This window comes from Varanus komodoensis, unplaced genomic scaffold, assembly GCF_004798865.1.
Source record: "Varanus komodoensis strain SLA01 unplaced genomic scaffold, ASM479886v1 scaffold13_1, whole genome shotgun sequence".
Taxonomy (NCBI): Eukaryota; Metazoa; Chordata; class Lepidosauria; order Squamata; family Varanidae; genus Varanus; species Varanus komodoensis.
The window spans coordinates 12,452,999-12,513,946 of NW_025335408.1; the positions used below are offsets into that span (position 1 = coordinate 12,452,999).

General features: G+C 42.2%; 1 protein-coding gene across 1 annotated transcript; it reads right to left on the reverse strand.

Moving 5' to 3' along the window:
• Positions 1-2,318: 2,318 nt before the first annotated feature.
• Positions 2,319-59,714, reverse strand: LOC123019840 (V-type proton ATPase subunit S1-like). The gene is made up of 10 exons (XM_044422931.1): positions 59,632-59,714; positions 42,637-42,766; positions 42,474-42,542; positions 33,206-33,399; positions 29,724-29,764; positions 25,031-25,123; positions 14,952-15,195; positions 11,015-11,068; positions 7,138-7,375; positions 2,319-2,528 (listed from the first exon to the last, which is right to left on the reverse strand). Exons 1-10 carry the CDS (start codon positions 59,712-59,714, stop codon positions 2,319-2,321), a joined length of 1,356 nt encoding a protein of 451 aa, XP_044278866.1.
• Positions 59,715-60,948: the final 1,234 nt, after the last annotated feature.

Below are 60,948 nucleotides of genomic sequence, written 5' to 3' on the forward strand. Positions count from 1 at the left end.
ATTCGCACTGAGCCTCAACATGTCATAATTATTGAAGATGCACAATCCTGCTCTGAGAATGTTGCCTCCATCAGTTTCTTTTTTAAACCCTTTATGTACTTCTGCAAATGTCCATGTTTCCCCAGGCATGCCTGTACCCCACTCTTGTTGGATGGTGTACTTGCTTCGGTTAGAAAGAAGTCGGCTTTCTGGAACTCAGTTGAGCATTAGAAGGAACAGATATATATACACAGAGAGTAAAAGCAGGGCCACGATCACAGAGAGGCATGACTGAGTGCTTGCCAAGGACCCACAGCCCAGCAGGGTCCACAAATAGGAGCTTCTTGTAGTTGTTCCTCTTCATCACTGCAACTTCCTTGTTCACCTGTGCTTGCTCTGGACCAGGTGCTGGTGGTGCTGAGAGGGGGGAGCAGTAGATGCCATGGCCTTCTTGCTCACTGAATCAAATCCATTGAGCAAGCAAGAGGTTGCAATAATGAGAAAGTGGCTGAGGAGCAATAGCAGCTGGTGACCATGATGGTGAGAAGTAGTCCCACTGAAGGCGGAGAGATTGTTGAAGGTGTCTTGGCCCAGGGCCCTCAAAGACTTGGAGCCAGCACTGAGTAGAAGGAACACCTGAAAGTCTGAATAGGACATTTCTTCCAGACCTAGTTGCTATTCTTAGCTATCCCCAGAGATGGAAAGTACCTTGAGCACCATTTTGGGTGGAAAGCTGAGGAACAAATCAAACAAATAAATAAATGAAAGTGAGAGTGCCCATAGAAGTCAGTGGAGAAACCCGACATTTTAATGTAGCTGCAGCTGAGCTGGGGAAAGGCAAATGAGGCAAAGCACAAAAGGAGAAGGAACACAAAGATTTGAATTAAATGAGGAAAAATGGGAGCAGAGAACAGAGGCAGAGAGAAGGTAATGGGCTGGGAGAGAAAAAGAAGAAGAGATAGAGATAAGGAATGGGAAAGTCAGAAGCCTGCAGCTGTCCTGAAAAATCCTGAATAGTATGTAACCTCTTGCAAAGGCACACTTCGCTCTTCTTGATGCCCCATGGATGCTACTGAAGGAGAACTACTTGAGACTTGACTCAAAAGCTCCTCAGGCTCAATTAACACAACTACACCAGGGATACATTGCAACATTTCCTGCTATCACAATGTCAAGCTGAATTGCACAATAACAGACAGCTTTTTTCTGCCAAGGCTAATGAGACAGAAAACTAAATTGCTTTTGTGTTTTATTTCTTTTTTAAGTAGCCATCCTGTAGATACACTTCCTTAAGTATATTATGACAGCTGATTTGGAGGCAAAGGTCATGCTTTCAGTTTGTGATGACCACCTGAATGCTTCGTTTCACATCAAGGTGCCCAGTGAGCGCGTGATGGATTTTCTGAAAGTTTACAGAACTCAAACTGCTTCTGTCAGGGGTTTGTCCAGGTGATGGAAAGTAATTCAAGAGTTACTTTTCAAAAGCCAGTCAAGACAATCTTTATTCTGGTTGACATTAATTTTCAACAAAACTTGGAACACAGCACTGGACAAATCACCGAAGGACAGCAGGGATTGTGATTTGAGCTGTAGTTTTAAAACTTGGATGACCAGTAATAATGCAAGATGAGAAAGTTGTCTGTAACTCCATAGCCTGTTGCTGAGTCATCTGAAGGAACTGCAGGAGCACGCAGCTACTTCCACAGAAATAAATCCTGTTTAGCATTAGGGTGAAACTCACAGCCGGACACCCTTTGGAAATCAGGGATGATTAAGAAAAAATATGCTGTATAGCATACTGGAAGACATATTCAGAGTTTCACTGGCTGTTAGTAATCCTTCACTTCATTTCATGCATTGTTTTACAGGATCCAAGCAAAGTCAAATGCTTTTAAAAGCTACAATTACACTACGCTTACCTCAAAATAGGCTCCACTAAAACTAATGGGATGTAATTCTGAATAAAACATATATGGTAGACTGTCAGTCTCATTTATTTCAATGGGACCATCAACTATCCTCCATAGGTACACATAAAATGTGTACCTGCTTAACAATAATTGCATGCAAAAAGGTATATATTAACATACAAAAAAGCATCCATTAGGGAAAGCTGCTTGAATAAATGTGGAAATTTGAGAAGATACATCAAAATTTTCATGTATATGAAATGTGGACAAAAATGTTTAAGGAGTTATCGGCAGACATGTATTTTCTACCTGATGTGACAACATGGCAGATCAAACTTGTGGTTGAAAGAATATAGACATTATAGGAAACAAAATGGACAAATTCATCAATTCCTGCCATTTTCAGTTATCCTAACTACACATTTATTGTTACTCTGACTGAGGTACTGAAAGAGCTGGACCTTTGGGATCATCAAATCTACTGTTTGTTGTGAGATTCGTAATCATGTGAATTCCATAGGTAAGGATCAATAATAAAATTAATGAAGTCACCAAACCCATCCAAATTGCAGGGCTGAAGAATCCTGTACAGTCGTTTGCATAGGAAAACATGACGTTTTTAACATTGAAAGCTTGAATCTGCAAAAGAGGAGGAGAAAGAGGAGTGAGCCACCAAGAATCTGTACTTCATGTCCTTCTTTACCATGCTGTATATTCATTAACCACTTATCTGTGTTGACCATTTACCCACAGGAAGCATATAAGTCAAGCTTCAGAAAAAATAGGGTATATGGTAGGGATACAGGCCTGGGAAAACCATATGGCGTTGGGCATAAACTCTCTCACTTCAGCAGTGCTAGGCTACTTCTGTGCATCTAAGAAATTGCCTTATAAAAGAGCAGATCATTTGGTTCAGCATGTGTTTTAAATCAAACTCTGCAGATTTTCATTGCAGCATTTCCAATCCCTTTTCTCTGAGAGAGACTTTCTGGAAATGCCAAAGGCTGAACTTGGAATCTTGGCTATTTTTTGGGCAGGATATAAATTAATTAAAGACAGACAGACAGAAGTCAAAAATATGGAACCAATCTAATTAACAGTTCAGTCCTAACCATGGTTGTTCAGAGGTGTCTCCCATTGATTTTAATGGTGCTTTCTTAGTACCATGTAGGCATGATTAGGCTTGTGTATACTTCGAACAATAATAATTATTAAAAGATTACATACAAACTGATGACTCATTGACCGGTGCTCAATGGAACTGCTAAATCTTTTTTAATACATCAGGATGTATCCATCTGTGTTAGTTTTTCCTTTCTCAATTTACAAAGTACTATGTGAATTCTTCTGTGAAAAGATATAGTGACCGTTTGCCTAGGCTATAAAGAGATGGCTAGAATAACAAGATTACTTCCTCCTGCCACCATTGAACAGTGACAGGAGAATCACAATTACAGCAGCTCACTAATCCTTTTGCATAACTGGAAAACAGAATAAGCAGGAGTTGCTAAAAAGAGTATTTGTAAATAGGACAACAAGGAAGTTGTAGGTTAATACAGAAGCTAGTGCAGAAATAAATGTTAATATTGTGTAAGAAAATTAAATTATCCCACTGTATCCATTTATACTTTGGCTCATCCATCAATTCAAAGGGAGACTGTAGCCAAGAAATTCAAAGTAGGCTGAGACTTGGAAGGGCAGCAATGAAGGAACTAGAAAAGGCCAAGGCCAAGATCAGTCACACAACTGTATTCCTGATGACTGTGTAAGGATGTGAAAGCTGAACTGTGAAGAAAGCTGGCAGAAAGAAAATGGATGTGTTCAAAGATGGCACTGGAGGAGAGTTTTGTGAATACCCTGAACTGACAGAAAGATGAAAAAGTGAGTCCTAGATCAAATTAAGCAAGAGATTTCCCTAGAAACAAAAATGACAGAGCTGAGGTTGTCATACTTTGGACACATCATGAGAACGCAAGACTCACTGGAGAAGACCATGATGCTAGGCAAAGTGGAAGACAGAAGTAAAGGAAGACCAAACAAAAGATGGATTGACTCCCTAAAGGAAACCACAGCCTGAATTTAGAACAGCTGAGCAGAAATGTCATGGCTATGGCATTTTGGAGAGCTTTCATTCACAAGGTCACTGTAAGTCAGAGATGACTTGGTGGCACATAGTAACAACAACATCCAGATCAAGTTGCCAGTATCTGGTGGCTGGTAGGTGGTCTGGGTTAGAGTCAGTTGGGCTGGTGGGGAGTTTGAGAGGGTAAAGGGCAGAGACTGAGAAGCAGTGCCCATAAACTGCAGAAGAGCACAATGGAGGAGCAGTTCCCATAAGCAGCAAATAGAGGCAAGCAATAAAAGGGTAGAAAAGGACAGAACACGGCAGTGAACACGCAGAACCCAGGTGGTAAAACGGTAGAACACAGCAAAAACTATTTGTTGGGATGTACAGCAATTAGCTTACAGCACCCTTTCCCACCACCTAGCAAGATATCTATGCATGATGCCAATTAACAATTTACTCATTTTATAGATGGAAAACAGGTTATAAGTTTTTAGTCTTAATGACCATCAGTGAACTGGTTTGCATGATGATTGGAGTCAAGCATAAGTTATTTAAGCCTGATGAGCCATGGAGCCCATGGCACCAAAGTGCTTATTAAAGTCCTGGCCGTGGCTTGTCATGTCATCTGAACCCAGGTGGTATGGTTTGTTGGAGAGGAAAGCAGTTCTTCAATGACTCATGGCCTACTGTAGGGTCATCAGAGGGTTGATTCCCTCTCCCACAAGCCATACTACCTGGGTTCAGATGACATGGCAAATCATGGCAATCCCCTGCTGAGGGCTGAACATTCAAATTGGCCACTGGCACATATTACTGTTGTGGGTTCGATAGGCAGTATCTGTGCAGGCAGACCATTGATGCCATGGGAGGAGACCCAAAAGCCAGACAAACTAAATAACTCAAAGAGGTGAACCCTTCGCAAACTAAATCTGGCCCTTTTGGTCTTCCATAGCTGCTACAGAACAACAACATTTAGCTTGGAATTCCAGAAGCACACCAGTAATTTTCTGACTTCTTTTCTTCTGTGTAGTGTCCTGTGGAATGCAGCCCATAGACAGAAGGAGCATTGAAGGTCATGATGGCTCCCCTAACTCCCAAAATTGCTTCCTCCACCCACAGATTCCAGATTTTAATTACATTGGGGATTGGCAACATGTAACTTCTTCAGAATCAAAAGGGGAGATGAATAGATCCTCAAAAATAATTTTGCAAGCAAAATTGTTCCTATATTTGCTATGGAGCATTTCCAAGCTAATTTTCACGCTCTGGGCATTCTGTTGCAGCGTCAAGATCTCTTTTTGTGGGTTTAATCCCCCCTCTCCTGTTTGGCACTCATGTGGTACAGCCAGTGGGGAGGGAAATGCAGGGAGTAGGATGAAAATGGCCCTCAAACTTCTCAGAGCTGTTCACTCCTGTATTACTTATTCACAAATTAAGCAGCTGGAAATATTAAATCATTACACAGATGACACACTTACATGCTGCTGTTTTTATACACACAGAGAGGGTATCTCTAAAACTGGGTGGTCTGATATCTTCCTCGCAGCATGGCAACCAGTGTGTTTTTCGGAGTGATTTTTAAAAATGTAACAGGATTATAAACTTCTTGTTTGGGAGAATGAGTCTGTGTATTTAGGCTGTGGGCACCTTTGCCAGAGCTTATCATTACAGAGCTGGTCTTCAGGCATCAGGCAAAAGTTGCTAAGAGACTCACAGGCATGCAGAGGTCTGAATGGTTAGCCGAAGTGAGGAGATGACGCATAATGTCGTTTCAGTTCCCACAGAGCAGTGAGTGGCTATGAAATAAAACATACTGGTACCCTTCCTGAAGCCAAAGTGCCAGAAGCATGTAATGGGGCTTTGATGTTACTAAAGCGCTTTATCTGAAGAGGACTCTGAGGAGGCTGAGGGCAGGAAGCCTGAATATACAGGATACAGCAAGATTGATCTTTCCAGCCAAACAACCAGACAATGTTCTTTTTGGTATAGTTACTATACCAAAACTCCAGAACAGAGGCTCAATTGTCTTAATATGATTACCCAGTTTAAAAATACCTATTGAAATTGCTGCTTATGGCCACATTCTTCCTTACTTTTTGTCTTTGCTATGATAGGGGTACTTTTACTCTGGCAGCAACATAAAGACAGGAATTTCTGTACCCTGTTGTTAAGAAAGTTTGAGCAGTGAGGACATGTCAGCCAGTAATTCCTTTTTGTCTATTCCACACAGGATTTTCTAAAGTCTTTATACAAAAATTCTAGTTCTCTTATTATCTTATGTCTTGCATTAAATTATTTATTTTAAATGCATTGTTTTGCTAAGATTAATCGGGAACTGCTCTAACCCATGTGTATCCCAAGTAGAATCTCCTAATAGTTTATATAAAGAGAGATTCAAAAAGATAGTAGAATTGAACTCATGTGCTATATAGAACACTGTTAAATCTAGTAAGTTATCAAGCAGATATTTAACATCTCCTGCTTTTGATAAAACAATCAAGTATAACAAATGTGACTTTAACATACAGTTTTAAAACACACTTTTATTCCAACAAAGGCAAATCACAATGCATGTACTTTAATATCATTGAGTCATTATTATTTTAGGAAATGCAACCCTGTTCTAAAAAAAGTCCACAAAACTTCATCACAAAATCCCACTAGCATAAATCTGAACATGTCTCAGGCCAAACCCACCCAACACACTTAAATCCCATGTTTTAACAGTACCATGAGTTTTGACAGCCACCTGTCAAACTCAGGTGACTTTGGGGCACATTTATCCTTAGCCAATCCTGCAGAGGCTTGGGACATTCCAAACTTTGGGTGCTTTGGGAGCTGGGGATACTGGGCTCTAAAGTTTAGTGCAAAATGAAATTTCAAAAAATTGTGCCCACAGTTCTGTGGACCCATGGGATATCCACAGTAAGAAAAAGGAGAAAAGAGGTAGGGAAAGACTACCCATGATGTGTCTGTTTGTCTGTCAGGTACATTGGGTTAGGGTAGCTTATTCTGCCAAACGAACCTGGCATGTGTGTGTGTCTGCATGGAATAGCTTCCTTTTAACTTTTTCTTTGGTTTGAAGAATAGTAAAGGTGATATTCCATGCAACTCCATCAGAAGTTGCTACTGCAAGTAATAGTTCCCAGAATTGTCTCAGGAATAGTAATATGTACTCACTTGAAACTCAGAAATAACAACTTTCCAGTTGTATGCTTCTTTGCTGTCTGGAATCAGTGTTGCACCATACTGGTTGCTTGTTCCCACCAGCTGGCAATGAAATGAATACTCTGCAGGACCAGAAATGCTGAAGACGTTAAATTTAGCAGGAGCAGTTCCATTTTGTACAATATGAACAGAATCCAGAGTGAACCAATTTCGAGCAGAGCCTTTATAGAACTTGTTGGTCATCATAAAGCTAGAGGAAAGAGAAATGTAGAATATTTTGATTCAAATCCAGCGGAATTTGGGAGGTAAGAATTATCAGGTGGTAGCCAGAAAGGATTAGGCGTGTGTTTCTGGATTCAGTTTGGCATCTATTTGAAACTGCAAATCTGTCATTCTGTTTGACAGTGAGAAAGGGCCCACGAGGGTCTTCTTGCATACTGGACCACTGAACGATGGAAACACAAAATTAACTCCTCATTCTTTCCTGAAAAGACTGCATGAGAAGCTTTACAGCTATTGAAATCTAGGTCTGAGCCTCCTACAGACAGGTAAGAGGAGGCATGTCAATTTTCCTTAGAAAACGGTAAAATAAGCTTCTGTTGCTTGGGGAAAATGGATTTATGTGAATGAATACAGAACAATTAATTGAAAGATATGTGCATGTGTGCATGAGTGCGTGCTTTCAAAACTTGCAAGAATCACCCTAGCCATCACATTTTATTTCCAATTTCCTATACACAGTCTAGGGTCATCCCTACGCTTAAGGGAGCCTTCGTCAAAATGTCATCCCATGAGCCTCCTACCCTAATTGTGGGACCGGTAAGCTTGCCTGCCACCACTGTTGGAGACAACAAAACATCTGGCAGTACCACACAGTTAGAAGCTGCCATTAAAATTTCCCACAATGTTCCATAGGATGCTACCTTAAAATATTAGGGTAAATTAATCAGCTAGATCCAGCCACTCGAATCACTGTGCCAGAATGTTTTTAAAGGATGCAGCTCATCAGTAAGTTGACTTTGCTAGAACCTCTGGCAGTTGCTCAAAGAGGCCTGGTACTATCATTGCTTTTTCCCCATGTTGCTAGCTCATCCTTCACACACCATGGCCAGCTCCTTCTTCCCACTCCAAGGTCTCCCTTTCCTGCAATCTTCCATTGCTCATCTTCCAGTGGAACAATGGTCGATTCTTTTATCAACAAAAAGATCACAAAAATACATAAGATTTTAATACCTTTTAGATCTTTTCATCAGAAAGGATGCTACAAAAAGCAGGTTTTGGTAGGGGATGGGATAGAGTGGGGTAGAGGGGACAAAAACACTAACTTGATGGTGAAATTAAAGCATCTACATGTCCAGAGTTCTAAGATGAAGTGGGGAAGGATACATTCAGATGGGCTCTGCAGGTCATGGAATGGCCACAAGGGCAGAAATGGAATTGCTCTGAGAGAAGCTGAGGACCAGAAATGGAAAAACAGTGGCTCTCCCATTTTCAAAATACTACTTCCAGCTGTCACTCAACTTTCTCTCCATCCAGTTGTCACTCAACTTTCTTTCCCCCTTTCCCAGTGAGAAAACAAAAACTGGGTGGTCTTTATACAACTGGCACAGTCACCCCACCTTGTGGGGTAATACTGAGGTTAGACCTCATACTGGGAAACCTTGCATCTTGGCATTATAGCCATTGATTCAGAACCATTGAGGCTTTGCCACCAGTTAGATCTCTGGCATTCCCAGTTAGAAGAATCAGGAATGTGATGTGAAAGACCATCTGCTGTAGACACTGGAAAGCCATTGGCCCAGCAAGAGAAGACAATGCTGAGTTTCATGGGCTAATAGCCAGACCTGGGATAAGACAGCTTCCTAAGACATACAAACTGATTTATACAGCTTGGCTGGGTTTCCTTTCCCCCCTTCCCTGCTTTCAAAGCACTGACTCGTGAGGTTGCATCCCTATACACAATTAGTACAGGTCACTTTAAATAATAAAATGGGATGCTAAGGTGAGTTTAACAAATAAAGGGAGAAGATATTTTAAATCTAGAAGGCACTGAATCTATTCATTCTCTAGTGTATATACACTGATGCTCATCTCCTCAGCAGGGTGGAAGTCTAGTTAACAAGAGAGGATTTGAAATAATCACAGGATAATTTTGTTTCCTAGCAATCTTAAAATATGTGGATTAATGCCCCACTGGATGCTTTTGGACTGTGAAGCTTGCACCAAATGAGTTCTCTGGTTTCTTGGTAAAGGATTTTATCAAATTTCTTGAATTCTGTGTTGATTTCCGGTCTTGCGTTTGCTAGACTGCCCAAGGCTTATTCTCAAGGAAGACGGCACTGCGCTTTTGCAACATTGTTTAGTTTTGTGAGCTATTTGCTGTCCTGATAACGAAAGTACACTGAACTATGTTTTATTTCCAGGGTTATTGTATCTATTCATATCCTAGGTTGACTTCATTGCTTGCTATCAATTGCCTTTTAGCTATTCATTGTGCCAGTTGCTTCCACTGCCACAGCAACTGGCACAATGATAATTCAGCTAATAACCACACAAAATATAGTCAATGCCCCAGTGGCATATCACAATGCCCAATTTGAAAAAGGAAAGAAAATTCTGGATAATTATGATTGTAACAGCATGATTATTCCAACCTTGGGTTCTTTGGTCTGAAATGCAAACCAGGAATTCTGGTTTGCCTCTCCCCTCGAAAGCCACAGTTATTGTGATGTGATAACCAGGCTACTACAGACCATTTTCTGAAACAATGGAAACCCGTATATGATCGTTGGGGCTCTAAAGAGCCTGCACTAGAGTGCAAGACATTTACCTTAAATATTTGTTGTATGTACTCTGCTTCTAAGTGGAGCTCCAATTTCCCTTTTCCTAATGAACCCTAGCTAATTGTGAATTAGTTGCTTTTTTCATGGTGGTGATGGAGGAAGCCGAGGAACAGTATTTCATTTCACACCCTGTTCCACACTGTCTCCAAGAGGAAGCAGAGAAGGCAATAATAGATATTCCCCCAGGATTTGGTTGTTTGGCTGTTCCGATAATACATATCCATTCATAAATTATACATGTGAAATGAAATGCACTAGTCGTTCGTATATAATCTAAGCAGGGGCCTGAAGCAATGAAATAAATGTCAGTGGCTAGGATCCAAAGAAATGAAAGGGGTTTGTGCTAACCCAATACCACCATACAAACTCCTTGTGGAAACTCCACTCTGGTTGACATAGGAAAAACCAGTGTAAACTTGTTATGGTGTAATCTTATGGCTTCTGCCATTGATTAGGAGACAATAATTTTTTTGGAGTCTGAACTTGAACTCTAAAAGTTAAGTGCACCCTGCTCCTTGCAGCTAGCATGAGAAGAACCGTGGCAGCTCTCCCCACTAAGGTTTTGACGGGTCCTTGGAGGGACAAGAAGGGCAGGCTGGAGAAGAAGGGGGAGGCTACAACTGTGGGGTTAAACCAATCCCAGCATCACTCTCATTCCCTCCTTTCCCTGTTGCTCAGCCTAGACGGCTATTCGGATGAAATGCAGGTTGCAGTGGAGATGGCCGCCCTGTTGTCTTACACCTTGCATTGGGTACTCATAAGCTTCTGAATTTGGAGGCTTACAAGTATCTGCCAAGGGGCAACAGGATCGTGTCTCAGGGGCTCATGGAACAAGTTTGATAGTTTTTTGAATCCTATCTTCTACTACAGCTTTCCCCAGCCTTCCAGATGTTTTGGACTAAACTACCAGTTTTTCTGACCATTGACCACCCCGCCTAAGCTTCTTGTCCAAGACTTCAGGGTACCAGTTTGAAGAAAGCTTAACATTATACTCCTAATTAATTCTAGACAATGTAAATAAAAATAAAAATACTTCATATAAATACCTTATTTCCAAATCCTCGATGCCACGCATTGGCTTAGTGTATTTTAATGATAATCTAACAGAAAGAGGGAGAGATAAAGTTCTTACACTTTGTTATTTTCAAATGATGCCTTTTCTGGTCTGAAAAATAATCAATCTAAATTGATAGGCAAAGGCAGAGAGGGCACATGCAACTACAAAAAGCCACAAAGGGCAACCATTTCTCATCTCTCTGAAAAACAGAGGGAAGGGGGATTTTAGAGACCTTGATCTATAAACATACATTCAGTTCACTTAAATTGAGGCACTGGCAAGTGTTCTCCTTAAGGAGATCTTACAGTGAAATGATTGTATCATATAATGAAAATGGGGGAAAGGAAACAAGGCATGGCACTTAATAAAAACAAGGAGAAGAACATAGCAATAAGGTTCATATGAATAGACGTCATGCATAATTATTCTATTGAACAAGGAAAGAAAAAATGCAACCTTGATCTCTCCTTGCACCTCCTGTATACATTATTATTATGGAAAACATGAATCAGAATGCTGTTCTGATCTAACACTCTCAAAACTGATCACATAAGCTTCCTACAATGTTTTGCTCTAACAAGAACTCTTTCTGGAAACTGGTCTTCCGGATGTGCTGGGTTTTAAATCTACCATTCCCTAATATTAGCCTAAGATGGCTCGTTATGATTACTCAGTAGCAAGAGGAAAGTACTCTGCAGGACCTGATGTTCACATTTATATTTATTACATCACTTGTGAAACACTTATGTCACTGTTGCTGTTTATGTGCCGTCATGTAATCTCTGAGTTAAAACAACCCTATGTATGAAAGAACTCCAGAATGTCTTATCCATGCCAGTCCTGTTTAGCTCTTGTGTATTCAAGGCCATGGCTGCCTCCTCCTCCTCCTCCTCATCAACTTTCCCGAGCATGATTATCTTGTCCAGTGAGTCTTGGCTTTGCATGATGTACCTAAGAATTACAGCCTCAGTTTTGTCATTTTTGCTTCTAGGGAAATCTCTGGCTTGATTTGTTCTAGGACCCACATGTTCGTCTTTCTGTTCATCCAGGTTATTCACAAAGCTCTCCTCCAGCACCACGTTTTGAACACCTACATTTCTTCCTGTCACTTTCTTCACTCACCAGCTTTCACAGCCATACACAGTGATTTGGAATAAAATAGTATGGATGATTTTGGCCTTGGTCTCCAGTGAAACATCCTTACATTTTACTATCTTTTCTACTTCCTTCATTGTTGCCTCCCAGGCCTCAGTCTTCTGATTTCTTGCCTGCAGCCTCCACTTAAACTGCTGGTCGGGCCAAGGTGTGCAAAATCATTCGCAATTTCAATTTCTTCACTGTTGACATTAAAGTTGTGTAATTCTTCTATATTTATGATTTATGTTATACCTGCAGTCCTGCTTTGAACTTTCTTAATGTTCTTAAGAAAGTGTCCCTGCAGTTTTTCTTAATGTTCTTAATGTTCACCTGCAGTCCTGCTTTGCACTTTCTTCTTTCATTTCCAACAGAAGTCATTTCAATTGATTGCCGCTTTCTGCTAGTAATTGGGTATCATTGGTATATCTTATATTATTGAGGTATCATCCGCCAATTTTCTATCTCCTTCCTCTGATCCTAATCCATCTTTTCTTATCATTTGTTCAGTGTCCAGATTGAAGAGGTAGGGAGATAAAATACATCTTTGTCTGATGACTTTGACTGCAGGAAATCCTATTCTGTCCTAACAGAACAGAACCCTAACCCTAACCCTAACCCTTGTCCACAATACACCTTTTGCACCTGGGTGATCAAGTTCAGGGCACACCCATTTCTTTCAGAACCATCCTTAGCTTCTTGGGATCCAGACAAAGCATTTGCTGCAGTCTTTAAGGTATAGACTGATCTTCTGAAATTCTTTGTTGTGCTGCAGTAGCCAATGTACATTTATGATATGATATGAAGTACCTCTTCCTTTTCAAAATCCAGCTTGAAGGTCAGGCATTTCTTGCTCCATATATGGGGTAAAATTCTTTGTTGCAAAACCTTAAGTATCACTTTGCTTCATGGGAAATTAGTGCTACAGTCTTTTGCTTCTCTTTTCTCAGAGACTGGAAAGAATAGTAATAGAAAGAAATAGTAATGGAAAGAATAGTTTGTGTTTACTATACTTTGGACAAGATAGAAGTGGCTGTTTTGATGTTAAGATGCACTGAGTACACATGCACACACAGAGATACAATGGTTTAAAATAGAATAGGAAGCTTTTATTTGAAAAAAGTAATATGCAGGGACACCTTTCATGCTTAATACAGAAACAGAAAAAGAACAGAATGGGCTTACTATATTCAGTGGTGCAGAATTTGTCTTACTTTAAGGACTGTTTGCTTAGGATTGGAAAATGTCCAAGGACTTTTGAATGAAGGATGAAGCCAGAATCTGGGGTGTCTGTTTTATACCCTTGCACTATGTCAATATATATGCCCATTTCTATTCACAGTAATTATTGTGTTTATATTTGTTAATTGATTATCAAAAGGTGGTTCAGTTCCTTATAAACTTTAATCTACATGCCTTCCACCAACTATCCTCATCTTTGCTTATTCCAAAACAACCTGAAAAGTCCTCAGCTTACCCTCAAACATCCTTACTCTATACCTCCCCTTGTCTTTAAAAAAGATCTATTAACCATTTATTTCCCAAAAGTCATCCATCCAAATTTACTCTGGCTTCCAATAGATCCACAGAACCAATTTTTGGCTCTCTTCTTAGACTCATCAATGCTATCCTGTGTGAGCTATACTGCCCCTATATGTAAGTGAAACCTTGTGGCAGATTCATATGGTGTCTGCCTTAAAATGGTGAAGTTACAATGCCATTCAAGTGCCTTATGACACAACCAGGACAGGGAGCCAGATGCTGCCTCCCACCCAAATTTACAGACACAGCTGCCACCCATGCAGTTGGTGCCTGTGAGAATTATACCGATCTATGATAAGAAAGGGTATCCAGACATACAGAGGATAACCACTCTTATAAGTACTTCTGAAGCCAAATAATGGCTTTAATAAACAGCAGTGAAATTAGGTCTCCTGGCCAACTCCACACAAGCTTCTTCTTCAGTGGCTCAAGGGAAGCAATCTGACTTACGCTTCCATAGAGTCCCAGGAATACTGAGAGCAAAATTCTTTGGGGACAGGAAGACAAACATAGTATTCAGCTCTAATTCTTCTGTTCTTGGAAGATCAGAACTTGCAAATGTGGCTAGAGTAAGTCCCCCCTGCCCCCGCCACTGCCGCAAGCCATGACGGGCCATTGGCCCATGGGAATCCTCAGTGAGGAACTGCAGTCCACAGTGGGAACAGCCAGATCCAGAGTCACACACAGGCTGTGCCATGCATTCACCCTCTCATTTTCTCTCTGCCACTCTGTGTGAAATGAGGCCAACGGCCACAGGTTGCTCCTACCTTCCTCAGGTGTCAAAGCTTGCATTTAATTACATCAGCTCAGACCAAAAATATCCGAATCACAGTGAGTACCACTAGCTCTCTCAGCAAACAAGCAAAACTAGAGTTCATGCCACATACTCTCCAGTAACTGCTGGCTCCAATCTGAATCAAGCATGAAATAGCTTGCCCAACTCCACTGTTGAGCAGGTTTCAGTACAAAGTCATTTCTGAATGAAGAAAACCAGGATTGCAAAGTATTTTGCAAATGCAAAAAAAAAAAAAAAAAAAGCAAAGGCACAGAGATACGTGAAGTGAGCAATTTCACCATTGTATTGTAATAAAAATCCTTCTGAATCTGATCTTTTTTGAATCAGTAATTTACATGTTTTGACTAAGCTAAATTATAGTACTTTTTACAATAAAAAGCCAGCACACCAAGCTAATATTCTACCTAACTGCTGAAGACTATTACAAGGGAAAATGTGTCTTGATCATACTCACGTTGCATTGGTGTCTGAACAATAAGACGAAGTGGTACTGACATCACCTGACACAAATGTTCGGTATGCTAGATCCATGTGAGCATCTTTGGTTGTAATGTTGAAATTAGTGGCATAAAAGAGGATGCATATGACGTCTGTCCCATTGACCTCAGTGGTCACATTCAGTGGAGGATAAAGATCATTCTTTTCTTCTTTTACAGACATTAGTTGTCGTTTACTGTGCCAGGATACATCCAGTCTCACTGGTACCTAGAAGAACACCATAAAAGAACTCTGCAGATTATTTTGACATAAAATAAAACCTTGAGCACATATTGATTCAAAGGTGACAGCTAAAGTGCCATGTATTCCCATATCTTGATTTTAATAATTGACTGTTTCAGAAAAAAGAAAGAAAAGAAAAAGAGGGAACTTGCTGTCAGTCTTTTGGGGTTCAGAGGTGCAAATCTAGTTAGTGACGTTGACAAGCTTCATGACTTTCGGAGCATGCTCAGCACTGAGCACTTGTGTGGAAGGACAGGATACAAATGCTTGTAATAAAATAAATGAATAAATAATAAAATAATAAATTCCTGGAAGAAACAACCAGAGCTAATAAACCTCCCCTTCCCTCATTTGTCAGTTAGTTAATTTGCACTCTGCCTCCCTACCAAAAGTTGATTGAAACAATAAAACAGTATGTCAAAGTACAATAGAAATATAACAATTACAGGAAAATTACTATTAAAACCTGCACAAAACCCATCAGACTCATTTACAGGCTAAAATACCTTCTTAAATAAAACAGTCTTTACCTGCTGGTGGAAAGAAAGTAGAAAGAAAGCAAACCTAGACTGCCTTGCATGTCAGTTTCACAGGCTGCTATTTGCTGTAAAAGACTAACATGGCTGCCCATTAGGCAATGCATGATAGGAAGGAAAGAGCTCTGCTGGGTCAGACCACGAGCCTGTCTGGTCCACTGTCCCTTTTTGTCACAGTGACCAACCAGATGCCTATAGAAATCCCCAGGCAGGACATGTGTGTAATTTCATCTTCCTGCTCATGTTCTCTAGCAAGGCATGCTGGCTCTGATATTGATGGCTATACAGCACCGCCATGTCTAGTAAGCTGTTGATTTCCTTATCTTTCACTTATTTGTTTAATCCCTCTAGCTGTCCGTCTTGGTGGCCGTTACATTTCATGGTGGCAAATGGTCTGTGAAGAAGGACTTCCACCATTCTGCTTCATTGGATTACCAAAGGTTCTACTATCATGGGAGTGAGAGAGGGAAACTCACAACAATTTTACAAATGGATCATTGTTGAGTTAGAAAGAACCAGTGTGTTCCTATATACACTCAATGAGCACAGCATCCGAGATGATGATGGTGATGATGATGCTTATTATTATTAAAATCTTTTGTATGCCGTCCTTTATATAAATATCTCAGGACAGTTTACAACAATTTAGGGAAATAAATGCAGCCCTTGGAGGCATAAAGACAAACAGGCTTGGAGAGAAGTCTGTTCCCTTTCTGACAGCTCTTTTGCTGCTGGGGACAATGAAAGCCCCAGAGCAGGAAAGCGAGGGAAATAATTGTTGGAAGGGACTCATCGAGGGAAATAATTGTTGGAAGGGACTCATCTCTTGCAGAAACAGAAATAAAGAATACAGGAATGATAAACTTCAGTGGTCCCCAAAGTGAGAGGATGAATGAACGATCTTAAGAACCATCTTTTATTGTGATCCAACCCTCCACCTATTGGAGTAATAGTTTATGGAGAATTTTATCTCCCTGGAACTGCCACCACCTATGGGGAAACTTCCTTCCCTGGGTAATCTCACCTGTGGGTTTTCTTATTCAAGCATGTGTGTGTGTGTGTGTGTGTGTGTGTGTGTGCGCGCACGCGCGCGCGCGCATGAGCTGAACGAACACTCTGCCACTGTAACTCAGCATCCCACAAACCAACACTTTTCTAATGTCACTGACTGATTAGAATATTTGATAAACTCCCAGTAGGATAAAACGGGCACCAACCCTAGAGAGAAATTGAACAATTACTCAATTTATTAAAAGCATATTTTGTACAGAAGGAAGTGCTAGTATTTACTATGGAGATTTCAAAAAGCTTGTTCAATTCTTTAGGACTCAAAAGACACTGTTGCTATAAGAGGTTCCTAATGGCTTTTATATCAGGTTGAATTCCGAGAACTTCCACACCGGCTAAATATTCTTGCTGTGAAGCCCACCTGGGCAAAGAAGTGGCAGGTTCTATACCCATGAACAAGCAAACATGTCTTGGCTGGGCACGGAGCCCACTGCTACAAACTTTGTAGGTTTTTCACACCAGAGCACATCAAGAAGTCCCCCTCTCTCCCCCCATGTGCCAGTGTGGGAGCATCTGCCTGCAGCCCAAAGCAGTACACATGCATATAGGTTTAAACCTTGTAGCATTGCTTCCTGTGGGACATAAATGCAAATACTTTTCTTGGATTGTGGCCAGCTTTAAAGAAAGAAACCTTTTCCTTGAATGAAGGAATATATTAAAAAGAAGATAAGTATTCCGTTTTAATTAAAAAAAATAATCTCTCTTGTTGCTCTCAAACTGTAAGCATTTTACTTCACAGAGAGAAAAGGTTATAAAGACTAAATTATGGTGTGTTCAATCAATTGGCTACATGTGAGCGGATATTGCAGCAAGCACATTGTCTAATGAGATTCTTAGTACTAATAACGGAAAATAAGATTGTGTATGTATGACTGAGCAAGGGGGAATAGTTTGATTTCGGAAGGAAGGAATGAAGTCAAGAATACGTTCATTTTCAGGCAGTCAAAGCTTTTACATTCATAGTGGTGCCACAAATCCTTTCACTAAGTTTACCCACAGGTATATCCTACTCTTCAATAATGCAATGAAACATACAATAATTTAATTAAATGATTTCTTATTACAATATACTAAATGGAAGTGGAGTGAACTGCCCTCTTCCCAGAGTAAAAAAGATCATCATAATTCCCTGGCAGTTATGTGAATCAATATAATCATACCTATGTATGTTAATAATAAGTAACGTATATACTAATATATGCTGCAGCATAGTGTATACACACACACACACACACACACACACCTCTCTAATAGTTAAGGCTGTAAAAAAACAGGAAAGAAAAAGAAGAAAGACCAGAAGTAACAGGGATGGAGGAGAAAGAAAATAGTAGCAGAAGTGGCTCAGTAAAGTAAGCTGAATCCTTAAAATGAAGGGTTTGGCCAACTTTACCAAGTCATGAACGCAAAACAGAGCTGTTAATTAGCTCTGTATCCTGAGTGATCCCTGTTAATATGTCTACTAATTGTCTAAAACTCTAAGGACTATTTAGCAGTTCACACGCACACTTTTTGGTGTGATTCCTTGACATCACTATTGCAAGAAAAACAAAATGTGAGGGGAGAAGACGGTGTGGGGGAAGGAGAAATGAGGAAATGGAGGAGGGGTAAAATGAGTGACAACGGGAGGAAAAGAAAGAGGAGAGCTGGCAAGACAAAAAAGAAAAGGAAAGTCTCTGCCAACAAGATGCACAGAAAGCAGAGATTTCCTACTGCATCAAGTGCAGCAGCTGAAATCCCATTGGAACTGCCAGTGAGCGCTGCAGCCTCCTGGCAACCATCGCTTTTGTGCCGTGCACAGGAAGGGCCACCACAAGCCCGATCAGTGGCTTGAAAAGACTAGGAGGCCAGGGAGTTATAGCTATCTTCCCAGGGCGGGTGCTGCCTGAGCCAACTGGCTCACTTGGCCTAATAGTGGGACAGGCCCAGTTTTAAAAAAAGAAGTCCAGCATGCTGAACCTGGAAGCAGGTTGCATGGCAGACCAGATCTGAAGCAAAGGATCTTTGTTGCAGGGAAAGCCTTATTTAGCTGTCCTTGTTTTTACAGGACTGAAACTCCTTGGAGTGTGCTGAAGGATGCTGGCAAGCCCCAGTTTCCTCCTACACACCACCGTCCCTTCATTTGCAGTCTTCTGTGTGTTGAAGGGCAAACCTCCTGAAGTAGGGAGCATTATTTAAGCTTAGGGGTCCCCGTGCAACTTTGAAGCTTGCATCATCATGAGGAATTCATGAGACCCACCTCTTCCCAAGATGTGACCCAGTCAATGTAATTTTATATTCATTGCCCACCAGTGCTTATTATATTGCACTTTTTAGTTTTATTGTTATTGTGAAGCACTCGGTTAGTTCACCGGAAAGCTGTATCCGAGCATGAGTAGTAATCCTTACCACCATCACTGTCATCATCATCATCATCAAATATGAAGAAGTACATCACAAGTCAGGGAAGACTTCACATGAGGAGAAGGGAATATACAAGAGGGGCAGAGCTGACCTGCACATCCCACTCTCCTTCATCTGCTCTTAGGGCCATGAGGAAATACCCTCAAAGGATTTGAGATCATGGACAAGATCATTTAGAGGCAACTGGAAATAAAACTAATGCAACAGGGCAGTTACTTTTGGGCACTAAACAGCCGACCTCTGATTGCCCAGCTATGAATAAAGGTTAACATGGCTAGTTCGAGATGGTTATTTAGTTAAAGTTAGCATGCAGTGCTCACAATTACCACATTTGATGCTTCTTTCTTACAGAGGCCAATTCCAAACATACAGAAAGTTTGCCTTTCATGATGTCACAGTCCAAACCTCTTCCTTTCAAGACATGTGAGATTGGGTACCAAACAAGTGGTTTTGGCCAAAGTTCTGCATGTTCTTAAGGGCAAGGAAATTGTTATTTTGTGGGATACTAAGTCCCTCAACAAACTCATAAGTGACATTCTTTCTCATATTCTGCACAGTATTTATGAAAGGCATTTTTGATTTCACAAAAAAGCAGGAAACAATGTAAGGCAGACATTTATTTTCAAAGCATGATGTGAAAGTCATGAGGCCTTCATCTTTCTGATATGTACTGTCTGATTCCAAAAGGATGAATATGGTTTCTTAGTCAAACCACTAGAGATGTGGATTGAAATCCTATATACCAACTGCACAAACCCCACTGGAGTTAACAGAATTGAAGCAGCCTAACTGTGCCTGCACTGTAGCCCTTATGATTTTTCAGAGAGAAGGGGACACAAATGCACACAGAAGTAGTAATTTTTACGGTGCATCTTTCAAATGCAACAATGCCGGTTTTGGGAGCTTTCTTTATCTGTATGTCACGTGCTGCTGTAAACAACCCAGATAACTTCAGCTATCAACAACTAGAGAAAACAGTTACATACAATGTCATGAGCAAATTCAGGAACACATATTCTCGGGAAGGGATGTGCTATTTTAATCAGAACTATCATGTGAGGGAAAGTGTTACCCCCTGTGCTATGGTCCATGAACCTTACAACTCCAGCAGAAATCCTTTGCAAAATCCAGGATTTAGCTGCTGAGACAGTCTCCATCTCTGTGTGTGTGTGTACTTTCTCTGCCTGTAGAAATCCATTGCTTCTCTTTTTCATGGACCTTTTTTACCAGTGTACCTGAACAGACAAGCCCCACAGGGAGAATTAGTGACATTCTTTTTGAAGATTATGTGAGGGGAAGCATATTTCATTCACCCCTCTGGTAGGGCATGAACACTCTGTGAACATCTGATTTTTTCATTTTAAAAAAGATATCTGGCTATCCAAATATGAATCACCTTCTGAATCACCTTCCAAAAACATTGGTCTTGAAGATATATAAAATAAATTGTATTAATTCTTTATGTACACACACATTCATTACAGTACCATTTGAAGAATCATGGCACTCTTCTACATGAAGCCATTAATCCAATGTATCTATGTTCCACTTTGATACAGAATTGCAGCCCAAGCCTTTCCAGCAGGTCTGCCAGATAACCTCTAGGTGGCAATGTGCTATAGATGAATAATGAGACAAGTAATATATGTATGTATGTATGTATAATTTTGCTTTCTCAAATACTACTCATAATGTTTCCCACTCTAAAAAATTCCTGAAAATGTGTTCTTTAAAAAACTGAACTGAAATGAGATTGTCCCAACATCATATAAAGAACTCACATGCAACCATGAATAAGAAATAATGAGCAGACACTAACCTCTTGAGTAAGAAAGTGTCTAGGAATGTAAAGTTTAGGAAAGATCACAATGAATCAGGAATGGCTTTCTTAACATAACACTACTTTGTGGTCTAGTGCTTCAAGATTATGAAATAGTTATGAAATAAAAAATGAGCAACAGAAATTGCTACCCTCGCAGTACTGTTTTCAATTTTTAAACAGTAATCATTTCAATTTTTAATGGGGTTGGGAGAAGAGATGGTTTCCTGGATTCTGCTCAATGGGCAATGGTTTTCATGATGACGAGGAGAAATTAAAATCCAGAGATGGAAGGTTCGAGTTGCACCAAATATGGGTATCCTGTCTTCCAACATATCAGAGATCAGCAGAATCAAATGGAAAAGTGCCTAGAGATTAATACATTTTGAAACCTTTTAAATACAGTTAATCAAAGGACACTTCTTTTCAGGCCAAGAAGCAACTCAGGATAATATCACTAAATACATTTAGTAAAACCTTATGAGGAATAGTTTATCTAATAATGCTCCATAGAAACTAATGTTGGGAGCCAGTGTGTTGTCATGTTAGACTGGGACCCTGGAGATCTGGGTTTTAGTCCCCACTTAGCCGTGAATCACACTAGGTGACTTTGGACCAGTAACAGCTTCTCAGACTAATCTGAGGGGATCACAGAGTAGTAGATGGAATAAAATGGAGAAGAGGAGAACCTTACAAGTCACCTTGGTGGAAGAAGGATGGTGCATAATGTAGTAATAATAATAATAATAATAATAATAATAATAATACCCATCATCTCTGCATATAATTACTGGGTATTAGCTGGAACTCATGGGAAAGCACAAGTCCTAGCAAATATCTATGAAATATATGCAGAAGCTCTGGAACTATTTTGCAGTTCTTTACATAATATTAAAAGTTCAAGTGAATGAATAAATAATCAGATTATTCTTTCAAATATAACTATATATACATACATACATACATATATATATATATATAGTTATATGAATGAAAAATGCCTCTGTAAAACTTCATTAGAGAGGAATTAAAATGTAGCTACTTAAAAACATGTAAGCCTTTGAAAGGAATCTTTGGAAATTAGGAGAGTTCGGAGTGGAAATGGCAGCAGAAATTTTCTGTAAAGACAACTGTACTCTTGAACACATGGAATAACTGAGAAACAATGTATACTCATAAGGTAGATATCTCTGAATTCCTTTGCCATGACTTGGCCAAGGGACATAATGTAAAAGTGTGTGATGTATTCTACAAACTAGCCCTTTATGCCCTTAAAATCAACATACTAAATTGAAAAAATGTCAAAATATAAAAAATAATAATTAAAGATCAATATCTAACTTCAGAACTTATATATAGTTTAACAATGAACAATACAGCCTTTAAAACCTTTCTCTGTGACTAGATTCTGAGGAAGATACAGTTTTAAAAAATCTTCCTGCATGTAGAAATATGAATGACTTGGCAACATGTAGGAATCAGCATTTAGGTGAGAGCACACATCCACAAAGGAGAGAACTTTAGTCCCAGGTAAATGAAATCTCAGCAGTATGTATAGATCAGTGAACCGGGTGGATGCTTCAGAGCATTAGATTACAGACTATTCACAAGAAGAAAGGGGAGAAAATTGAGGCAGTGGTTGCATTTATGAGCTCACAGCAGGCACTGTATTTTCAAAACAGGATTTAGCTTAACTTGTTGAAACTGGAATGGGCCTTCTGGCTTTTCACAAAGATGAAATGAAACTTTTCGGAAATGCACTACTTCTGAAAATACACTCTCTCACATTCGTGGCTGACTTTGAGCACAGTAGGTAATAAATCATTAGAAGGCTTTTCTGGCTAGCATGATGGCTCATACATGCATTATTTGTCACTATGTAAAGCTGCAAAACTAGTGGCAATTGTGATAAATGAAGATGCCTTTCCCTGGTGGGCCACCTCAGAAGAATATTCTTTCTCCACAGCAACATGTGAGCCTCTTCCCTCACGCTTGAAAATAGGATTTTTTTGTAGTTGTTTTTTGTGTGGTCTTTGAAAGGCAGGTCATTGCTTTACTCCCTGCTTTTGAGGGTTTGGCAGGAATAAGGCAAGAGCGCTAACACTCCAGAAGTTACAGCAGAGTAATCCAACACGTGTGCAAAGTAATAGTGCTGTGCTATGCACAGAAATGTAATACATGAATGTAATTAGCGCCGTAGGAAAAATTTTGGTGGCAAATTCCCTTCAGATGTTTTGTACTTCAGCTCCTATTGACCCCAGCCAGCATGGCTAATGGTGGAGATTTCTGAGTGCTCTCAAATGTCTCCCTTGGAGGAATATGCAGCTTTCTTCAACCAGCTTGGAGAAGTGCTCCTGCAATTTAAACCCTTCTTTGAGATGCATGTGGAAATATGACTGATTTAGATGGAAATCATTCAGTATCTTGTCTATAACTGCAAGTCAAAATTTAGTTTTTGGATGTACAGTTAGGCTAAAAGAAGATGGAGAAAAAGGACCAGATGCTTTGTCCACTTTAAACTTCACTAAGCCACCTTGAACCTTCAAAACCCACTGCCCGCCACTCCTGCACCTCTTCAGAATCCGACAATGAAACTATCTCAACAGGGTGCAGTGAGTGAGAGCCATGCTGCATCTCCACAGCAAAGTGTGGCCACACAGGCAATGATGGTTAGCTCTGTAGCACTCTGTGATTGTGGCTCCTCCATCTTGGTGCTGACTAGTTCTGTTGCTATGGAATGAAACCTTCCCCTTCGTGCATCACTGCAGTTTTTGTTCTTAATTCTTAATTGTTTGTTTAGGGAAAAAGGTTGTGTAATATGCTCTCATACCAGACTTACAGTGCAGTCCTATTGATCACACCCTCAGTCATTGGAACCCCTGAATCTGGATGTTATCTGATCATCCAATGCAGGGCAGGAGAAGTAGTGGAGGAAAATCTCACTTCCCACCCTGCAGATTTTCATCCCATCTAGGGAAGGTCCTGTGGAGAGGATGGAAGGAGGCTGGAAGGGACTTGGAAGAACTTCTGCCCTGGCCTCCTGGGTTTCCTCCCCTCCCCATCCACTGGAAGGGCCTCTTTACTTCACCTCCAATGTTGCTTTTTTTTATCTCAGAGGGCAGCTGGTGCAGCTCTTTCTGTGCAGGCTGCAAGGTAGTGCAGGGGAGGCGAAAGTCTCCAAAACAAGTCAATGAAGAGTGAGGATGGCAGAGCACTGTTTGATGGTGAAGGCTGGAATGGAATGGAAAACCAGGGCAGGGGGGAAAGAATGGTATCTCCTAGATGACAGCATGGCTGGCTGGCTGGAATTCTTCACAGAAAGACTCTAAGGTACATCATGTGGTGTAGTGGTTAGAGCATGTGGATGGGAACTTGGGCGACCTGAGCTCACATCCCCAACCAACCAGGAAGTTCACTGGTTGACTTTGAGGCAGTCTCTGACTGGCAGCCTAAACTAACTTACAAGGATACTTTGAGGATAAAATGGAGAGAAGGTGGATCACATAATTTACCTTAAGTTTTTTGCAAGAGGGAGAAAAGGAAGAATATGAACATAACACTAAATCAAATATTTTGTAGTATCCCTCCCCTTTGCTGAATAATGAAGTTGTAATGAAATACAATACAGTAAGGTAATCTTATTAACGCCTTGTAATCAAGAATAATCGTATAAACACCCTTTCTACTCAGTCCCTCACTGTGCAGGAGAACTGTAACATGGAGGTCATGATTACAGGTTTTTGCAAACAAAACACATGAAAACTCATTGTTTTTCCTCTCACTTTTTGTAACTTTTTTAAAGCAACCATTTCATGGTAGCACCCACAACATCCTCTCAAAGTTTCAAATGTGCTGACCAACCCCAAAAGTTTGGGGACCCCTCCTAGACCCACATGCCTGTGTTCAACTTCACTTGTTTCTGACTAGAAATGTATAGGATGGCAGTATTTGCCATATGCCAAGCATGTGATGTTTCTAGTGTTAGGGAACTACTCACCGTTGAAGGTCTCCTGGCTGTATAAATGGCTAAATATTCCATTCCTTGTAGCTGCAAATGCTTAGTAAATTCTCCAATTATTTTGTCTGTAAAAAGAAATGTACTATAATAGCTTGCCAAGTCATTAATTTCACTTAAAAGAGCTAAGATATCTTAGAAGGCAATGCATACCAGGCCTGGAAGAAGTGTCTGGGCTTATTAATTTTTTAATAGTCATAATGTTACATAATGTGCATGACAATTTACAAAAACAGAGCAAGACAACTGCATTGCCCTGAAGAGTTTAGTGCCTACATTACATGAAGCAAAAAAGTTCAGAAAAAGTTCAAAGGTTTAGGAGCTGTTGAAGGTGATTCCGAAGTATATTAACAGAGCTACTGAATAGTTCAAGAGAAAAGACTGGAGGGGGCTTTTCCTTTGTGCTACTCTCACCACAGTCTTCCAAAACAGGGAGAATTCTTGCTAAAATATTAATTTAATTAGGTGTCATATCCTAGGTTAGGTCATACAATGATTAAATATTCCCTTTACACCACGGGATCCATGTTTAATCCAGGTGTGGTTATCGATGGTGCTTTTATCATGCAATTATTCTGTCTCATTCTCAGAACTGAGATGGGGGAGAAATGTTAGATGGTCCACATAACATCACAAGACATGGTGGTTTCTTGTGTGGGAATGTCCACCATACCATCTGAACCTGGCTGTGGTATTCGAGTATGGTACCTTTGGTTTTTAGAAAGCATGACAAGAAACAACAGTCTGTTCTAAGGTTTTCACCATGCTTCACCATGGTTTATCCAGTCATTTGAACCTGGCATTGTGTTTTTCACAGTCATGGTACGCAACTACCACAAAGTCACCTGGAAAGAATAGCATCTGCAAGAGCTGCTCCAGCCATTCAACGTGAGGTTGAATTTCAGGCATGGTGGCAGGTGGGATTCATGCCAACAGTAGGAGGACTGAATAAGGAGAGTGGAAACTGGGGTAGCATCAAAAACACTTGATCAACAGTCAGGCCCATCCAGGCAAAACAAGTCACATCATGGAAACCACACTGGGTTGCTGATCCCAGCCATGTTGAACCCAGCCCTGTGTTTCCCTCTTTGTTTCTTTCTGCAAAAATCCATTAAAGAGGGAAATACAGAATAACAGCACATTTCAATTTGTTTGGCAGTGCTAGGAGCCATCTGCCTAGAAGTACCACCAGGCAATTCTTTAAAAATATCACAGTTCTCCTTCCCCTTGTTCTTATGCATTGAAAAGCTTAGACGCTGGTGTGTGCTGAAGCAATCACATGACCACATTGCTATATACACAAACTCAACCCATTTCAACTCATATCACCAATTCAATTTACTGCAGGTATGCTGGCCTATGAATCGGTCAGATGGGTTGATGTGGGCTGAATTTGTGTGTACACAAATGTGGTCTTGTGATTGCTGATTGTTGGGTTCAGCTAATAACACGATACCAAAGAATCAAGTTTGATGTAGGTGTTTTCTTGCAACATAAGTAAACTGAAAGTGGGAAGGGAATGTGGGTGTGCATGTAAACCCTAATCCCGAATGTCAGTTAACATGAAGGACTGAAAGGGAGTCTGTAAGCATGAAAAGATCTAGAAAAGCTTATGTGAGCATCTCGGTCCCCCATCTAGTTCTGACCTGCTCATGTTGCAGTTGGCCTGAGAAACTGCACAGAACTCAGTGGGAAGTTTTCATAATAAACTTTATATCCAGGCAGGCATCATAGCCTACATTCTTGGCAAGTGAAACAAGGCAGGGAAAAAAGTCCAGAGATAGGCATACCAAAATTTCCATGTGATAACATAAGCAGCACTGTTGGGTACATCATTTGGGTAAACTGCCAAGACAGTTCTAAGAAACTATATCAAACATCATGTGTGAAAAAGTTGGAAATAATCTTGATGACAACAAAAGTAGAGATTTCTTGTTCTAAAATCTTCCATTGACCTATAGCTATCTATGGATTTCTTTTATCTGTGCTGAAACTGTGATATAAAGCCACTTAAAACCATGCTCTGTAGCCATTATAATCCATATAAATTTGGTCCTCTGTTTCAATGAAATTCCATTTGCATTGTGAAGCTGCAACTGTTGTAGAAGCAAATTCCATTGACTTCAGTGGGATATATTTCTACAAACATGAATAAGTTTGATCTATATTTGCAGAATTATTGCCACGTGCAGCATGGATCAGTGGGTGGAGAAGACAATTTGCAACTCTGTTGCAATAAATAGGAACAGCCATCCACAGCCTACAGTGCAGATACAGACCCACAATAGGCACTTGCTACCCAGATTTCCATTCACTGCCTTATCAAACAATTGAATTCCTGTGAAAGACTTTTTCCTTGTGGTGATCATCCCTGCAAAATCATCCCTGAGAGCCAGTGAGGTGTAGCGGTTAAGAGCATGGGACTGGGATTCAGAGGATCTGGGTTCTAGTCCCCGCTCGGCCATGGAGCCAACTGGGTGACTTTGGGCCAGTCACAGACTCTCAGCCCAACCTACCTCACAGGGTTGTTGTTGTGGGGATAAGATGGAGGAGGAGAATGATGTAAGCTGCCTTGAGCCCTTTGTAGGAAAAAGGCAGGATATAAATTGCAATATAAATTGCAATATAAAATGGAGATTGTTGCACTGATCAACAGTTTCAGGTTCCAGGTTTTTGCAGTCTTGGGGGTAAGACATCCACCATGTTCCCGCCCCCTCCTTGAATCTGACTTCTCTCCACTGTTGCCATCAGTTGCTGTTGCTTGTCATCCTCTTTCTCATCATTGCTATCTTCCGTTTGTCTAAGAGGCCGTCTAGTGTCCTAGCAAGCTGAATAGCCTCTGCTCAGGTAAAGGGTATGTGAGTGCTGAGCCCAAACTGAAAACTCTCCCCCAATCCTTCCTTTTCTTTCATGCTGCAGGATCTAAGAGCACTCCCATTATTTAAAGAGACAGTAACTGCAGCCTCTTCTCTGGATTTGGTCTGGCCAGCTGAATTCAGGGGGGATTTGTGATGGAAAATTTGGATTTCTTGACTCTGTGGGCTTGGCTATTCCACAGAGCCAAGAAAAGGGGGGATGCTCTGGCAGGAAGATACCACCACTTTGTGAGTACTGCAGAAGCAGCACACGCAAAGTCTCTGAGCATGTACAGAGTTCAAAGTACTTTGGGAAATTTGAGCGGCTCTGCTTCCAGCCACAGATTGGAGGCGGGCTTGCACTAGTTCTCAAAAGAAAGTCTTGAGTCTCTAGAAAACTCTCAAAAGAAATCTTGGTGTCTTACAATTAAATAAATAAATAAATAAATAAATAAATAAAGTTGTGTAACTGAGGCAAGGTTTGGGTTAAAACAAAGATCCTTTAGCACTCTCAATGAGTTGCTAGGGGATTTTTTTTTTTAGGAAGGGAATCCTTCCAAAAAGCAATGTTGTGAGCAGGTGATTGGTGTCAGCCATCCAAGAGTTTTTCCCTCTCCAATAACTTCCATTTTTCTATGCAACATGGATCTGTGTCTTATATATGTGTGTCTGTGTATAAGTTCTGAATTCTGAGTATACCATCTTGTCATTGCTGTTACCACTGAATGATTGGGAGGGAATGGATGAAATTCGGGCTGTGTATGTGTGCGCACACGTGCATGCAGCGGGAAGAATTTCTTTTCAAATCTATGAGGCTACTTTTCCCTTTTGAGTTCAACAAAGTTTTGTTTCCTTTTTTCCTTTTGCAATGTTGCCAAATATTAATGATAATGATAGTGATATTGTTGTTACTGTTGTTACTGTTGTTATTGATGGTGCTAAATTTTTTTTTTTTCCTTACAGTAGCCTAATGTTTGTTGGGGACTGAGCCCATTTGCAAGCCCCAGGATGTGGGCAGCTAAAATGGCAAGTTCTCAAAACTTCTTTCCATGAACATAAGCACGCATATGTTCATCTAAATGTTTGTTTGTGTTAACAATGGGTTGGTGCATTTTGTATCTATGGGGGAGAGTATCATCTTTGTAATAAGAAATTGTGTAAAACAGTTCTCATTGTCCAGCAGAAAGCACATTTCTCTTTAGCCTAGGCAAGCAACAGGTTTGTGCAACACCAGTTCAACAAAGGATTTCTTTTGTGTGCATTTTTGCATTGGTTGGATTGATTTCAGCAACCCAAACATTTTCTTCTTGAGACTGTGCTAAAGAGACTCAAAAAAAGAACATAGACTTTACACTTTATGTTGTGAGCCGCCCCGAGGCTTCGGCGAACGGGGCGGCATAGAAATGTTTTAATAAATAATAAATAAATCTACCCTCAGGGTGGTTCCCACTGTGGAGAGCTAGCTGGAAAGACCTACATAAGCCCTCTAACTGGGTAGCTTATCTCTCCTGACATTTCTTTACAGCATCAGAGACTTGGCAAGGCAATGCCTTGCCTCCTCCTCCTGCATCTCATCCCATCTCTTTCAAAACATGCCGTCTTTCGCAGTTAGCCTGAGAAACTGTGGACAATGATCTTGAGGGAGCACCAAAGACACCTGCCCCTCTTGGATCTCCCTGCCCTCCCATCACCTCTTCCGCAGCGTTCTCCTCTTCATAGATAAAACAGACCCTTAGAAAGTCATTGAAGAATGAGTGCCTGGACCAATCAGCACACCTACCCTTGAACAACTTATTATTTGTGTATTTCTTACCATTTTCCATTAATTCCTTTCGCGTAGAAAGTTCATTTGCTCTACATGGAAACATAAAAATTAAAATTAAAATATTGCAAAGTAGCAATGCCCCTTGCAGGTAATTTTAGAACTATTTATTGAATAGTGAAACATTTCATACTATTTTAGAGGAAAGCTAACAGAATAATATACAAAACTATAACTGAAACATGAAATTGATTTTGCTGTTTGGTTTTATTTTTAAGGACTGTACTTTCAGATAACAGAAACAACCATTCAGGGGATTCATTAAATTAATTGTCTTCCAGATGAGAGGTGAAAAATTGAACCTGCTATAAAATGCAGAGATCATTTCTTGTAGTTTGAAAAGCTGGACATTTTGTTTGTAATAGCAGAATAATTTTAGAGGTCACTTTAAAATGCTGGTGAGTGGTTTTGCTTAACTCTGAAAGCTACATGTGAAAGACTTCAAAATTGAGAATCTAAAATGGGCCCAGGGAAAGCGACAGTGGGGGCAAGGGTTTATCACCACCTCCCCTGCCGCAGTACCTCGCAGGATCACCTACTTGCTCCACAGTGGCTGAATTTACAAAATGAGACAGATGAATGAATATACCCTATCTAGGATGTATTTTTTATAATCAGCAATCATTTCCTCCCTAAGAGATCAAACATTTTCAGGTTAATTTGCTGTTGAGCAAATAAAAGAAAAAGCTAGTTAGAAACAAAGTCAATAATGGTTACGCTTCCAACAGAACAAACTATTATTGGATAAGACAGATAATCAGATCCTTGTCAGACTCAATAATTTATTCTTCCATTGAATGATTTTACTTAATAAGACTGCTGACAACACCTGTAGAACTGCCTATAATGGAAGATTGTGTTGGAAAAGCAACACAGGAATGCAGAAATTTCCATATTAGATCACAGACCAATTCTATATATACCACTGTCTTATCTTTCACAGCACTCAATGGATTTTCCCAGAAGGCCTGCTCTCCATGAATGGAGCTCAGGATCTAGTGGCATTTGGCATGAGGGCCTGTGAAAACTCTAAGAGCAAACAGTAGAGGAGAACCAAGGCTTATACACCCTTGAAAATGTGCCAGTGGAGCAGAAAAGGGCCAAATAGCTAGGGATGTACGAGCATTTAGTTTTAGTTCCCAAATAATGTGAACTTGGTTTGTTCACAAATGTGAATATGAATGCATTAGGAAAACGTTTGCACATTCTTGAGCATGTAACCTCGTTCAGAAAGCATATGCATGCACAAGTGCACGTGTGCACACATGCATTAAAATACACACTTTGAAATATAAATTTTTGAAATGCTATGAGTATTCACACTTTAGTTAATGTGTGTAAAGTGCTCACTTTTGAAAAATGTGCACAGAAATTCACTTGTTTTCTGTTCAAATGAACAGAAAAAGGTTGCAAAGGTGTGAAAAAGAGGAAAATTTTCAGCATGCAGCCAATTTAAGCTCATGTGAAAAAAGCTTTAAATGATAATTCAATAGATGGCTTTTTCTCTAAGTAAATATTAGAAAAGCAGTTTATTTTGCAAGACAGGTATGTGCAGATCCCTAAAGGATAATGCTTGTAACATCTATACTTGCCATGCATTTTTTTAATTAAGTAGGAAGTGTTAGAAGGCATACTTATCAGCACAAGATAAGATTTTAAACCAATTAATTTAAATGACACAAATAGCAAGAAACATTTTTTAGCTGCTGAGAGCAGTTCCGTGGCCACATGTAAAATTTCCTTTCTTGGAGGTTTTTAGGAGAATGCTAGATAGAAAATGTCTGATGTTCCATGGAAAGGCAATCATGACTTTGGGCTGGATTACTATTTATTTTCTGTATCTCTAAGAAGAACATGAGAATTGACAATGACACTGAATATGGACCTATTCAGAAGATGTTGATCACCACATCAAAGCAATGGTGAAAGGTTACCTTATGGTGACTTTTCACATGCAAAACTGATGGTGGGGATTAGGAAAATTGAACTTATTATAAGATAGCACAATGACAGGTGCTAAGATGCACTTCTTATATCAGTATCTTCTTTTGGTAACACTTATTTGCATGACAGTTTCCAATTTTAATGAAAAGCTGGAGATTTCATGACAACTGGCAGAAGACAGTTTGTTAAAGCTCGGCGAGTTTTACAAGCTGAACCTGTGCTGTCAGTAGTAAGCCTCACTGAAATCAGTGGAGCTGACCAGTTGGTCAAAGGAAGTTGGTTTGCCTCCAATTGCAGTCCTACCCTGTAAAACCAATTCTGAGAATCTATGAGTTGTTTGTTTGTTCTGGATGTCTGCATCTTATGAGAAAGTTCTGAACCAGATTGTTAACTCTTTTAAGTGTAAATAATAGGAGAGCAGGATATAAATTTGGGTTCTCCTTGGGGCATGGCTAAGGGGGTTGTCAGAACAAGCTCATGGACATCAACATTTACGACCACACCACTTCATGTAATTTCATAAGTTCCTTTGCTGTTTCTGTATTTTACCAATGCCTGTGAGCACTTTAGTAAGGGAAAGAGAAAATGGAAGGGAATGAAGACTGAGAATGGCACATGCTCCAGCTCTAGCTTCTAGATTAAGAAATTGTTCAGATTAAACTGGAATTATTCATTTCTATACTGCCCTGAAGCTTTCTGGGAAGTTTACAACAATGTAGAAAACAGAACAATAAAATACAATGAAAATAACATAAAACGACCACGCTAAAATAAGTTAAAGGTAATTTGAAATCGCTTTAAAATACAATAAACAGACCCAGCAAGAAAAAGAAACACCAGAATAATCTCCTCAGGCTCATGGATAACCAAGGTGATTTTTAAAGCCCCCTGCATAAAGTGCTGTTTTGATCTAGTACTGAAAAGATGGCAAATTTGGTGCCAGGCAGGTAGCAGCAAAACATGTGGGGCCAACACATAATTCAAGAGGAAATGTGCGCAAGAGACAAAATAAAGGAATGGAATGGGGAATCATTGTGCATAACTACTACTGGTTAGGCTACATCTTTCTCCTGAATGCCATAGATCAGAGGTGGGGAACCTTGTGGTGCATATCTTGTTGGCTACTTGCCATGGCAAGTGGAGCTGATAGAACCCAGAGACTAGCCATGTCAGGAGTTTCCCCATATCTGCTGTAGCTGATGGGAACTGCAGTGCCTGAACTTCATCAAGTCAGTGGACTTTATACTGAAAAGGTCCATCAGTGGATTCCATTTGGCTCATTTTACATTATTTATATAATCAGCACATCAGGCCTATAAACACTTGGCACATGTGCTACTGTTTGATGGTTTAGAATACTTCTGGAATGCTGCACTACATTGCATTGCTCAGAGGAAAGCACATTTTAAAAAAATACAAAGATTAGACTATATTTTTAAAAAACCACTAAAGTATTATAAATTTGGGAACTAATGGGAATAAGAACAGAGAGATTATGCTAGAGTTCTAGTTCAAATTATACCCCATACCTCCTTGTAGGGTGTAGATTTATCACAAATAGGTTGGGTTGGGAGGCATTCATTCTCAGCTGTGATCTATCAGGGCCTTCCACATTTACGACAGTCCAGTTCAGTGTTTCCTGGAGATAGTCTGAAAGGTGACTGACAGCATCACAGTCCACAACTGGCAAAACCAAAGATGATGATGAAGTCCTAAGCAGTGCCTGCAGTAAGCATAAAGAGCAGTTAATTATGAAGTGTGCGATTAACACAGTGGTGATTGCTTTTCATACTCTGATAGGCTTTGATTACAATCTTTTATAGCTTCCATTATGCAAAATAAACTCTGTTATTTTCAACAAGAATTTGACATGAAACTTTATTGCATAAACAACCCAGTAGTGATAATCATTGCGCTGTATAAAAGTGTTCACAATTTTCTAAATGTTTTGGAAAAATTAATCTTTTGTGTATATGTGTGAAATTGGCTGTTTAACAACCAGCTCATGGAGTGGTGGAAAATGCAATTGTGCAGTTAAGATGAAAAATAAATATTTGTTTAGAACCATTTAGCAAGTACCATACCAGCAACTTTAAGGGAAACACTCTTGCCTATTCATTATTTGATGACACTAGCACCAAATAATGAGGTGAGTGGCAGGTTTAAATTATCAAAATTAGATAGAAAGTTTGCATATTTCCAAATGTGGGTGTGAAGAAACCTTTTGGCTTCCAAATGCTAGCTGGAGGTCGGGGAGGAATCAGTGACTCCACCAGAATGGATGCACACATATACATATTCATATACACACAGGCATATACACACATGTACATGTGTCCCTTCATGCATCCTGGAAGAGTTTGCTCTTTCTTCCCTGCTAGTAGTGGCACCAAAATGTCCTGCTGGCAACAATGGCAGTGAAAGAGCTTAGGCCAAGCAAGGTCTCTGTGAGAGAGAATGGAGAGTACAAGAGGTGGGGAAAGTGCAGTGGGGAAAATTCAGTGATGTTGAGGGTACCTGGGGCCTCCAGTGAAGGTTCAGGCTTGTATTAAGACACCGTATTACAGCCACGCTATCTTGATTCACAGCTCAGTCTGTGAACTGACTCCACTGAAGCATTGTGTCTGGGCAGGTGTGCAAGGCAAGGTGCATTACTGCAAACCTGAACTCGGAAGTTGGGCAGCAGGGCCCAGGTGTTTTACTTTCTCTGGAAAGGGATGAGGTAACCCGAGCCCCAAGGCCCCTCTGGCATTGGTAGAAAGGGAAAGTGCTGCCTGTCAGTCTAAGAGAAAGTAGCAATCTGGGAGCCAAAACAAGATCCTGCTGGAACTACCTAAACACTCTCCTAGGCTTGGTGCTGCAATCTGAGCAACTCCATCCATGAGAAGAAGAAAGGACTTGCCTTGGTTACCAAATGCATGCTCCACCTTTCCATGTATATCCCTCATGCCTCACTTTATGTCACCTTTCCTTGCCCTTCACCTCACCATCAGCTTCTGCCCCTGCCTTTCTTGGTCCTTGTCTGCTGGATAAAACATTTGATGATCACCCTCTTTGTGTCCATACTTTCTGCCTTTGACCCCTTGGCTCCCTGTGTCCCTGCTTCAGAAACCAGTCACCTGTCTGCTTGGACCACATCTTTTGCCTTCAGTCCCATGACACCTCATTAGCTGAAAGGGCATTGCAACTCCATGCAAGGTCATGAAATATGGGTTGGCCCAGTCATGGCAGGCATATCGCATCCTTCTTCTAAACACATGTTCTGGCAGAGATATTCAGGTTAATGGCATCTATTATAAAGCTTATTTATAATACGAGAGGATTCTCAGAAAAACAATACTTGTGTATATGAGATCCCAATTATGGTACTTCTGATAAAGATCAAGGAATTATCAGCAAAGAGAAAGAAGATGAGCACAACAGTTGGTGCATTGTGAGAATTGTTAAGAGACTAAACTGTGTGCAAATACTGTGATCCTGTTGGAATCAGTAGGCAAGTTCCAAGTTCCAAACTGCTTAGAGAATCCTCTGGAACTATTACAGTGATATACAGGTTTAATAATAATAAATACATTCAACCACCTCATTACACAAATATTCAGTTTTAGTGGGCAAGCAATTTTTTTAATTCCAACATTACCTAGTCAAAAAATTCAGAGCTGAATATGCCATGCCTCTCAGTCAAATGTCTTGCAAGACATGAATTCATCCTTCCATAGCCAGCCTCCTTAGAACGTAAGTGGTTACCAGCCAGTAAATTATGCGGGTAAGAGTCATGCCTCACGAATATAAATGTGTGGATTCTACGAAACTATGGTTAGTATCTATTTGCACTGAACATGCACAGCAATGGCCAAGAGGCAGTTCTTACTGAAAGAACGTAGCCCTTTTTGTAATGTGAAAACCACACAGGCAAGTCCAGAGTGCAAACTGTTGTTGGTAGAGGACTGTTTGTCATTTTGTTATGTTTTGATGGGGCAAACAAGCATCTTTAAGGATGCAACTATGCTAAATCTCTGCGAAAGTCAACATAGCAGGCTAACTTGCTGATGGAAAATATTGTTTCAAGTAAATCAGCACGTAATAATGAATTTGTGGAACTGGTGATGCCTTCGTTCACTGTATTATTGTTCACTTCTGTTATGTTCTAAATTTGAGACTAATTTCTTTTCTGACTCATCCTCTGACATCAGCAACTGTGACATGCTGTCTCTTAACTGTTATACTAGCTCATTTATCCTGCTACTGCTATTCCTTTAGGCTTCCTCTTTTCTGACCAGCTGTACTTCCGTGACTTTTCCCATCTCCTTCTCTGTTGCCCGTGCCCTTTATGAATTCAACACAACCCATTTTTACTCATGTTGGACAATTAACAAGGTTGACAAAAGTTTCGCTGTATTACTAACAGCAGAGCAGAGCAAAATGACTGCTATATCAGGCACTGTCATGTTCCTAGCCCCAAAGTGTCCAGAGGTGGGGCTTGAAGCAGCAACACGTCTGAAGAGGAGTTGACAGATCCACTCCTTGGCCCTTCCCAGGTTTTTAAGACTCCTTGCCCTAGATTTTGCACTCTGCCCCCTGAATTCCGAGCAGGTACTACTGCCCAAGAAATTGGCCCCAGGAGGACCCTACTTAGCATTTCCCACTAGCTTTTCCCTGCCTAGGATGAGCTAATGACTAAAGAAAAAGGTCCTGGCTCTTTGAGCTGGCTTGATGAAGCATTTGGGGTGCTTTCAGACTTTCTGAACCAGACTATGAATGCTGGCAGTGGCTCCAGGCCATTGCCAAGATAACTGGCTGTCTTGAGATTCTAAATCAGCACCTTCAGTCCTGCCATGGTCCTGTCTATTGCTCTGCAGCAGAGTGGCTCCAGCCTACAGCTTTGCCTCCCACCACCTTGCCTGGTCTTTTTCCTTCCCATCAGAATCTGGAATGGATCAGGACAGGATATGTCAATACTGCCATGTAATCACTAAGTTCTCTTTAGCTGAGGTCCCCAAGGCACAGACTACTTTTAGCAGAACCTGGAGTATGGGGGAGTGAGGTATTGATGGTCCTCTGTGAGCTACAGAAAGGTCTATGCTTAGAACGCACTGCTTCACTGTACTCCAGAATGCTGGAGTACTACTAGGACATGGTGGTGACACGGAGAAAGCAAGGAGAGTTGAGTTCTCCTGGCTTCCTCTGACAAGTCACTCCACAATCTTCTTTGCATATGTATGTATGAAAGCAGATTCTGTCTCACCTCTTTTGTCCAGGCGTAGCAAGAAAAAGGTGATCAGATCCAGTGCTGATCTGAATGTACATCACAGTGGTTGTCTGAGTGTCATTGGACCTGCTGGAAGAATCTTTCCATGCCAATAAGAATGTTTATCCCACCCAGGGTTCTAGTCACACACAACATGTCCACGTACAATGAGAGTTGCCTTGATGAGTCTCCCTTTTACCCACAGAGAAGCCATTTGAAGTATGTAAGATACGTGTTCATTTTGCAGCATACAGAGTCATTAGCATCATTTGTGAAGAGTAAATCAAACAACCATCTGTTTCCTCTTAGGTGATACTTGTTTGAGCATCATCATGATAATCAAGAGGAAAATTAGAGTAGCTACTGTTCTCGATGCCTTTGGTTTAGATTGCTTATTATGTGTTCTTTAAATGTGTAACACATGTCCTATTGCTGGAACGAGAATCCATACACCAATCATTCAGTCAGCTCCAGCAAAAAGTACTTTACTTGGCTGATAAAAGAGTGATGGATGCTTCTAAACTGAAGCAACCCTTCAAACCTGAAAGGGCATAGCAACTTCTATGGTAGCAAAAAAGTATTGAAACAGGAGGTTCCTCATTTCCCATAAACTTCTTTTTCATAAAGTTTTGCCTTTAAAGGATTCATTTAGCTTCCTTACAATGCAACAACTGGGGATAGTTAGGATGAAAATCTACAGCACATTCCATCTAGTCATTGCCTTAGAAAAATTATGCATTTCAAATACAGTCTTCCTTGATTCATTTTCCCCCAGGCTAAACATTGCTATACTTTCTCCTATCCAAGAAACTGCAATGCTCTTTTGCAGAAACATTCCTTCTCCAAAAGGTATTAGGTAGCAATTCAGTGCAATATTAACAGGCAGCAAGATAGCAAAAGGCTGGGAGAGTACAGGAGTACAAGCAACAGTAAAGCACTTGGACCCAAGCCAGGATTTTTCAGCAACTTGGACTAGGGCTACCACTTGGCCACTGATTTATTTGGTTGCAAGTATAGGTGTGATTGAAATAGATTCACTTATAAAGGGCAGGAGGAAGGCCATTCACGCATCACAGCATTCACTGTTTTATAAGGAAGGTACAAAGGTGATTTGGAGATAGGCAGGGGCAGTCCAAAGTACAAAAGTGCCTTAGAGATAGGGAGTCTTACGTTGACAGCACAATCAGATACGTAATCAGCACTGCACACAGCTGGCTTTTTCTGAATTTTGCTGTGGACAGGAAAGGGATGCGTAATGTTTGAGAGGAATGTAAGGCCAGGCTCAGCAGGTAGAGTAGTCGTCTCTCCCCCACCCTCGTGAATTCACACTTGAGGTGTGGCCAAGCAACAGTATTTATTTTAATTAAGAGACAATAGCAGCAGCAGCAGCAGCAGCAGCAAAAGCATAATGACATAGGCAAAAGAAATCTCAAGCAGAAACTTCCCACTTCCTCCCTCCACCAAAAATCTAGATTATAGATGTGATTACAAATGTATGTCATTTGCCTTTCTCCTGTTTAATCCAAGATGCAAATGAGGATAGGCACTGAAAAACCAAACAACATGAGTGTTGCAGTACATGCTCCATAATTATTGAAATTATGTACATCCTGCCTGGGTTGGCCCATACTGTATAGTTTAATGACTCTGATAGGCAAATGTGCAGTTGTCGGATGACTGCATATAAGATAAAAAGCGAAAACTCATCTTCTTTCAAGGAAAAAAATACAAAATGCAGAACCCTGATGGATCAAAAGCCTCAGACCTGGCTGCAGGCACTAAACAGGTTCGGCTATGTGACCAGCTGTTTGGATCCTTGGGAATCAATAGCCACATGTGCGCTACCTGTTCACTGCCAGTTCAGAATGGAAGGGATTTCCACAGTGGTATGCCATTTGTCTTACATAGGCAGCTCATTAAGTGGTCAAGTGCCGAAGAAAGATCTTGTGCCACCCTTGAAGGCCCACTGTGATGACTTTGCCAAGCATTTCAGGGAGAAAATCGCTCAGATTCGCCACGAGCTTGACTCTGCTATTGAATCAGATTGTACTGGGGAGACGCCATTGACACCGTTGAGTCCACAATTAATGGATGAATTTCAGTTGTTGCAGCCTGATGATGTGGACAAGGTGCTTGGACAAGTACGTCCTACCACTTGCTTACTAGACCCATGCCCATCTTGGCTACTTAAGAAAGCCAAGGATGGGATTGGGACCTGGATCCTGGAGGTGGTCAACGCCTCTTTAAGAGACGGCCTGGTACCTGCCCCTTTAAAGGAGGCGGTAGTCCGGCCAGTCCTAAAGAAGGTATCCCTGGATCCAGAGGTGGCCGCCAATTATAGACTGGTGGCCAACATCCCGTTCCTGGGCAAGGTGCTAGAGCGGGTGGTGGCAGGACAACTCCAAGCACTCTTGGATGAATGATTATCTGGACCCATTTCAGTCCGGCTTCAGACCTGGGTATGGCACTGAATCTGCCTTGGTCACCCTGTACGATGACCTGTGCAGGGAGAGAGACAGGGGGATTGCGTCCCTGTTAGTTCTCCTGGACCTCTCAGCAGCTTTCGATACCATCAACAATGGTATCCTTCTGAATAGGCTAGCAGGATTGGGAGTTGGAGGCACCACGTGGCGGTGGTTCCACTCCTATCTCAATGGCCAATTTCAGAAGGTGGTGCTGGGGGACTATGGCTCTGTGCCATGGCAGTTACGCCATGGAGTTCCGCAGGGGTCCATTTTGTCCCCTTTGCTATTTAACATCTACATGAAACCGCTGGGAGAGGTCATCAGGAGGTGTGGGCTGCGGAATCATCAGTACGCTGATGATACCCAGCTCTACCTCTCGTTTTCCACCAATCCAGATGAGGCAGTGGCTGTGCTGAACCGGTGCCTGGCCGAGGTAATGGGCTGGATGAGGGCCAATAAACTGAAGCTCAATCCAGACAAGACGGAGGTCCTGTTGGTGGGTGGCTAGGGCCTCAGGATGGAGGACTTGGGCCTTGTTCTAAATGGGGTTGCTCTCCCTCTGAGGGACAGGGTTCGCAGCTTAGGAGTGCTCCGCAACCCTGAGCTGTCTCTAGAAGCTCAGGTGATGGCGGTGGTGAGGAGCGCCTTCCTTCAGCTTTGGCTGATACATCAGCTGCGTCCTTTCCTGGAGAACGACTGCCTGGCAACAGTGACACACGCACTGGTAACTTCCCGATTAGATTTCTGTAATGTGCTCTACGTGGGGCTACCCTTGAAGACAGTCCGGATACTTCAATTGGTGCAGAATAGAGCTGCCAGGTTGCTGACGGGGACTGGGCGTTGTTCTAATATAACCCCAGTTCTCCGTCAGCTCCACTGGCTCCCGATTGAAGTGCAGGCCCAATTCAAGGTGTTGGTTATGACCTATAAAGCCATAAACAGCTTGGGACCTGGATATCTAAAGGAACACTTGCGCCCATATATGCCCTCCCGTCCCTTGAGATCAGCAATGGATGCCCTTCTCCGGGAACCCTCTGTGAATATTAGGAGGGTGAGTACCCGGAGGAAGGCTTTCTCTGCGGTGGCGCCCCACCTATGGAATGCGCTCCCCAGAGAGGCCCGCCTGGCGCCGTCGTTATTTGTTTTTCGGCGCCAGTCTAAGACCTTTTTATTTAAAACTTATTTTAATTGCTAAATTATTGTATTAATTAGGATTTTAAAATTTTTAGCCGAGAATGCACTGGGGTTTTTTAAATGTTGTTTTTTTTCTTTTAAATTGTTATTATTATTTATGCATGTTTTTATGTATTCTTTGTGAGCTGCCCCGAGGCTTTGTTGTGATGGGGGTGGCATAGAAATGTTTTAAATAAATAAATAAATATTTTTGCATTTTAGAATACTTATTTTCCTAGTAAATAAATATATTGTGTATAGTAGATACTGCAAAATTGCAGATAGATTAAGGGACATTTCTACCATCATAAAGGGAGGATACACTGTACATAGTTTGTTACATGTGACTCTCTTTTGGTGTGAAAATGGGTGGGGGTGGAATCTCTAACTGCTTCTTGTTGAGATCCATTTATTTATTTTATTTTATTTTATTTGCCCTTTTGGTCTCTATTGGGGAGCAATTTTTGGACTTTGTTCTGTGCTTCTGAGGGCTTGGGAACAGCTAAAAGCACCCACACTTTAAAGGGAAACCCTGGATAACAGGTGGCTTACAAAACATTGGGTCCTTTTAAAGGGGACCTTTTTGAATAGGAATTCGGTGTATTTAGACTGCACATACCACTGACTATGACCCAGTCCAACACCCCTCCGTCTCAATCCAAACCCCCTTTGCTTTAGCGCAAATGAAATTAACATTTTAAAAATGTCTTATCCATCAACAGGAATACATGTTCTATACGCACACAGAAGAAATTCACAGGAATAGGCCTCTACACTGTTTTAAAAAGCCAACACACATAAGAGAATGAAGTTTAAAAGCATGCAATTGTCAGTATTGAATAGTGCAACCCAGAGGAGTTGGACATATCATAACTTTTAAAGCATAAAACAAATATGAATTGGTACAAACTGTTAGAATATAGACTCAGGTTTTGATTCACATACGATTCAATTAAGCTATCATGGTGCGTGAGAGATGGGGAGGGACACATTGTCTTGAATTCTGCAGGACACTGATCATGGTGAGCATGGAACAGAAGGTGATAGTTAAATGGAACAAAAATGTGACTTTACATGGCATACTATACACTACTATCCCTTCCTTTTTCTTTACTTTTCTTCCCTACCTTTAAGCTTTCTTTCTTGCCAGCCTAATAAGTTTTTTTTCACCCACACATTTTCCCATTCATTAGGCCTGGGGATTATAATTGATAATAGTGATTTGCCTGACTAGTTTGCTACTGGTGGCAGGAATTAATAATGAAGAGTCATTTAAAATTCTTACTTAAATAAAACAGGAATTTTAAAGAGATACGTCCAAAAAAACCCAGTTCTCAAATGCTTGATCCAACCCTCCCAATCCAATTGAAAGGAAGGTTTTCAATTACAAAACGTCTCAAGTGCTTAACTACGTGCATGTATATGTAAACACAGGTAATACAGAAAAAATGTTTAACAAACACATGCTTTTCCATATGCAACAGGAAGAGGGGAAAAATTTGTTGGAAGAATAAATGTACTAAGAGAATAATGTCTCGGTTTTGAAAAAAAAACAGCCCCAGAAGACTGGTTCTGGAAAACCATTATTTTTCACACATTATCAGTTACACTGGTAAGTGAACTCCTTGAAAACAGCTTGGTAACTGAGAACGATTCGTTCCCTAATTTCCATTGCTGGAGATCAATATACAGAAGAAACTAAATCCTGATTAACTTCAAACACTTTCCTGGAAGCTGTAAAGGAAGTTACGGCCACTTAAGTTTATTTTATGTCAATCTCGTTATTGAGTTTAGAAGAGCCCGCAACCTGTTACCGGAATTGCAACGTCTCTGTCACTCCTTTCAGGCATCCTTTTTGGTTTTGTTTTTGAAAACTGCTGGGAAGGCACCATATGGGATGGTTATGCTTGCCTGAACATTGCGAAATGGTGCCTCATTTCCAGAAGAGTCAGTGTAACGTGTGAAGTCATCCACGCTAAGCTGAAAAACAAAAATATAACGGAGGTCACAGTGGGGGCACATCTCAGCTCATTACACACAAGCTGCACTCTGCAGGGAAATTGCCAATACCTACCATATCTTGAAGAAACAAGACAAGGTTTCTTGAATCCGAAGAAACAACAGGATGTCGCAGTAACGTATGCAATTCATGCTCTGAGATGAAATGCCCTTCATGTAAAGTACTCGCCAAACCTTGGAGAGAGCTAAATAAATAAGTAATAAATAAATGTGATGCCTTCTTTCTTTATTACAGGAAAGAATACTTGCAAAATTTCATACAGAGTTGGGATGCATTCTCAGGGAAATAAATTTAAATCTCAGGTAATCACTAGTCCCAAATGAGCACCTCTGAATTATAGATCTAGAACTTCTGTAGCAGTATGATTTTCAAAAGCCATTTAACCTCCACCCCCCACCAACATCATTCTGAAATAACAGACATTACATAACGGGTAAGCACCACCACAGCCTCTATACAGTCCAGCAAAAAAAGGTATTCTTTCTCCCATGGGTCTCCTCTTTTTTTCCAGAATGTTTCTATTTGTCCTGGAAATTACAAATAGAAACAAGTGCCACATCTTTATTACTGGTTCACATTCCTTGGCACTAGTCAGATATCCATTTTTTTATCTTTCAAGAACTGACAACCCCCAAAAGTTTATGTATGTAAGCATATTTATTTCATCAATTCATTTCATTTTTATACCACCCAAGAAATGAAGCTCACTGGGCAGGTTGCAAATTAAAGCTGTAACAATCTCCCCAGGATCCTGATACACAGGCTGGATTTGTACTGATTAGTATTATTAACATTAGCATTAGCATGGGAACAGCAGGTACAATGCAGATTCCCAGCCTGAACTTGCTCACTTCAAGGACACGTTATGTCTGCATAGCTGGGGCTACAGCAGGTTGAACAGTCCGGGTCGCTTTCCCCATTCAAAGGCTCCTTATTGCACTGAGGATTCTGCATTGATCACGTGACTGGACTCAATGACTTTTGAGGGACCTTCCTAATCTAACTTTCAATAATTCCATGATTCTAATGGAGAGTAACATGATTAAAGTGGGCTTGTTACATGAGAAGACCTGTGGACACAAATGCATGTAGAATTTAATAAATAAGCTTTGTTTCTGTGGGTAAAATTGTTCCAAGGGCCTTGTGGTCAGGCTCCATAGAGGTAGCTTCTCATGACTGTGTGTTTTACGGGCTTCCCTGCAAAAAGGGGCAGCCAGGGAATTAGCAGAGTGGTCCTGCTTTTTGCTGATCCCCCCCTTTTGCTAAGTCTGCATCAGCACCCTGCCTCCTGTCCCAGCGGCCCCCTCTAAATCAGGAGATGAGGGGACCTGATCAGTCCCCTCATCTTCTCTGCTATGCTTCAGGGCATGAGTCCTGTTTGCATAGCAGGGACCGCTAGATACCTGCAGGGATCTGGACTTGGCTTGCAATCATGTCTGTCCTTCCTCCTCCCTGCAGTGTCTTGTGGATACTGCCTAGAGGACTGAGAGGGAAGAAGATGGTGGGAAGGAAGGGCGTTGCCACCATGAGCCTGATTATCTGTCAGCCACACTGAAGTAAAAGAAAACTGCAAACTGTGGTAACTAGGCAGGGTAGCTTGTCATGACCTGTGAACCTACCCAAAGAGTGTGATGTCACCCTTTTGAAGAAATTTTCTTGCTAGTTCTTTTCATATTTATTCCAGACATGTTTCATTTACTGTTGAGCTAATTTGTTTGTGTTTTGAAAGCCACATTAAATTGCATGTTTAAACCCCAAGAGATCAGAAATTTCTTTAGAGCTATGCCTAGAACTTTTAGAAAAATAAGTCTCTGCTCTCACAAAAATCTGAGTAACAGTCAATAAATAAAGTTGCAAGAACTCACAAGGGAAAGCCTTAGCAATTGCTTGTTATCTCTTGTTAATTTAAGACAATGTTTGAGCATTATAAAACTGGTAAAGCTACATAGACTGTGGCGCCCCTGCATTTCCTTTTGCATTTTGCTTAATAAATATAGCTAACATATATTTAAATCTACCTACACATGGATGGGTTTCTAGCACAACAGTGAAAACAGGAAATAAAACACTGTTACTTTCACCTCACTTCTCAAGCAGAGAGATGTTTCAGGGCTTCAATGCTTACCTGGCTTTGATTTCCTTTGGGAGACCTATTAGACTGTTCTAATATGTGTGTTTATTTACAATATACACATCTAATATATTATTATCACTACTATTTTTATTAAATACATTTTTATTGCTTATTGTATTTAAAAGTATCTATAATTGTAAGCCTTCCAGAGACAACAGTAATGGATGGCCTACAAATTTTCTAAATAAATAAATAAATAAATAAATAAACAAACAGGTTAATCTCTACATGGTTTAAATACACTTATCAAATATATCAAAAGAAATCTAAATATAGATTTATTGATTTATTATTGACTAGATTTATATCCTGGGCTCCAAGATCACTGCAGACGGGGACTGCAGCCAAGAAATTAAAAGACGCTTGCTCCTGGGGAGGAAGGCTATGGCAAATCTAGACAGCATGCTAAAAAGCAGAGACATCACCCTGCCAACAAAAGTGCGTATAGTCAAGGCTATGGTTTTCCCAGTTGCAATGTATGGCTGTGAAAGCTGGACCATAAGGAAGGCTGAGCGCCAAAGAACTGAGGCCTTTGAATTGTGGTGCTGGAGGAGACTCCTGTGAGTCCCCTGGACCGCAAGGTGATCAAACCAGTCAGTCCTAGAGGAGATCAACCCTGACTGCTCTTTAGAAGGCCAGATACTGAAGATGAAACTCAAATACTTTGGCCACCTAATGAGAAGGAAGGACTCCCTGGAGAAGAGCCTAATGCTGGGAACAATAGATGGCAAAAGAAGAAGGGGACGGCAGAGGGTGAGGTGGCTAGATGGAGTCCCTGAGGCAGCTGGTGTGAGCGTAAGTGGGCTGCGAGGGATGGTGGAGGACAGGAAGGCCTGGAGGAGTGTTGTCCATGGGGTCATGATGGGTCGGATATGACTTCGCGACTAACAACAACAGATTTATATCCTGCCTTTTTCTTGCAAACAGTTCAATGCAGTTTACAACATTCTCCTTTTCCTGCTCTTAGTCTTATCCCCACACAACAACCCTGTGAGGTAGGTTGGGTGGGGAGTGTGTGACTGGTCCAAGGTCACCCAGTTGGCTCCATGGCTGAGTGGGGACTAGAACCCAGATTGCCTGAGATCCAGCCCCACACTCTTAACCACTATACCACACTGCTATACACAGATGCAGAAACATTTATAAAACATTAAAACAAATCCTCATAATACCATAATTAATAAACGCACATGATGGAGACTCAGCTTAAGCTCTCAGATAGCCAGTCACCAGAGAGACATCAAGCATTCTAAAAAGCTTCCAGAGCCCAAACTCAGCTTTATGCCTCTTTCTCTGACTCAGTTCAAACTGCAGTTCAGTCCTCCCTTCTTTTCCACAGAAGCTGGACTTGCCTTGGCTACAAGGAGAATAAAGGACAAGTCAGCTCCTCCAACCATCCCCTAGTCTTGGACTATCTTAACGGCCAGGAAGAATCACCTCTTGCCTCAAAACCTGACTCACCCTTTTGTCCTTTCTTAGTTGACCAGGTATTGCCCAAGGCAATTCCCACTGACAGCCAAGGCCAGTCTAAGACATTTTGCTGCCTGGAATGGTCAATAGCATCTTTCCTAGTCCAGGTGCATACAAGATCAAGGCAAGAGATGAGGCAGAGAACCCCCAGAAGGGTCTCTTGCAGAGTCTGGCAATAAAACCACAAATATACGCATGCTTGACACCCAGAATTAATATTATTTATTATTTAGTATATGGTGGTGGAACAAGGATGGTATATAAAAGCAATAAATAAACCAGCCAGCCAGGAGTCTACAATGTTACCACACAGTAGAAGTTTGGTTGCCTACAAAGTGCTAGGTTGTGCTTTTCACACATTATCCAGTGTGCACCAGAGGGGGCGAACTAACTCCACACACATACAAGCCAGCTGCTGTCCGGGTTTTTGTCAGCTCTTCATGGTTTCTTCTGCCTTGTCTTACATTCAGGCAGGTCCAGCACCGGCTTCCACTTCTGAGGAACGCAACTAGCCTTTTTCCCACCGAAGTGGTACCCATTTATTTACTCTCCTATTGCTTGCTTTCGAACTGCTGGTTGGGCAGGAGCTAAAGGCACATGAAGGTAGCTCACTCTGTCACGCGATGCAGGGTTTGAACTGCCAGAGTATCTGGTATTTCTAGTCAACACATCCAGGGTCATTAGGCCTCTACGTCTCCACACCCAGAATAAATTGCCTGTGACTGCTATCTCACTCTACCTAGGGAAGGCCAGCCCTGGTGATAGACTTGCACAAAAATTGGAGAGGACACCTGGAAGAATGCTTTGCAATGCTGCTAAGAGGAGGTTGTTCCTTTTACTGGCAAGTGCCAATTCTGGTATGTTGTCTTTTCACCTTCCTGGAAGGAAGAAAGGAAGGAAGGAAGGAAGCAGTCTTTCATTGAGGTCTTGAGGTAGCTTTAGGCAGTGAAGCCAATGGGAAATGGAGGCAGATCCTTGGTGTGAAAATAAGCCACATTAACTTCATAGTAATTTGGGGATTTGAGGCAGAGGGGGGAAGGGTGGCCAGACTCAGGATCCTTTCACATTTTACAACAAACTGACCTAAGTTGTACTCAGAAAGATTTTACATACCTGGGCTCAGTCATCAATTCAAATGGAGGCTATAGCCAATAAATATGAAGAAGACTGAGGCTTGGAAGGGCAGCCATGAAGGACATAGAATGGGTGTGAAAGCCGAGCAGTGAATAAAGTTGACAGGAAGAAATGGAGGCATTCAAAACATGGTGCTGGAGAGGAGCTTTGTGAACACCCTGGACTGACAGAAAGATAAACTAACCGATCTTAGATCAAATCTATCCAGAGCTTGCCCAGGAAGCAAAAATGACAAAACTGGGGCAGTCATATTTTAGCATATCATGAAAAGGCAGTATTTCCTGGAGAAGTCAATCATGATAGGGAAAGACAAAGGCAGAAGAAGAAAAGGAAGACCCAGTATGAGATGGCTTGAGCTCCGCCTTGAGTTTACAGGAGCTGAAATGGGCTGTCATGGCTTGGACATTCTCGAGGGCGCTCATTCATAGGGTTGCCATAAGTCAAGGATGATTTGACAGCACAGAACAAAAACAAGGCATATGCAAACTAGAACACAGTTATCATTCTGTTTACATACTCTTAATGTTGCAATGCAGTTCTTCAATAAAAGTAGCAATATTTCTCTGCTGATTTAGAGATGCGTATTATGTTCCAGAATTAAACGGAGAATCAGTGTAGTGTGGTAGTTACAGTATGGGACTGGGACCCAGGAAAACTGGGGTCTAGCCCTCACCTGGCAATGCAAATTATTCTGCCGAGTCTACCTTACAGGGTTGTTGCCAGGATAAAATTGGGGTAGAAAACTACTTAAGCCACCTTGAGTTCCTCACAAGATGAAAAAAAGACAGGATACATTACAATAGTGCAATGTAATAATAATTAATGAGCTTTTTACATGTGCGATACACACATGTTCAAATATAATCATTTCTTTACAGCTGCATTCCTCCATCTGGTGTCTTCCAGATGCTTTGGACTGCAATTCCTATAATACTAGATCACACACACACACACACCATGAATTAGTGAAGCTTTGGGGGATTTGTATGTGGGTTTTTTTTTTTAGTTTACAGTAACCTTTTTGGTTTTGTTTAGGTCCTCAGAGGTACCTATTGGATAGATAAGAGGAAAATGGAGAATGTGTCAAATGGTTCTACCGTAAAACAATTAGCCATTTAATACAGTTTTTTAAGGTACAAATAAGAGTTTTGTTGTGGAATAGATACAGAAAGAACTTTTCAAGAACATTTTAAAATTCTGCTATTATTTTTAAATAATATAGAAACAATTGGGATTAATTAGATGCAAGAGAAATAGTAGATGACATATTTAAAAGGATACAAATGTTTAGAAAGCTGTGGATGTCCTCTGTTAAAATAGGAACCTTTGCACTTCATATGTACAGTTTCTTGTATGGATTTATGAGCTGATACAGATTCTTTCTCCAAGAATAACCTTGCTGCTTTGCTGCCTGGCTCCTCAGACAGTAACCCAGAAGTAAAGACGGAGGAAGAAAACTGTTGATAGGCAACTATGGATGGGAACCTTTACCTACCATCCTTCATTGCCTTCTGGAAAGGCTCCTATGATAAACTATTTGTTGTCCAATAATTTAGAACTCCGTAGTACAAGGGAAATGGTAAGCAGGCTTTAATTGGTGACACAACAACCAGTGGATCGTGGAGGTTCAGGGTATGTATGTATCTTTAGGTGTCTTTTTCAAGCAGAAAAATGTTGATAGACAAGAATTGTGTCTTGCCTGGCCTCGTCTCATGCAAACAAATATTCCAATTAAAACTCTTTCAAGATGCACATGCAACTGCTAGGTACTGACATCATGTGCTCCTCTTGCCAGTGGCAGGAGTGGAAACTGCATAATTAAAATCAGTGACTGCTTTAGTAGAATTTCATGAAGCTACTGAAGCATCCCCTTGAATGGTATCACTGTGACAGCCCAATTCACTTCTAACTGAATAAATTTTATTTGGAGTGGCAACCTAACAATGGCCTGATATGAAATGTCACCTTACAATTTAGCTACTTTGATTTCTCAAGGAAAAAATCTTCCAGAAGCTATGAAATTCTTCTGAAATTCTTCTGAATGAAATTCAGAATGAAATTCTTTCATTCTTCTATGAAAGTTGGCAACACCAACTGCGCCCGGCAGCCTACGCCGGAGGAGGGCCGCCTCCTCGCTGTGTAAGACCGCGCCGCGCCGGAGGGGAGCCGCTGCCTGGCCGCGTAAGACCACGCCGCCATCCACCGCCCACTTGGCTGCTCCGCCACGCCCCAGCACGTGTGGCAGGCGTGCTCCGGACGAGGCGGGGGACGCAGGGCCGGCGGCTACAAAGCCCGCGGGAGGAGCGCGCCACCAGCAACACCAACTGCGCCCGGCAGCTTACGCCGGAGGAGGGCCGCCTCCTCGCTGTGTAAGACCGCGCCGCGCCGGAGGGGAGCCGCTGCCTGGCCGCGTAAGACCGCGCCGCCATCCACCGCCCACTTGGCTGCTCCGCCACGCCCCAGCACGTGTGGCAGGCGTGCTTCGGACGAGGCGGGGGACGCAGGGCCGGCGGCTACAAAGCCCGCGGGAGGAGCGCGCCACCAGCAACACCAACTGCGCCCGGCAGCTTACGCCGGAGGAGGGCCGCCTCCTCGCTGTGTAAGACCGCGCCGCACCGGAGGGGAGCCGCTGCCTGGCCGCGTAAGACCGCGCCGCCATCCACCGCCCACTTGGCTGCTCCGCCACGCCCCAGCACGTGTGGCAGGCGTGCTTCGGACGAGGCGGGGGACGCAGGGCCGGCGGCTACAAAGGGCGTCGGCCAAAGGACAGTTGCCGCCGTTCGGGTGGCCGAGCAGGGGGCGGGGCTGGCCAGGGGCTTGCGCTTGGCGATGGTAGGCCCTCCTGCTGAGCTGTGAGTGAGGGGTGAGTGTGTGTGTGTGTGTGTGTGTGTGTGTGTGTGTTTTTAGTAGTATTTTAAATTTTTTTTATGGAGTCGTCCCTGGCCATGCTGCCGCTTATGTTTCCTGGGGAGCGCACGGGTGCCGCCATTGAGGTGGTTATGGGCAGGGGACGTAACAGCGTTGGGAGCTTAACGTGTCCGCATAGAAGAAGGAGGGACAGATGGCTGACACCTGTCCCTACTTCTGGTTTTGCTCCCAGCCAGAGGGTGCCAGGGAGTCTCGTCAGTCGCCCCTCCAGCCTGACGGTGCTGTTGCTTAATGCCAGGTCGGTCAATAACAAATCTGCCCTCATCCAGGACCTGATTGTGGATGAGGGGGCCGACCTGGTCTGCATAACGGAGACCTGGGCGGGAGAGGGGGGGGATGTTGCCCTCTCCCAAGTGTGCCCGCCCGGGTATCTGGTCCAGCACTGCTCACGGCTGGAGGGGAGGGGAGGGGGGGTCGCTTTGGTATACCGAGCCTCCATCTCCCTCACGGGACTTCCGGTCCCTTCGAGACCAGGGCTGGAGTGTCTCTATTTGGTGTTGGGCGACCGAGACAGACTGGGGATTCTGTTGGTGTACCGCGCACCCTTCTGCCCAACAGTCTCCCTGCCTGAGCTGACGGAGACTGTCTCGGACCTGGTGTTGAGGACCCCCAGGATGTTGGTCCTGGGGGACTTCAATCTCCATGCCGAGGCTAGTCTGACCGGGGCGGCTCAGGACTTCATGGCCTCCATGACGGCCATGGGGCTGTCTCAACATGTCACCGGCCCCACCCATGAACGGGGACACACTCTGGACCTGGTTTTCTCGACGGGGCAGGAAGAGGGTGGTCTGAGGGTGAGTAATTTATGCTTGACTCCCCTGTCATGGTCAGATCACTTCCTGGTGAGATTTATGCTCGAGAGCGACTTCTCCCTCTGTAAGGGTGCGGACCCGATTATGTGGGTCCGCCCCCGGAGCCGGATGGATCCAGAAGGATTCCTGAAGGCCCTGGGGGAGTTTCCGGCTGACAAGACGGGTGCTCCTGTCGAGGCTCTGGTCGAACTGTGGAATGGGGAGATGACCAGGGCTGTAGACACGATCGCTCCTAAGCGTCCTCTCCCACCGGGCAGAGCCCGCTCTTCCCCTTGGTATACTCCTGAATTGAGGGCGATGAAGCAGGTTGGGAGACGACTAGAGCGTAGGTGGAGGAAATCACGAGATGAATCTGACCGAACACACTTAAGAGCCCACTATCGGGCCTATGCTGTGGCGGTGAGGGCGGCAAAAAAGAGATTCTTTTCCGCTTCCATTGCCTCCTCACAATGCCGTCCGGCGGAGCTCTTTCGAGTGGTGCAAGGCCTGGTCCGTCCAGGTCCAAAGGAAGACCTGATTCCACCCTCAAAGACCCGCTGTGACGACTTTGCCAGGCATTTCAGGGAGAAAATCGCTCAGATTCGTCACGAGCTGGACACCACTATTGATTCAGAGGTTTCAAAGGAGACACCAATGCTGCCGTCTGGTCCAGATTTATTGGATGAATTTCAGTTATTGCGGCCCGATGATGTGGACAAGGTGCTTGGGCGAGTACGTCCAACCACTTGCCTTTTGGACCCTTGCCCGTCTTGGTTAATAAATGATTCCAAGCACGGGATTGGAACCTGGATCTTGGAAGTGGTTAACGCTTCTCTGAGGGAGGGTCGGGTGCCGGCCCCTTTGAAGGAGGCGGTAGTCCGACCGGTCCGGAAGAAGGCGTCACTGGATCCAGAGATGGCCACTAATTATAAACCAGTGGCCAACATCCCGTTTCTGGGCAAGGTGTTAGAACGAGTGGTGGCGGGACAACTCCAAGCACTCTTGGATGAAACTGATTATCTGGACCCATTGCAGTCCGGCTTCAGACCCGGGTACGGTACTGAATCTGCCTTGGTCGCCCTGTATGATGACCTGTGCAGGGAGAAGGACAGGGGGAGTGCGTCCCTGTTGGTTCTGCTGGACCTCTCAGCAGCTTTCGATACCATCGACCATGGTATCCTTCTGGATAGGCTTGCGGGATTGGGGGTTGGAGGCACTGCTTTGCAGTGGTTCCGCTCCTATCTCAATGGCCGGTTCCAGAAGGTGGTGCTGGGGGACTATGGCTCTGCGCCATGGCAGCTATGCCATGGAGTACCGCAGGGGTCCATTTTGTCCCCTTTGCTGTTCAACATATACATGAAACCGCTGGGAGAGGTCATCAGGAGGTGTGGGCTGCGGAACCATCAGTACGCTGATGATACCCAGCTCTACCTCTCGTTTTCCACCAATCCAGGTGAGGCAGTGGCTGTGCTGAACCGGTGCCTGGCCGAGGTAATGGGCTGGATGAGGGCCAATAAACTGAAGCTCAATCCAGACAAGACGGAGGTCCTGTTGGTTGGTGGATCGGGCTTCGGAGAGGGTGAATTGAACCTTGTCCTGAATGGGGTTGCACTCCCTCTTAGGGACAAGGTCCGCAGCTTGGGAGTGCTCCTCGACCCAGAGCTTTCACTGGAAGCTCAGGTAACAGCAGTGGCGAGGAGTGCTTTCCTCCAGCTTCGGCTAATTCATCAGCTGCGCCCCTATCTGGAGAATGACTGCCTTGCGACAGTGACACATGCGTTGGTGACTTCCCGTTTGGACTTCTGCAACGCGCTCTACGTGGGGCTACCCTTGAAGACGGTCCAGATACTTCAATTGGTCCAAAATAGAGCTGCCAGGCTGCTGACGGGGACTGGACGTTATGTTCACATGACTCCAGTTCTCCGTCAGCTTCACTGGCTTCCCATTGAAGTCCGGGCCCAATTCAAGGTGTTGGTTATGACCTATAAAGCCCTAAACGGCTTGGGTCCTGGTTACCTGTAGGAGCGCTTACATCCTTATATGCCCAGCCGCCCCCTGAGATCGGCGGGAGAGGCCCTTCTCCGGGAGCCCTCCATGGAAGAAGTTAGGAGGGTGGTTACTCGGAGGAGGGCTTTCTCAGCGGTGGCGCCTAAGTTATGGAATGCGCTCCCCAGAGAGGTCCGCCTGGCGCCGTCGTTATTTGTTTTTCGGCGCCAGGCAAAGACCTTTTTATTTAAGCAGTATTTTAAATGTTAATATTATTGAATTTTATTTGGCCAGGGCGGCTTGTTTTATAGTGTATATTTGTATTTTATTGTATATATTTTAAAATGTTATTTTAAATTTTTTGTTGTAAGCCGCCCCGAGGCTTCGGCGAATGGGGCGGCATAAAAATGTTTTAATAAATAAATAAATAAATAAATAAATTACTTGCCTTGTTTATATCCATTGAAACTCTTCCATATGCCAAATAAAACACATTACGTCTCTCTTTAAGCTTCTTGTGTGCAGGTGGGAGAATGTGGCAGAGAGTGACATTGTGAAATGGGGGGGGGGGGGGAATCAGTTATGAGGTTCTTTCAGTCCTAATCTCAGCACAAAGTTGGCTGTCACTATAAACTGTCAAAGGTTTTTACTGATAGAAGATGATGGATATTACTAAAAATGGTCATTCGGCATTCCGTATAATTGTTCCCAGAACACTAGCAAAGTAGCATTTCAAAAACTTTTGTGATGTGCACAGAAGGAGTAGGTAGGTACACAACTGTGATCTTTATTAAAGCCTTTATTCAGTTGGAGAAATCTTACCGAAGGAACTGTGTGACTTTCAATTGATCAGTTGATTAATTAATTAAAATTTTCATACAGAAGCCTTCTCTGTATTTAGATGGTGCACACATCTCTTATCCTTCATTATCTTAGAAAGGGGATTCATCCTCCCTTCTTTTTTTCTTGTTACATGCAGTTTCTTAGAAGTTTTTTTTTTAATTAAAAAAACCCTCTGTTCTAACTCTTGAAATGCAACCATTCTTGTGTTTGTTTATTGCTAAGAGTTTTGACAGGACAACCCTTCAAAGAGAAGATACCCTAAAAGAAGGGCTTACCCTCGGTTAGCCCTTCAAATACAGGACTGTCCTCCACAAAAGAGGGCACATGGCCCACCCGTGCTTGTATGGTAAATATCTGTGACACTTCACCCAACAACAGTAGCTCCTTTCTCAACAGGATTTCCCCTCCCTTCTCCCTCAAAAGATGAGACACTTAAGGGAATAGCTACTTCCTCTTTCCCATTCTGTTTTCAGACTAGATCATGCTCTTGGGTTTTCACAATGCAAAGTCTGTGGCTGCAAGCAAATGGCTTACTGACAATTAAATCAAATTAGCAACAGAAACCGGTTTGAAGATGGAACCGTGCCTGATTTGGCAGTTGATCAGCTGAGAAAACAGCATGGAGCAAGTTTCTGGCTGCTCTTCAGAAAAGGGCTTTAGAACCTGCATGAACTAAGCTATTTTGGTTTTCTAATTCTAGGTCACCTTACATACACAAACAAAGTGGTATTGTCTTACATGTTTATGGTAACAGCAAGCACGATCATCACCAGATAAGGGTAAAGGGCAACAGAGACCAAGTCACACTTCTAACCATGTAAGAACTGAACATTTTGGAGCAGATTTTAATATGTCCTTCCCAATCAACCATGTTATTTTAAACTGCAATGCCTAGTAGTTGCTGTTAGCACCATTTTGATCAGAATTAGCTTCAGGATTGGCTCCAAAGAGGGGCAAGGCTGGGCATTTTCCACGACTGCAAGACCGGCTAGCAAACAGTGCTGCTGTTCTCACTTTGTCCAGGATATCTAGCAGTCATTTCAATGTTCCTCCTGGCCAGCACTGGCCAGCTTTCTTTCAGACAAGGTCAGATGCTGTGATTACCCATCAGGCTTCTCACCCTGTCATTCTAAGAAGAGACATTTGGGCATGCACAGTAGAGATTGTGCCATGCCTGTGAAGTTTTCCTGCTCATAGCCAAAATGGAAAAGCACTTTGCCCCTTTGGTTTTGGCCATATCTCCCAATTTTGCTATTTCTGGGAGGCCTGCAGGCCTCAACAAGAACTACCTTGTTGAAAGTCAGTGCTACCAACTAGATCAGCCTTCTCCAATCTGATGACCGCCAAATAATTAGCTGTAAATGATGGGAATTGCAGTCCAACTAAGAAGAAATTACTATTTACTGGCCTGGAATCATGGGAGTTTCAGTCCAAGTAAGAAGAAATCCTCAATGCATTCAACCAAGTTCAGATTTCTATAAGCTTGACCAGAGCATTTTGCTGTGAAGTGACTTTTTCTGAGTCACATGGGTTCTATGGATTTGTGGATCAGTTTTGGACTTCTAGAGGGATTCACACAAATACGTGTCTGTGCCGGAGTACACTTATATAAGTGGACCAATATTCTCATGCATCCCTTAAAAGAGATCCAATTCTTTCCATGAGTGAATGACCCAATGCCTTAACAAGATTGATACATCCTTAAATCCTGCACATATAGAGGACACCCATTTGGAGAAAGATGAATTCTAGGCCAGCTAATAACTTTAGGGAACAGACTAGGGGAACCTTACAATGGGGTTTAAAAGCAGCTATGCTAATCCAGTAGTACAAAGCCAGCCAAGGGAAACATTTATTCCTGAGGCTTGGGTGAGTGTGACTGCTTGTGAAACCTTTAGCACAGTCTTGCAAGGTCATACAGCTCTCAGCTATTCTCCCATCCAAGCCCTGTAAGCAACCAGGGCTTGAATTTTAGAAATGCAGTGGCATTGCATAGCTCAGCTCATGTTTTCAGCTTGGCTCACAGTAAGGGTCCAAAGTTTAAAAAACAAGATTGAAAGGCAGAGCTCATGCAGTATATATTTAAAATATATCTCAGCTTTCAAGTGCATGTGGTGGTTGCACATGGCAACTTGCAATCAAGAAATTTTTAAAAATACAAAACAAGAGTAAAAACAGGTAGCAAACAAAAACAATTAACAGGAGATGGTGGGGGGACTCTATACTAGGGATTTTTACAAACATTGTAATACTGAATGCACTGGTCTGTTGATGGAAACCTCAGTCAGGCTTCCTTATTGCATCTCTGCCATTGTATCCCAGATTTCTTCAGACCAGTCACATCACAAACTGTTTAAATATGTGGCATTTTTTTCTGGATGATACATGTCAGTGCTTGCTAAACCTGCATTACTGTTCTGGAAGGAGAAGGTGACTGCAAGGAACAACTAGCTGAACGTCCTAATATACATGATTACTCAGAAGTAAGTCACATTGCCCTCAATGGTGCTTATTCCCATGAAAGTCACCACAAGGGAGAGAGGGTTTTGCTTTGGCTTTTGGGACGGAGCTGTGAATTTTTTATTTTTTTAAAATCTCTACTATTTTGCACCAGTAAACATGTGCACGATGGATCAAAAAAAAAAAAAAACCCAAACCCCAACCAAATGAAATTTCAAGAGCCCTTTCCCTGTGTACATCATCTTTCCAGATGCTCGCACAATTGCATCTGTGTGTGTCACAAGGTCAGGTTTTCAACATACTTAGAATCCCCACATTTGCTGTCTCTGTTACTGAAGTTTGACTTAACTGTGGTTGCCTGTGGTCCTCCACATTCCCAGGGAGTAGGGCCACAGGACCCAACCATTGCTAGCATAAAATAGTCATCAAACACCATCAGGAGGAAGTGGCAAACAGATTTAGAGCGGAACATGCAATGTGTGGCCCTCCAGATGCTATGGACAATAATTCCAATCAGCTAGTATAGCTAGTGTAAGGGATGTTGGGAGTTGCTGTCCAAGAAGGAGGGCCACATGTTCTTCACCTGCCCCCAAATTTAGATTCTGAGTACCATTACGGAAGCCCTTTCCTTCATACTCAACAAAACCTCTGGTGGGAACAAAGCAGAGCCTTTCCTGAGGACCTGAATGGGCAGATGGAGCTGACAGTCATTTGGATATCCTATCCCTAAAAGTCCTTAGGCCTTCCACAGGTGAGACAAGCCTTTGGACATGAAATTGAAACCAGTACTACTGGGCAGTATATTTCCTAGGAAATGGTCAGAATGCAGAATTCCTTACCTGTGCGTTGACCAGAGCAGCACAGGCACATGACCTGAGGATAGGATCACTCTGCACAGCATGCAGAAAAAGAAGCTGAAGACCTGTGCTCGGGAAACAGTCCAGCATCCTTCCATGATCTCTGCTGTGTCTTGATAGTTGATTGAAAAGGAAACTTGTTAGAAAGGAAGTCAAAGCAGGTACTGTTGTATGACTGTGTCCTGAAGCTTCTGGATTCAGCCAGAATTGTTTGAGTGCCAGGATGGGACTGTTGTATGACAACAACAGAAAAAAATCAGCATCTAAACTGGGTGTGAATTTTTAAATAACTTGCAGGGTAAGGTTTCTGTGAACTCTACAGGCTTTGTCTATGTCATAGGTAGCTTCCAGCAATTAGCTTGAATTGCTAAGTTCATTTTAGTGCGGTGGAGTGGTTATTTATCACTCAGTGCAATAGCGTTAAACTAATGGAGTCTTGCTTACTATTGTACTGAAGTCCCTAGAGCTACAGCTTCATTGGTTTACGGCTAATGCAGCAGTGATCTCTTGATACTCAACCAAGGGATGCTACATTACTGCATGATGCTTGTGATTTCCAAAATAAGAAAATGGAAGGGCCACGAACTGAAGGCTAATGCAGGTGCTGGTTTCAAAGTCCATACTGTTCTATGCTAATAGGTTTCAATGTGATCCATCCTGTACAGCAGGGGTGGGCCACTATTACCTGCAAAATCACCAAGACACATCTGACCTTTAAATCAAGGTGATGAGTACACACTGTTTAAAATAGCAAATTGCAGTCTTTCAGGATGTGATTTGCCTTTTCTTATCATGCTTTTTTGTTTTAAGTAGAAAGGCTGTTTTGCCAGTGCTGCTGCTGTTGCATTACAGAAATTCAGCCACAATTTGGTGGAATGGTGGGATCCAAGTATTAACATCTGAACCCTCCAAAACTTACCATGAATCATATGCAAACAACAACAACAAAATGAACAAACAAAACAAAGTTATTGAATTCATTGCAACAATCTGAAGGACATCAGGCAAGAAACCATTTTGGCTTCAAAAATATTTTATTTCTAGTTTATTCATCTTATTCTTATACCCTTCACTTTCATTTCCTTTCACACATTGCCAAAAGATGGTGCCACACATTTGGATGCTGGCATGTTGCAACTGCAGTGTCTGTTGGTACATCACAGCTTCCCTTTGCGGGGATAAAAATAAGGCAGTTTATCAGCTATGTACATGAAGATGACTTGCTGCTTGTGATAGTAAAGGAGAATCGGGAATGCAGTTGCAATTGACAAGGAAGAAACAGGGACGGCAGAGGGAACGGTCACTGGGAAAGGCCAAAGCCCCTCTCATTTGCTCAAGAGACTCAGCTGGTTGCCATACTCATACTGCCCTTGCCTTTCAGGTGTTGGGTTCAAGAAGGGACTGTCTGTCAGTGCTGAAGGCCTATGTCTGAGGAAAGGACTGGACCAGGAGTAGATCCCATCTGCAGTGGTTGCCCCAGATCTGCTGGATTTCCTGTCCCTGTGCACAGTGTGTAACTTCACCCTTTATTGCATGAGTGCATACTCTCTTTCAGTCCAAGAGCCAAATTATACTTTGAGAAACTATTGGGGGCCACATTCCAGTGGTGACCAGGGACAAAAGAAGTGGGACCGAAACACCCCAAATACGGCTATATTTTAGCTTGAAGTTCTTACTGCCTGCAACTGGGCCTTAGGAGAAGCATTTCAACTTTCTAGATGGAGAAAAACTTCTCAAAAGCTAGGAAGCCACCAAATAAACAGCAGTGAAGGGAAAGTGAGGAGTGTCCAGGAAAAGGGGGCAGAGCCATGTGTGAAATCCTAAAGAGTGAAACACCTTGAAGGAGTCTGGATTTGATCCATAGACCTAGGCTTTCCCACCATGGCTTAACCTGCCATTATTGTTCTACCTGCAAAAGTTGTGATGGTTATGAGCCACACTAAGTAGATGAGCTTAACACCAACCATGGCAGGATGAAAAAATCCTTTCTACCCCCTTACAAATTAACTAGCTAATGCAAAGTAAACTTTTGTATTAAACATTGGCTGACTAAGGCTAAGTGATGTGTAAAGAGGCCTTGCAGCAACCTCAACCAAATGTGATCCCTTTACATCACAAGACATGGAGATCCCACCTGAGGAGCTTTCAACTGCCATATTCTTGTGATAGCTGGGATGTCCCTGCCATTGCAATATTTCTATTCTCTTCCTAGATGCTGTGGTTTCCCAAGCTCCATGAGTAACTAATGAATCCCTGGAGGGCTGAGAGGCAAGCTGGGTGGTGTCACCTCCTCCTGCCCAAGAAACATTTCCTTGCTGCCTCTGTAGAGTTGGCTAGAGTTGGAGTTGTTGAGCTTTGCAGATACTTGAAAAAGGCTTGAACCAAAAGGGCTGCCAGTGTCTTCTGGCAAAGAGAAAATCAACAAGCAAGGAACATGAATACTCACGAATGCAAGATACTTGTAGCTTTCATTTTGTCTTCTACTTTTAGGCTGTTTCTCTCAAAGTAAGAACAGCCTGGAGGGGTCATAATCAGAGGCAGGAAATAGAGTCCAATCTAATAAAGCTTTTCATATGTTCATATGAGCTTTAAGATTATAATGTATTTCAAATGCAGCAATAGTTTTACAAAATTTTGTGCCTTGGGGTTCTCTCTATTTTATTGTATCTTGTAGTTACAGAAGAAAGCAAAGATAATGTACTAAATTCATTTTATATATTCACGATTTCTTACATCTGCATGTTATCTCCTCTCCTAAATCCCATTTTCTCTTGAAACACATGTTGCAAACCTGTTTAAAGCATAAAACCACCTCATTTAATGCAGTGCTGTGGGTGCTGGCTAAAACTGTTCCTCTGCAATGGATCAGTGAGTTCACAATCTTTGCAGAGATTGTTTGGAAAGGTGTACCTTCTGGGCAGAGATTTATAAAGTCCTGCCAACCTCATCACCACATACCCTTCCTCTTCAGCCTACTCTAGCCCATAGAACAGGGATTCAGAACCTCCTTCATTCCCAAGTCAAATTCCATTTCAGAGAAACTTTGGGGCCTTCATTCTAATGGTGTTCAGGGCCAAAGGCAAAAGGACTATGGAAAATTACCAGCATATTTTAGCCTGAAACTATTGTGGGCTTGGTTTGCAAGACACAACAACCCAATGGGTTACTGTATAGAACTCATGGACTGTTCTAGGGATTGTTTTACTACAATGGTTAGTAGATGATTGTTGAGTCATCTGAACCTTGGCAACTAATCCAACTGTGCATAAAAGGAAATTACAAGGGAGGTGCTTGGCAAGAGTGGCACCCCCACCTGCCACCTATGTCAACCCCTTCAAAGCATATTGGAGGAACCTTCACTGGTTGGCCACACTTATTTTTACACTCCAGATATGGACAAATGCCATTTTTAGTTTAAAAACTCTGGTTGGACTTGCACAAATACAGAGGTGCACACTTCTGCAGATCCACAATGGGAAGCCTTGCTTGGGTAATTTTCCTGGAGAGCACTTGCTGTCAAAGCACAGCAGGTATCAATCCTGGACTTGACTCAGAGGGGCTCCAAATAGCTTTCTTTGCTGTGATGTTACAGTTGGCAAAAGGCAAGCTGCCAAGTCAAAACAAAGCCATGATTTTTGATCAGGAAAGGAGGATTCTTGGCAAGATTCTTAGGATTCTAAGTGCCACAACATAGATCCCAGTGCCCCCAAGTTTTCTATCCACTCCCAGGACTCTAGGTGCTTGGGAAGTCCACCCATCCCCT

Excerpts from the sequence above, each read along its gene's own strand:
- LOC123019840 (XM_044422931.1), bottom strand. The coding sequence starts at position 59,714 with ATGACCCCTCCAGGCTGTTCTTACTTTGAGAGAAACAGCCTAAAAGTA. Across the intron at positions 33,400-42,473 it reads CACCATTTCGCAATGTTCAG|GCACTGCTTAGGACTTCATC; the intron begins GCAAGCATAACC and ends TGCTTACTGCAG. Across the intron at positions 15,196-25,030 it reads GAGACCTTCAACGGTGAGTA|TGAGACTGGATGTATCCTGG; the intron begins GTTCCCTAACAC and ends TCTAGGTACCAG.